The sequence below is a fragment of the Triturus cristatus genome, chromosome 1_2, assembly GCF_964204655.1.
Source record: "Triturus cristatus chromosome 1_2, aTriCri1.1, whole genome shotgun sequence".
Classification (NCBI taxonomy): Eukaryota; Metazoa; Chordata; class Amphibia; order Caudata; family Salamandridae; genus Triturus; species Triturus cristatus.
Genome location: NC_140580.1, coordinates 645,852,068 through 645,924,156, shown reverse-complemented (window position 1 = coordinate 645,924,156; position 72,089 = coordinate 645,852,068). Strand labels below are relative to the sequence as shown.

General features: G+C 43.8%; 1 protein-coding gene across 1 annotated transcript; it reads right to left on the bottom strand.

Annotated features, from left to right (window-relative positions):
• Positions 1-12,635: 12,635 nt before the first annotated feature.
• Positions 12,636-66,785, bottom strand: FUOM (fucose mutarotase). Its single transcript, XM_085607913.1, has 6 exons — positions 66,578-66,785; positions 28,222-28,290; positions 27,323-27,393; positions 20,671-20,769; positions 17,453-17,526; positions 12,636-14,465 (listed from the first exon to the last, which is right to left on the bottom strand). Exons 1-6 carry the CDS (start codon positions 66,660-66,662, stop codon positions 14,399-14,401), a joined length of 465 nt encoding a protein of 154 aa, XP_085464039.1. The 5' UTR covers positions 66,663-66,785; the 3' UTR covers positions 12,636-14,398.
• Between the last annotated feature and the right edge of the window lie 5,304 nt (positions 66,786-72,089).

Below are 72,089 nucleotides of genomic sequence, written 5' to 3'. Positions count from 1 at the left end.
TGATTTTCTGGCCTCATTATTGCTATAATTTTAATTATTTTCATAGAATAAATCTAATGATAATGAAGACCAAGTGAGAGAATTTGGTAAATTGTTTATGGCACATTTGTGAATCTACTTTGCCTCCCACTGATCCTGCGAATCGACCCTTTTTGACAGAAGTAGAGCGTTGAGACCCCAAGTGTGATTCAATGTCCTCGCCCTTTCTCTGGTCCCACACTAGGATACAAATATACCTTGTGGTTTTTGCCTAGCATGGCTGCAGAGGGCTGGACCTCTTAAAGCCAGTGATTATGGTTGCTGAAGTCCGCTGGCATTGTTCAAAGTCCCAGCCATCCTCTGGGACACAAAAATGATACAAACATTTAATCATTTTAAATATACCCTCAAATGTGGAAGTTCACTTATTAGATAATAAAGAGGTAATCTGCGTACCAAACCTAACCAGCCAATGTGACCATCTGTTTTGAAATGTGAAATTGTTGTAAGAGTAAGATAAGAGCTCTAGAACCCCTAGCGAAACATGTCAGACAGGACAACAAGATTGTTCCCATTTCCTGTAATGGATACAGCAATAAAGTTGCCCGATATGCAGATGATATATATACATATGACCAGGGGTGGGTGAAGCATTCCGCTCTGCCAGCGAAGTTCGCTGAGTTTTGCCCGCTCTGCGTGGAGTTCTGCAAAACTCCGCGAAGTGACGCAGAATGGAGTTCTCTGTTGCGCGGCTTGCCAACGTTAATTTGTCAAACGCTTGCAAGAAAAATTGCGCACTAGACCTCCCCCCGGCAAGATTTCTCAATGTGGGCTGTCACGGCAGGCCGCATTGAGAAATCTGCTGGTTGCGTTCAGGAAGCTGCCACTCAAGTAGAATGTCTACTCGAGCAGCTGCGCCCTCCGGTGCAAAACGGAGTGCTGGTCGTGCTGATTTTACAGCACGGGACAAACTCCCGGCACGTAAAATCAGTGCGAGCGACTTAATAGACTCCGCCACTGACGGCACTTCACTGAGTTCCACTGAGTAGAACTTTGCCCAGGACTACATATGACCCAGATCATACTCATCTGCATTCATCTGACTCCAATTAAATCATCTCTGTGTTGATGAGAAAATAAAGGAGATTCAATTAATCTCTGAATATGTTGTAAACAAACTAAAGTAAGACTGTACATATGGAACTTAGGGTATATATTTCAACAGCTGTCAGTAGACGAGATATTTGGGCATACTACGGAGTACCGGCTCTTCTTATTTTTAGCACTCTGAGTACCGGCACTACTCTTCTGCCAAGGAGAGTACCGGTAGGCGCATTGGCTGCTAGTGCTGGTGACCAGAATGACAGCCAAGGCACTTCTGTAGCAGTGACTAGTGAAGCTAAGCCCCGCTGAACTTTTCAGCGTGGGCTCATTTGCATAACGTCTGGTGTTCACCATCCTACTGTGTTGCAAACACAGGATCGAGGCAGCCCGGTGACAGCGCAACTAAGAAAGCCAAAGAGGGTAACAAGGCTTTAATCCAGAGGTCTTCAAACTGGGGGGTGGGCCCCCCTAGGGGGGCCTCAAGTAATCCCGGGGGGGGGGGGGGGGGGGGGCGTCAGGCTCTGGCCAGAAGAAACATTATGCTTAGTTTTCAGCCCAAAAAAATGAGCGGCAGTAAGTACGTCTATAATGGGCTCTCATTAACATCCTTCGTCATTTAAATCCTGGCTTGGAGAAGGCGTCAAGAGGGTAGGGACTCCAAGTTTTCTCCGAAACCCCCACTACCATTTCGAATAATCACACTGTGGTTACTATTACACATTAGTAAGGCCTGCCTCACCAGAATAGTATGTTTGGAAATCCTGTATTTGTTTGCATTTCTAAAACAGTGACAGAACTCAGCTGTAATGTTTAAATAAGTCTAGAAATATTCAAACATTGTCAGTTAAATAGAATAATTGTGAAAAATTTTGAGGGGGGCCATATGATTTTTTTTCCACACTGGGGGGGCGCAGAATAAAAAAGTTTGAAGACCACTGCGTTTAATCCTATCTGATTCTTTTGCGTGAGTGTCTGCTTATCTTGGTCTGTTTTCCTGTTGCCGTTTTTGTGTGAGGAAAAAGAAATAAATAAAGGGGGAGAGAATCGAGACACTCTTGGAAGGTATATTAAAGAAAATGTGTGGAATGGAATGCTTTGTGTGTGCACGTCTGCGTGTGTGCACGTGTGTGTGTGTGCATGCGCGTGTGGGTGTGTGTGTGTGTGTGTGTGCGCGCACGCGGGCACTCAAGAATATATAGTATTGTGCCAAGCAACAGGAAATAACAGTATGGAAACTTCAAATATTATAAAACAAGGAAATGTTAAAACATCACTTTCGTTTTGTATGAGGAGTTCACCTGTTTTGTTTATAGAAACGCATTTCTCGTGTTTTGGTATGCGCTGAAACTAGTACTGAAGTTGATAAATATCAGCATGCTTGCTCTTAGTCCTACCCCTAATCCCGCACACTTGCCCCATTTAAATGAGTACCTGCACTATTTTTTAGGTCGAGGACTATCCGGTCTGCCGAAGGCAGAACCGGAAGTCGAGATTTAATGTTTCCTAGAGTGGCTATTTAGCCCGCCTCTCTTTTTGCTTCTCTTCCATTGGCTGGCTTCCTAAACGGAGGCCAGCCATTGGAGGAGAGAGCCGTCCCTCCAAATAGGCTCCGTCTTTTTCAGATTCGGGGGCGTGTTCCTTGCTGTTCTTTCCACTTTTTAGCTACGCCCTTTTAGACCAGCAGGAACACGCCCTCGAATCCGAAAAAGCTTGGAAGCTTCCCGTGTTTTCTTTTGTTTTGTTTGGCTTGACTTTCTAAAGCCATTTTTGGTCTGTTGCCTCGTCTCGTTGTTTGGCTTGACTTTCTACATTCTACGAGTGCATCATGAAACTATGTCCCAGGTAAGCGTGGATTTTTGGTCTATTGCCTCGTCTCGTCTAACCCTAATCGTCTTGTTTAAGTACTTGTGCCCTGTATATCTGGATGCAATGACAGAAACAGGAAAATACAAGTCGGGCGGCACACTATGCTCAGCACGGATTTTTAGCTCTCGAGTTTTTAAGCCACGCCCTTAATTACATTGGTCGCGCCCCTTTGAGAGACCCCTCCGTTTTTTCATCCCACTTAAAGCCCTGTGTACAACAACAGCACGTACAAACACGCTTTGGCGGACGAGCACTGCCCCTATATGTTTTGTGGAGTGGTATACAAAAGCATGCCTGAAAACAGACCTATTAACATCCTTATTATATATACACTTGCCCGCAGCTTTGTGAATACCTCTGCGCCGCCGTACACACGCATTCATCCCTTCTTCCCCACGCAAGAACCCGTCTCTAATTTCCACCTCCCGCGCTGTGGCGTCCCTCGCTTGTGCTTATAATCATATTATTGAAATAATAAGTATTGACAGAGACTCGAAAACAAATTCTCAATTTTCCTGAAAATTTAATTACAGTTCGTTTATTCTGCTGGTCGATACAGTTAAAATCGGGAGGATTCCAGACGCCCTGCTCGCTGCCGTCCTTCCTAGCACACGGTGTCTATCAGCCTGATTTGATCATTGCCCCCAATCAATTCTTTGAAAGCATTTCGCGGGTCTGATAATGAACTTTTGTCAAAATAGCCTTACAGAGCAATAAATGAGAGCAGATTAATATTTCCTCGTAAAGCGGGGCGGGGTTTAACACTAAAAGTTGATGCATGTTTTATGGAGATCTTTACTCATCCCTTCTGTCCGCAGAGAGGGTGGGCTGCGCCGCCGCGGTGGAGCCCAGCAGCCCCCGGAGAGCCTCGGGAGAGGCCCGGAGATTCCCTGCTCCCCTGGGGCTGTGCGTGTGCGGTTTCTGTTTGTGTACGGGATGGTGTTGTTGGGAATCATATAGCGCCACATGTTACTCATGGGTCTGTGATGGTGCCTGGATTTTCAGGGCACCAGGAATAATGTTATTTTGCCTCTGGAGCGCTCTTATGAACAGAAGCGGGCCATTTGTGTTTTTAGATGTCCTCTATTGGCTACTGCCTTACTTCACTCTATGGAAGCGACAACTACGTCTCAGAAGCTTTATGATACTGCTAGAACCACTGTGGGCATGGCCACAGGCCAGTGTACAAATATGCTAATAATACAAACCCTTATTCCTCAGGGCTTGAACATGCATTCCTCTCCCCTGTACCGAATTTATTTCATTCCGCCTATGTGCACGAACCAGATGTGTTCCATATTCGCTGTCAAGTGCTGCATAAGTGTCAATGCATAATAGGCACTTAAAACAACTTCCCAGACACACGTTTCAATACATTCATCTAGGACACTTGATTCTGAGTACGGCCAACTACTACCTTTTCTACCTTTCAGCATATTTATTTCTGAAGCTGCTATAAAAGAAGACAATCTTTTTTTGCATGAAGGGTCTGCAGCAGCCCCCCGCCCCCTTCTTCTCTACTCTGTTACTAATCCAGATATTGAGTGTGGATTTTGACTTATTGTTTTAGGTGTGGCATTGGCCTATAACTTTTGATTTTACTAAAATTACACACACACCTATGAATATACTTATATTACACCACTAAGGTTCAATCCACTACAGCCTGGAACAACGAGTCCGCCCACTTCAGCCATTGGACATCTTCCGTGATTGACAACATTCTTCTCCTTCTCACATAAGTACTTTCCTTCAGTGCCAAGGAATACTAAGCCTAACGGTCACCGATAACATATTTTTGCTTTGCTTTTTATTTGTTTATCTGTATTTGGGAGGGCCTGACTGCTCTGCCTAGAATAAACTTCACAAAAAATAACAAAACAAAGCCGCATTTACAAAGCCAAAAGGCTGGCAGCCAACAAAAGTCCTATTGGCTTTCACAGTGCTTGCTAGTAGGGTGCATATGTTCTTCCGCTCAATGAAAAAGCCTGTGGACTGAGAACCATGTTGTCCTTCCCTACGGTGATTAGCGAATGTCTTCAACATTCCCTTTAGCAAAGACAAGTGAACCAATACTTCTAGCCTATCTTGTTTGTTTCTGAAATTGAGGAATGGATGGACTCCCTTTAAAAGGTGACAGGAAAACAGCACACTGCACTGGCCCTTGCCTTCCAAGCCCAAAAGACACATATGTATGACTTCTGTAAACTTGCCAACGTGCTGGGGTGTTTTATGTAGTGGTTATTAGTGGTAGTTGGGTTTACCATGGAAATCCTTCAGTGCATTCCCTCCAGTCTCGTTGTGGTAGATCATTTGGATGTGGTCATCAGTCGGGGTATGTATGTTAATGTGAGTTCATGCAATGGCTGGTGGGATGGTTGAATAGGCAAGGAGAGATCAGATGCTGTCATGCTGCAGGGCTATGGTTTCAAATAAGCAGATTGTGATCTACAGGGTGAGGCGGGGGCAGTTTTCAGGAATACAGCTATATAGAGTAAGCAGACAGACATGACGCTTAGGGTAGGCTACGCTCAGAGAGAATAAGGCATACAGTGAATGGAGGGAAAGAAGAGTCATTTGATAAAAAGGGGAAGCAGTGCTTAATTTGTAAAAAATAAATAAGTACCAGGGCCCTCGTCAAGAGGCAAGTGTAGCTCAATCACTACCTCAATCACTCTCTATCTCACTACCTCACTCTTTCTATCTCACTAACTCACTTTCACTCTCTCTTTCACTACCTCTCTCTCTATCTCACTACATCACAACATCACTCTATGCTTATATATGACTACCTCACAACATCCCTCTCCCTCACTACCTCACTCTTTCACTACCTCACTCTCTATCTACCTCACTCTCTATCTCACTACCTCACTCTCTATCTACCTCACTCTCTCTCACTACCTCACTCTCTATTTCAATACCTCACTCTCTCTCTCTCTATCTCACTACATCACTCTCTCTCTGCTAATGCAATAGGTATCACATATGCAAAAAAGCTAATGCCAATAGAAATGACTATGCCATTTATTTAGGGATACAAAAATGATAAAAAAAATAATGAGCAATACCAATAGCTCTACCTATAATATTGCCGAGACCATTGCATTGTAAATGCTTGTTTCCCATATGAAGCTCTGAGAGTGGCTAGATGCCATTGGCCAACGACAGTGTATTTAACATTATCCCCTGCAAGCTGACGGGCCATTTGAGCGTTATGATTCATATATAAAATGTCCTATGATGTGGCCTTCTGGTTGAAGGACAACGTGCACATGAAAGCTTTAGTAGGACAAACAAAAAACGGAGGGAAAAAAAAACAAGTAACTACTGAATAGTAGGTTAATAAAACCAAAATATCCCATGCGTCGCTTATGATTTCAATAGGGAGAAATGAAAGCCCCACCAGGCCTGAGGTATAAAGAGGAAACGATATTTCAAACACGAAACTGCAAACTAATCAGATAAAAAATACAACAAAAAGACTTGAAAGAGTGATTACTGAGGCGGATGTAAACCAGCAAACTGAAAAGTACACTAAATGTTGTGAAAGAATATTTAGTTCATACTTAACAGAAAATTATATTTGAATACAAAGTCTCAAAGAGTAAATCCTAGAATCGTGGAAACCCCGAATAACTTTAGATGTGCATGCCACCTTATGTGTCTGGAGAAAGAGCACAGGGCAGATCCTTTCCTGTCTCAAGTGTCCTGTACCAGGAAAAAAGCTGCTCCGTTTAAAGAAAAGAGAAAGGGAAATCTTAGAGACTCTGAGTTGCTGCACTGCTAGGCAGGGAGGTCGGTAAGTTGCCATTCAACAGTAGCTTCTCTGTTTTTCATCAAGAAAACTATACAATACACTCTGAACCAAACAAACGTTAAAAGTGCACAGAATGAGAAACAAGAAATATTTCACATACGTCCTAATTTCACAAAATAGCCTAGCAACCCGAAGCCATTCATATCTGCAATTTTCATCGCAAAGATGTAGTAAAGTAGGCAAGAATCCCTTTCATTCATTTTATGCTCAATGACAAAGCCTACACTTGAGGGCTGCTTAATTGTGAGCAACACAAAGGACAAATTGAGTTCATATTTAAACCAAATATAATTGCACATGATGGAGTGTATTATACATTTCTTCATGTTGGTAGCATAGCACGATAACAGTAACTCAAAGGTTCGACGTTCTGCAGACTGCAGCAACATTTGGAGACGTCAGAATGTTTCTCAATATGCCAAGGCTACTTGTTAATGTTACTGACGCTAAAATGCCTGGGGTGCTGCACATTGCGCATGGGGTGCTGTATATTGGACATTGGTACCGTTCAGCAACCCCTGAGCAATTCTAGATGGGCATGGATGCAGCTCTATAGACAGGGTTGCTGCTCAACATAGCAGATAGCTGCTAGGGCTGCCAAGAATGACACTTCATGAGTCTAGTACGCTGCTCTCCTCTCTTTCTATAGCCTTACACGCCATATTACCTTAGGAATCCAGGTCCACTGTCCTGAGTTTCTGTAGCCCAGTTATACTTAACAGAACACAGAAGCGCCATAGCGACTGGGTGCACTTACAGGCTTCCATTTTGGGTTGGGGAGAAACAGTCTTCACACTGCTGTTGATAACGGATCCCACGATATGCATCTTTTTGCCAAATCAGCTTTATGTTATGAAACAAATTAAGTATCAGTTTCTGCTTCTTGTCCCAACTCAGATACAAGGAAAGCCAGCCGCAGAATGCTATTTTTATTTAATCTTGTGAAGTGAATGTTCGCCCAAGATGTAACTATTTCAACAGACAGTTGTCAGGAAGAAAGGCTAGGTAGCAAGATGTGGGACACTTTTTAAACAAATTATCTATAGAGACCACAACTGTTCTCCCCATGCGTGTGCAACATCACCAACCCAGTAAGCCTTGTGAAATACAGAGCAGCATCAAACATCCCAGACATAGACAAACCTGTTGAAACATTCACTGTACACCACCTGAAGTACTTCTTTAATAAGAGTGGAAGTCAAAATTACCACCAGTGTGGAGTGCAGATATGACCCAGATCTGCTTCAGATGACTAATGCTGCCAACGACGGATGAGGAACAGCAACATTTCTACACTGAAGGGCATCAAGGACGCCACAATGAAATGGTTCTGTTCCATCCTCTTTTAGAGATGGGCAGGCTGTAAGCTTTCCGTTGACGGTCTTCCATTTCCTCCGTCAACAACAAGCTTCCTCTGATGGCCAAACAGAATAAGGGCAGTGAGAGGAATGGCATTATACCTGCTAATTTGATGGTAGACAACCGTCAAAACCTTTGGTGGCCATCAACCAAATTTTTGTGCCTGGATTGGAACCACTGCAACAATGGCTCCTTTCAATGTACAGAGCTGTCTGCTAGGCCAGCTGTCATCTCGAAATGTAACGGACAGTAGTCCATCAGGATGGGGAGGGGGGGGGGGGGTAATTTCCTCTGCCAAACTAATGGAAGGAGTTCCGTCCACCAAAGTCTAAATAAGAACCTGAAGGAGCCGGGTTCCACATTCTAGACTTACTCTGGAACACCTGGTCGAGGTCTCTATTCTGTCTGCTTGGAAGTGTGGAGGGCAGAACATTTTCGTTAGCAAATTATACATTTTGGTTCCAATAAACCATGACTCCGAAGAATCACAGACACCTGATTCAAAGTTAGGTTTGTTTATTTATTACAAGGCAAAGAACAACTGGACGTACAATCACCTCAGAATGAGGGTGTAGAAATACATTGGACCGAATACAAGGCCAACCCTATGGGTAAAGTTAAGACCATGCAGCATACATAAAAGGACCAATTAGAGAATCAGGATACAAAATATTATCGCTCCCACACCCAGAGTTCCCCTCATTGGAGGTTCGTAGGTAGAGAGCATTAGTCTATCCCTATACTATCACTAATGTGACGTCCCTACTTAGCATTTCCCCAGGTAAGGTCTGAAAAGGTGTCCGCATGTGAAGGCTTCCTAAGACCATCCACTTTGAATGGGTCAGATAGCATAAAGCTACAGAGCTCGTTCTAAGATGCTCTCTCCTCTCAAGGCAAGACAGAAGTTCCAGGACTCTGTCCCCTAACTCCAACACAAGAATCGGTGTGAGACATCCCACGACGCCATGCGACATCACCCCATCTACGCACGATGCTCTCAGGCCTTGGCTCGATGACCTCTATTCCCAGGCTCTCTCTGGAGAGAAAGAACACCATCCCACATTATCAGCATTGTTGTGCAATGTATCTTGTCCGCCTTAAGCTCAACTCCTAAAACAAAGACATTATTCTAACTAACAAAGATGCGTTTCTCCACCTGCAACAGAAAACATGAGAAAGAAAAAGATCTGCATACACATGAATTCTACTAGCAAACTTAACTCGAGAGCAGCAGGGAGAAATACACCTCAGGCCTACAGAATTCGGCCAACATAAGAAACAGCACGCACATTCATAAAACACATATGCAAATGAATGTAATCATTATTACTGAGCACATTTATCAATGCATTGCATAGCAAACAAATTATAATGTTCATTAGTCACATGTAGAATTCTTCACATTACAGTTTTGATCGAATCATGAAATTGAAACACGGATTTGTCCACATTATACGAAAATATGTCTATCACTTCACCTTACACATTATTAGAGTACACATTCTAAGAGCACAAATGTTAACACAATAAAACATTATATGCGGTCGCGGATTAACCATGATTATAATGCACCCCTAGAAACGACAGAGCAATTTGCGCTCTATCAAACCTTAGTCATGGAACAAAGAACAGGGGTGCATCAGATAGCAACAGAGAAAGAGTATATTGGGGAGGGTATATTTCCATTCAAAATTAGAAAATAAGGCACTGTCTTCATACGATTGTAGGTGTTGTCTTTGCATTCTCATTGTAATTATTCATTTATGCGGATACTTTAATTATCATATTTGCTACACTAGCCTACTGTTCAGATTTGTAAATATAATTTAGCTATGTTCCTTGTCTTCTGTTGTACTTTGGACCCACACCCAAACATAAATCTGCTAGGGTCCCTGCTAGGTCTATAGAGTCTCCATACTGAAACGTCCTGTATAATAGCCCACATGTGGGTCCATGAGACCTATCTGTTTCCTTTTCCGTGCGCACTTGAAGGTCATTTGCAAGTGCCTGAGAGCCAGAAGAGATCTACCAACATGACAAAATCCTTAGCTCACATCTTTTCTGGCTGTGCGTAGGTTTGGGGGGGGGGGGGGGGGGGGGGGAGGGGGCACCAGATAACCGGCAAAGTCAATTCAATAATAACTTTATTTGGAGGCAATTAGCCATCCATAAAAGCAATATGGAAATCAGTACAAGTATAGAAACATAAAAGACGCAATTCATAGCACCAACTCAGAGTATCTGCCTAGTGTTAACAAAGAGAACACAGAAATAAGAAGGAATTTAAAATCAAATAACAATACCACAGTATATCGATAAGAAAAAGACGGATGTGCGACAGTTAATAGTTAAAAAAAAATAAAGATAAAAAACATTCACATCTAGGTGGATTGTTTCCCCGCATTCGCACTAAGTTCCTACCGCAAGTTGGCTGAAATACAGCAAAACAAGAGCGGAAAGGAGGACAAAAACCTCATAATGGGTCTGCCATGCACTCCCCACCTGCCCTAGCAACCATGCTTAAATCTTTTCAATTGTAGCATCATAGAAATACAATAGATATGTACTTAAGACACATATCACCGCCCAGCAAAACACAATGAAACTGCAGACTATGTCTCATGAGACATAGTCTGCAATTTCATGGTGTTTTGCTGGGTGGTGATATGTGTCTTAAGTATATACCTATTGAATTTCTATGAGAGCTAAGGAAATTTCTGGACTAGCGTAAAAACACAGCCCACAGAAAGGATGCCATACTACAGCAGATCTCCAAGGAAGGCAGAGATTATAGGTATAAATATGCAGGTCGACATTGCGTGAAGTGGGCACCTCTTATAAATCAGTATAATTTAGCGTTTCCTCTGATGGGTATAAAACTTGCAGAAAAACACCACATGCATAGTATTCTGAGTCATCACATCACTAAAGAGATCTACCAACTAGATCCAATCCTTAGCTCACATCTTTTCTGGCTGTGGGTAGGTGTTGGGGACTCAAGATAACCATCAAAGTCTCTTGCCCCCCCATTTCTGATAAAGGATCACACTGTGGATACTTTTACATTTCGGGGAGAATGGGCTAACAATAGCATGTTACTAATCATGTATTTTATAACACCTTTAAAAGGGATAACTGAACAGTAGTGCAATATCTCAATTGTTAAATATCTGTAAAGCTCTCAATCTTATAGAATTGTGGGGGAAAATATTCTGAGGGGGCCAGGTGAAATTGTTTTGCATAAGAGGGGTGCAGTATTAAAAAGTTTGAAGACCTTTGTGTTGCATGGAAGCTGATGGATTAGTTTACGAGGCAAGGGGCTAGTGGTTAATTTGTTTAAAAAAATCAAGTGCTGGGGCTCTCGTCAGAAGGCAGCTTGCGCCAGCCCATTTTTCTTTTTAGTACTGCCTAAAACAGAACCAACTACTAACCATGGAAGTGGGTAAAGGATCTTGGGTAATGGCAAGTGCTGCCAACTTCAGAGCTGGGGAACCAGGTTCAAGTCTCGGCGTCTGCTCAACATCCTGTGATTCTGCGCAACTCAATTAATCTCCCTGTGTCTACCATATATGAATGTGTACTTAACTGGTGCTCATGAAAAGCATTGATGTTGACGACTAAGTGCCGGCGCGAGTACCGGCCACCACCTGCTCAAAATAAGCACTGATTTCTTCTCCCACTTAAAACCTTGTGAGCTTTCACTAATGTTAACCTTTCATTCAAATGTGGCGTATTTCCTCTAACTATGTATGCTGCGTTATGCCAATTCTACGAATATTTAAATTGCTAATGGTCTCGTGTCTTAGTGACTGCAGGCAGCCTGGTTTGAGCAGTACCATAGACTTATGCATTGTCTGTGACGTGCATCGCCCCACAGCTTCAGGAGGTTTGGAAGGCAATGCTAGTGTGCTAAAGCTGGACAACACGTAAAACAATGAGCATGCTTAACACACAGCTATGGATACTTGTGAAGGTGAGCATGCAGAAAAGATGAAATTGGGGGCGATAAAGTACTACAGACATTCTAGACCCATCGCAAGCAGTCAACAAGGAAGGAGCTGAAGAACATAATACAAATCCAGCCCGTAAGCAACACGCCAGGATTGTTCATGGCAAATGACTACTACACCTCCTTATCATCCAAAGGAGCCCACTACTATCTGCAGCTTTAATTACTTTAATTGCCTACATGAAGAACTCTCATGCAAGTCAACTGGACAGCAATACCAATAGAGTCACTAATGGCCTTAGTCCAGGGTTAACAAAGGCACTCCTGTGAGTGCATGTTGAGGATTTATTGCACTCCTACAAGGTTCAAAGATCCCACAGTTGTTCTACCTTTTTCTGTGCACGCTTGTCTAGCAAGACTGAAATTCTGAGCTCCAATCAATCATTCAAAAACAATTAGAACTTTGTACCTAAGTTATAGTGTGGCAACAGAAGTTAGGATTGTTTGGGAACACGCTTAACACATTGGAACAGAAGTAGCCCATAAAACATAAGAAAATAAAGAAACTTATTGATTTTATTCAAACATCTGTGTAATGAAACACCTCTGTAGTATTTACAACACTGCATTAGTTTCAGTGTGACCCAACATATTGTATTCAAAGTCCTGGAAGGCCAACAACTTTTCCCAACTTACAACATGATTATTTCTGTGTAAGCCATCAATAACTGTATATGAATACACATATGATATTTAGAACATATTTTTCTAATGAAAACACGAAAAATATTTTGAGGTATGTAGCACTTAGGGACATCGGTTCTTCCTTGTGGAGACATAATTTCTGAGAGGGCTTGCTGTATTCGGTGCTAAACATAAATACATTTAGAGTTCATTTTTGTGTTCCCCTTCGGTGTTTTTCGGCCCCTGTCTGAGGGTACTAACAGGGGGTCTTCATAAGAACTGGGACTCTTGAGGGCCTTTTGTTTCTAATGCACAGGAATAACGAATTGCAGAGAAAAATCAATCTGTATTAGCTATTACCAATACAATTAATCAATATTAGCAATTCAGCTGTAAATCAAAACATCAACAAAGTATAAAGGTGAGAAAAGAATGAGAACACATCTGACATTTCAGCCAGTAAAAACATAGGCAGGAAAAGCAGACTTGCCTTCAGTGTGTTCCTGGTGTCTGCATTCCCACCTTTTCTACCTTCCGAAAGCAGTGCAAATAAAAAGGTTATCACATATCACACCACCTGACCCTAACACTACTTACATCAAAACTGTTTCTTAACCTAGTGAAAACGGATCTGGAATATTTTGGGTATATAAATACATTACACGCATATATAATCAAAATAAGACAGTCGCTGACTTAAAGTACTCAGTAGGATCACAAGTCAAAACTACTTTACAAGTTATGTCCATGCATCATAATATATCATATCAGATAAGTCATTAATTCTCTAATGAACTGACATTGTTCAAAGCAGCATTTGAGTTGTTCACTTAATATTCGTCCAAGAGAAATAGTCATTTGCCTGTACAAATAGTTTTGCAGCTTTCGATTCCTCTGTGCATCAATCTCCCTTCTGGATTCAGAAAGGCTGCTTGTTAGGTGCTGACATTACCACACTGGTTCGCAGTATGTTGCATCTGGGTTAAGCACAAAGCAATGATACAAGAAAGATGCCAATTTTCTCTAATCATTGTTTAATAAAATGAACCTTGTATATAGAACCGTACAAAGTGCATCATCGCTTTACAAACAATAGTGTTATTATCACAGTGTTAATACCCAATAACACACATTCGGACAATCCTGGGGGTTCAGAAGTGGAATCTGTCCAGCTTGGATCTGAAAAGATGATAGCCAGATTTCACAACTATGTTTGCAGCAGATGTAAACACTAAGTTAACCTGCAAACATATTATTCAGTGAAAACATTCAAAGCATTTATTGCAAATATGTGCATCTTATTTAATGGAGAGATTTGTATTTTACATTTTGAACGCACTGATTAAACTATAGGTTGGACAGAAACATAAATGCTGCTATGGAGGCCTTTGTTCACAGCCTCAACCGGTTTTGGTATGCTTTGGAAAACCTGTGAAAATAAGCCTATCCTAGCAGCACTCTATAAATTTGTACCTTTTACCAACCTCCTTCACACCGCCAAAGCCAAAGTGCTAAAGTAGTCTAATTAGTTGTCCATAGGTCTCTCGTTTGGAACTTGAAGTCAAGTGGAAATCTCAAGGTATGCCACAGGAAAGCGATGGTAGTACTTTCGTGCTTGGAAGTAAAGTCCCTCAACGTTACGTCTGCTCCTCTGGGGATAGTACACCTTTCTTAAGGATGAGGTTCCCATACAGCGCAGTTTCTCTGGAACGACACAATAAAGACTCAAAGTTAATGCAGTCTTTTAGAGGGGATATTTTACTCACACTATGTCCCTTTCCCTCAGTGCCAAGGTGTCCCTTGCGAGTCAGACTAGGACTGTTCATGTGCGGCTAAAATAACACGTACAGAACTATTTCAGAGTTTTGCTGGTGTAATGTTCATCCAACAGTGTGGTGGGTCTAGGCGCTACACAACACTGGTAGTGCAAATTCCCCAACACTGTGGGTCTGCTGATATCTCAGCGGAGGTTTCACAACCAAAGAGTCTATACCGCCTGTGGGATTAAACACTATTAGGTCGGTTCACAGGGTACCGAATTGTGGGTCCCAATTCGACCTACCTCATGAATATTAATGAGGTCCCACTACAATTTGCAGCCATCACCTATGGTAGCATGCTGTGGTCAGCAAACCACCATGTATGTGATTGCAAAAAAAAATATTAATTTAAAAGCAGATTGTTTTCCATAACAAAAAACAGTATGCATTTTGGGGGCAGAAGTTTAACATTTTTTTTCTTTTTTTTTTTTTTTTAGAGTGGGCAGTGGCCCAAAGGGACTCTGACTACCGTACCCTTAAAATTTGTTTTTGTCATCATTCAAAAAGGGAAAGGTATCCCTTGAGGACCCCTTCCCGTTTGTGAATGGGTTACCACTATCTTTGTATAGTTGGAAGCATAATAATGTTTTGCGACAACTTTAATTTATCCCATTCCAATATTATGAAGAGATAACCTAAACATGCCCCTTACAAACACAGATTCAGTATGTAGTTGTAAACCAAAATTGTGATTCAGTAACACGTTACCGAATCGCAATTCGTACTTGCTAAATACCAAAAGGTCATTTTTGCAATCGCAAGAGTCCCGATTTTGTGAATCGAACCCTCTGTTATTGCAAAAAGCCTTAGTACATATGGCCAATGGCTATTTATTTGGGTGTGGGGTGGAAGCTATTCACTTTATCTTAGCCTGATCTTTGTCCTCCGCTGCTCAGCTTGCATGATGCTGCTATTCTAGTCATGTTAGAGGGTGGAGTACATGCTGCATGTCACGGACAGTAGCATGTAAGCAATGCAGTTGAATGTTCATATTACAAGCCGTGACAGTCACTAAAGGAAGGAGGGGAAAAAAGAAAGTTTGTGAAACGTGTTCGAAAGGAACACCATGCATAGCAGAAGAAAGCAAAGCATTTACAGGAAGTTCATGATGCAAAGAATAAGAGATCTCCCTTTTAAATTACAGGACATGGGAGCAGGCTTTGAGAGCGCATGCGTGTGCTGGCATGGGGAAATCGAAGGAGCATTCGTGACATTAAGCAATCAGATCTGGGTGCATTATTTTCAGGAAGAAGGGAGCGACAAGAGGAGGGGTAGCGAGATAGAGAGTATGTGAGGGAAGACAATGATAATGAGATACTCATGATGCTTATATTAAACAGCGACCAGCAAATTTCACAAAAACAACGGAAAAACAAGTTTTATACATTGTTTATATGGCACGTTTCAAAGCGTGAGCAGGGCTTTGTTGATCGGTTGCTGATTTAGGAAGCAAAAATAAATAATAGAAAATCTACAGGGGATTTCACACCACGTACTGAAAGACGTGCTGCTTTTAAATTTGATTTTAAGCACCCTATGCTTTTGGTGTACCAAAGCTTAAAAGCAACTGTGGTGTGCAAGTCTTAATCTGTGCGCACTGGAACGGTAGCTTCAGATATGCTTTGCTCTGCCTCTCAAACACCTCACCATGATTGGTTGGGAAAAACGGCACGCTGCAGGAAAGATGACCAACTTGCGCCAAAACAATCCTCCCCTTGATGCGCCAGCAACTCCGTCCCTTCCGAATGGCCCAGCCACTTGGTGACCCTCACTGGAACAGATACCTTAATAAATCCCCTTGCTTAATGCAGCTGTTAGTCCACAGGGCAGTCGATTGTATGTACCACTGAAAAACCGTTCGGGTGAGTTTGTGAAGCACTGTGGGTACCCAGATTGCATGCAGTGCCTGTGTGCACGACATCTGCACATGCAAAGTACTTTAAAATCTCACTCTTACTATCGGAGGTAGCAAATAAAAGCACTCCATATAAATGGAAAAGTCCATATAAAACTAATTATAGGAGAATTTTATTGTTTGATCTACTGGCCCGAATCTCCTGCAATTCTCAGAGGAAGTTGTGTATATTGTGATACCAGACAGGTAGGAAGGTTTAGGTGTTAGTACGGGCTGAGGGGCACTGATCAGAGGAGGTGGGAAGACATCCAGCAGCAGGGATGAGCAGGTAACATTGGTTAGGCAGTGGCAGGACAAAAGCAGGCGCAGCCTAGCGCCAGAAACAATGGCTGTTGAAGATTTGGAAGGGAGCCAGGGGGAATGAGCAGTGGCACACTCCGAAAACCAAGACGTGCATTCCCATGTAGTGAAAAAACAAGAAAGAATCAATGAAATACAACATAGTCAATCAAAAGCATGGGAAAAAAGACGTACGCTCAAAAAGAAGGGAGAACAGAGAGGAGAGACACCAATAAAGAGCATGGAACTCAGATCGACAAGATAAGACATCTAATCAGGAAAGGGATGAATCTGGGGAGTACGGAACAGAGTGATGTGAGACAGACAGCTGGTAGTGAGACTGCAAAAAGCAACACACCAAGGGGAGTAAAGTGACAGACCTTTTTGCAAAAGTTAACCTGCTGCCTTTTAGTGATTGGTTGCTGTTTTCGGGTTTTAAGCTACTACTAATGAGTTGTAACATTAGTCCAGACAATATTAATGTTTGTTAAAATGACAAAACTTCCCAACATTAAAGTGATAAAATGTGTCACACTGTGGAAGATAATTCCAATGACCCTGACTTTACGCATGTACAAGGTTTTGGCTTCCTGGGTGCTGGACGAGGATTCAATTTTTTTCAAACAGTTTCGAACTTTTGAGTGTGAATACATAGCAACTACCACTGTAACACTTACCCTGTGGCTACCACTGCAAAAGCCTTCTTGGCACGTTCATAAAAAGCAAACCTTTCAACTTGTTCCAGTTCACCCTGGGAAGAACAAAAGCATAGGCGATTATGGTTAAAAAGTATTCATTTTGTTTCTGTATCGTATGCCAGTGGATCAGGGATACAGAGCCGGTCGCCTTCAGGGCTGCTTTGGGAGCCGACAAGGAAAATTTACAGATAACTCATGAAACTGGCATGAAATAAGAAAGAGACTATGGGCCTGAATACGATCTTGGCGGATGGGATACAAAGAAAATTTACAGATAGCTCATGAAACTGGCATGAAATAGGAAAGAGACTATGGCCTGAATAGGATCTTGACGGATGGGATACTCTGTCACCAACATGACGGATATCCCGTCCGCTGTATTACAAGTTCCATAGAATATAATGGAATTGTAATACGGCAGACGTGATATCTGTCACGTTTGTGACGGAGTATCCCATCCGCCAAGATCGTAATCAGTCTCTCAGTCTACTTTCAGCCACACACCACCACCACTCCCTGAAATATTGCACGTCGACTACAGATCTAGAAGTGTTTCTAGACAGTGCATATTTTCAAGGTGAACATGAGCACCAGAGGAACCTTCTTACAGATAGAACGGCACAGAATGAACGCCCCATAGTCCTCTAGTGGTTGGCATACTCTTCAAAGTAAAACTAGAATATGCTGTGGAAGGTAATTCCACAATAGATTATTTTATCATCTTATTTAATACTAATGAGACCCCAATGCAATGTTTTACTGTGTTTAATAAACAAAGTTTTATAGTTCACATTAGCAGACCTAGTCATGTGTCAACTGAATTTTAAAATGTGTGTGAGGTACAGACCGGTCATGGTCTTTTTTCCCTTTTCTCGGTCTGTGCACCACGGAGCCCCAAACGTGAACTTCACTGTCATATTAATTGAACGAGAAGGAGTTTGCTCTATTGTCTTACTTGCACTGTGACATTTTATAATGTATTATGTTCTGTACATGTTATTCCTGGAGAGGATGGATTTTCAACTGTATACCATTGAAGCATAATGAAGAATCATTTAATAGATGTTGACTAAAAGTTCCATTACCATGTGATGTGTTTTCTGTTTTACTATTGGTTAATAATATGTAACTTTATGTCGAACTACACGGACTGCATGGTTTTGGTTCCTCCAGTGCTTAAGTTGAGCAAGTAGTTGTCTGTGGGGAGCCACTGGCACCTTTTTTGGGGGGGAATGAGAGGGAAGATACACAAATTGGAAAGACGGAGAAAGAGAAAAACAGCAAACCAGTTACAAAGGGAGAAAGAAGGAAGATGTAATAGGAAGATAAAGTTGCACAGAAAGTTTGGTAGTGGATTCGAGAGGCGCAAGCAAGGTGGATTTAAGTCTAGCAGCCTTGGTATTGAGTGCACCGACGTTTAATTAATATGCCTGTGTGCTTTTTGGGAGAGCTTCAGGCACTGAGTTTCTCTGCCTAAAAGTGTATACAAACTCACAATTTGGAAAACGATCCAAGTTCCTTCATGGTGCCCCTTAGAGGAAGACTTCATATCAAGCCTTTCTTTGATCTAAACTTAAAATATTTTTCATGTTCCTTCTCTCGTGTTAAACTGAGTAGCTCTTAGTACAAATGCTCTTTGACTATCACTTGCAGTGTGCTAAACCGCATTTGGCTCTGGCTATTGACCAGACTAGGGCTTACCTTCTACTGCAAATGTCGATTTACGTTTATTTGCATATATTAATCTTTTGAATTGAATGACTAACCATTGCCTTTTGCCTTCTGTATTGATTTTTTATTTCTAAATAAATATTTATGGTTTGTACCTTGAATCTTGTCTTGAGTGGATTTTCCAGTGTGGACTTACTTATGTGACTTTTCTGGGTTTACAAGAAATACTAGTGCTCTCAAATTGCCCGATTCATCAATTGGCAGTTTATGCAGAAAAACTTTGACAACGCCAGCACCCTGAACAAGGGATGCACGAGCACCGGCTTTATCACCTTCACATGATCCTAAGCCGAGCTGGTCAACACATCTCATGCCCAAAGAAAATACATCCTGGCAAACTCAGTTTCATGAACCTCTACTGGCTTTATGTCATAGCAAAAATCTGATTAAAAATCTAAAATAAATAAAATACAAAAAGGATTGTATATGTTTTTCACACAAGGGACGTCGGTTTTTTTCAAGCAATTTGGGCTAATTGTTTTTTCTCATTTCTTTAGGCTCTTTTCTGTAAAGACGTATGTGTTCCGACTGCTTTGTGTTACCTCAGAAGCATTGCTCAGCCTAAAGGTAACCGCTGGCTCCACAAGTGACAACTGCAGAGTGGTACAAGATGGCGGGCCCCAAGATTCACCATCATTATTGACTGGCATATTTAACCTGTAGCAAACTTTCTTTGGGAACACAACTCTGCCCTTTAAGCAGCCACTCGCTGAATGTTAATGTCTGGGCTAGCTGCTGCTCTGACACTGCCATTTTCCCCTTATCCCCCTCTTTTAAGCACCAGGTTGAATACATCTAATATACCCTCACACACACGTTTAAGTGTTTCCTTGCATGACGTCACAAAGTTTAATATCCAGCTAGCCTCAGCAGAACCTGGATTTCATTGTGATTTTTGGGAAGACTTCGAAACTTTTCCCTACAAGTAGCTATGCAGACCTGTTTAAGGGGGGCATCTGATGAACGATGTCACAATATGTCTTAAAACCTAAGCAGGCGTCATCAACAGATTCTACTTTATTTACAGTGCACACTGAATTACAGAGCAAGTCTAACCACTCGACAGAGAAGACACCTCTCCTCTTCCATCAGTAGTCATCCCTTCCCCCTCCACAAAGCCCACCTTCCCCTTTCAACCAACAGCAATCCCCGACTTTCTCACAATGCCCATCTCTGCTTTTGCCACAAAGACAAACTATAACCTTAATTAAACTCCCACCACGCACAGCCCCAGATGCACCATTCCTCTCTCCATTATAACAATACCGGTCCTTCCACATGGACACCTCTACTTCCCCCAAAGTGACCATCTGTCCTTTCCCTTCAAAGTAGCCACCTCTATCCCGCTGCCGTCTCTAGAGGACATAGATTGCCCTTCCGGACAGGGGGTTATTTCTCCACAAAATGGTCACCCCTCTCTTCTCCTTGCACAATTGCACCCCTCATAGTCCACTTGTTTGACTGACCTCTGATCCAGCCTTGGAGAGCAGGCGCTTATACTCAACCCACACTGGAGTTTTGAGGCCTCGTATCTTATCATCTTCAACCAGCTCCATCACTGCAACCTGGAACGTGAAAGAGACAGGTGGTGAGAGATAATACTAATACTCATATAATAAACAGGCCTCTAATGAGAGAACACCTAGAAAAGAGGTAATTTGCATTACTTAGAGCTCTCCTCTCAAGTCTAAGCACCCACACTTCATAGTAGGTAATTGAGTCAAACTTGAAGATTTGTGGGTCTGCAGAGGGAGGACTTGCATTTGAATTTACTAATGCTCGTTTGGTGCATTTGGCCATTGACAGGCGTGTGTATGTATGTATATTTAAAAATATTTTTTTCACAAAAATGGCTAAAGGGATATTATAATTAAGTGAAAATGTCAGTTAAAACATACTATTTTAAACTAACAAAGCCACTAAAATTCACCAGTTATAGTTATCTCAAGTAACTGTGACTCGTGCCCTAAAGTAACTCACTCACACTACCGCCATGCACAGTGTTGTCATCAATGATGAAATTTCAGATGTTGCAGTGATGTAATCAATGATGTCATAGAACACTTCATGAGTGATGTAATATGTGGGGTAATTAGTAGTGCATGGCGCCGGTGCAAGCTACAGTTATATATCGGTGAATTTCAGTGTTATTTTAGTTTAAAATGTTACATTTTAACAAACATTGTCACCCAAGTACATTGTGGAAGTGGTAGATGTTACAAAGTCATGTTGCCCCAGATCTGAGTTTATATTCCAAGTTAACGTTGAAATCAATGAAGGATGTTTTGAATGAGATGAAGCCCTATTGATGTGGTTAGTTCAAATAGCCGGGAAGAGAAGTTCGAAAAATGAGGTGTAAACCGATGGTTTCTCAAGTACAGAGCCAGTGATACTGACAAGGATTTATAACACAAAAATCACGTTTTCTTTAATTGATTGGTGGCAATCAAGGCTATGAGGTCAATTGGGGTTTTGGAGAGTCAGTCTTCAGTGAGAACGTGGAGGCTTGGGCTATGAAGAGTGCTCATATCCGATAGGTCTGAGCAGTCACTATGTGCATTTGAATGGCATTTTAGGTGTGGTGTCAGTTGCCTGGATTGTGTTAAGGGATTTGATGATGCTGTAAAGTAGACTGTGTGTTTTGAAGAGGCTTACTCATATTGTGACAACACCAGAGAGGGAGAGTGATAATCAGACTTGGCTGGAGTGATGTTGGAAGCTTGTAGGGTGAATTAGACCTTGTATTTATTTTCTTATCAGTGGCCAGAGGATATGGCTGATGACACTGGGTAGAGTAATGCTATTACTTATCACAGACACATTCCTTCACCCTTTTTCCGAGCATATTTCTCCGAACTTAATCAGACTCCTATATACTATGAAAAACTGGGAATCATTTGGAACATCATCTACTCATTACTGAAAATGATGTGATCCATACTTATAGCCAACTAGGGGTCATATTATCAAGCACAGAGTTAAAATTATCGCCGCTTTAACGGCAGAAAACTGCCGCTAAAGTGGCGATAATGGGCTTGATAATATGCCGCAGAGAGTTCCAATAGAAGCCCATGTTGACACCAGAACATGGGCTTCTATGGGATTTCTCAAGGGCATATTATCAAGTCCATTATCGCCGCTTTAGCGGCTGTTTTCTGCCGCTAAACCGGCGATAATTTTAACGCAGTTTCTTGATAATATGCCCCTAGGTGCTCTAAAAATGCCAAATGACAATAACAATGCAGTGTTTAGTCGCTGTATTGGAATATGTTTGCATTTTAACTGCAGCACATGCACAAACAAATTTGTCATGTAATACAGCTGTCTCATACTTGCATGAGGGAGGAGATGTGTCCTGGCATCTATAACTACTGACTTTGTAATCTTGGATCCAGGTGTTTGAATCCCATCTCAGTGCTTGACCCAATATTGTGTCATTTGGGGCAACTCACTTGATCTTCCTGGACCTAAAAACGTGAAATTTAGTGTGTTAATTATATTTATATAATCCCCGCTTGATGAACACGATCTTGTAGATCGTCTCCCATTCATCTAAGCAAATTACAGCGCTCCATTGTTTCTAATAATAATAATAATGATAATTCCACATTTGTAAAGTGCAAACTTACCACCCCTAGGGGTATCCAGGTGCTGGGGGGCCGTCCGGGAGTTTAAGTGAGCTACTGCCCAGAGTCACACGATGCTGATCTAGGGTGACCAACCGTCCGTAAATTTCACGGACAGTCTATAATTTCGTCCGTCTGTCCGTTGTCCGTGAAGGATTCTTTAACAGACGCCATGTGTCCGTAATTTTAAGCGGGCACCGGTCGCACCACCCTAAAGCCGGCACAGCTTCCACCCACATCCCTTCTTGACTCCGATGCGGTTGAGGTCGGGTGTAACAGACTCCGATGCAGTACCAAAGCTCAGATACCCAGTAGCATTGAAAAGGCACAGCGGGATGGCAACCCTCACACCTTCAGCCCTTGATGAGCTGTTAAGAGGTGCTTGTAGGTAGCTGAGAGGGTGGGGCTGAAGCTTCAGGCGCAGGGGCATCTATTCAGATGCAAACAGCCGTGAATGCGTCATGTCTCTGCAATTTAGAGGGGCCTCACACATTCCCTTTCTGCCCAGGGCCCCATAAATCATAGAACCGGCCCTGATTACACCGAGGCAGCACCTGGTTCTCTTCACAGAGCTTAATTGTGGTTACTAAATTGTAAGCAAACCTCGGTTCTTCAAACATGCAGTCTATAATGTAATAAAATAAAGAAATGGCACAATCACACCCACACTGATTAACAAAGTATGGAGGACAATCAGTTAAATCAGTTCTCTTGGAATATCTCCTTTAAGTACTGTACATCACAGTGGGGATGGCAAAACTAACATTTTAGAAAGAGAGCCTGTCGTCTCGTTGTCTTGTGCAGGAGGGGGTGAGGAGCCCTACCCCACCCCCTCCTGCAACCAAGATGATACTAGAATACTGCATGCCCACCCCTGTGCCCACCCTGCTGGATCCTGATTCCCCTCCTGTGATGGCTCCTGCCCCCTCCCCAGTGATGGCTCCTGTCCCCCCATGTGGTGGCTCCTGTCCCCCCCCCCCCCCCGCCCCTCCGCCTGTGATGGCTCCTGTCCCCCCCTGTGGTAGATCCTGTCTCTGCCCTGGGTAGTTTCTGTCCAGGTCCTGGAATGGCTCCTCCAGCGAGGGTGAAGTTCTTGATGGGCCTCTTCTCAACTCAAAATTAATATGAAAAGGTGAGCGAGTGAGTAAGTGAAGGGATGGGTGGATGGCTGGATGAATTAGTGAAAGGGTGAATGGATGAATTAAAGATTGAATAGATGGATAATTAGAGGGGATGGATGGGTTGATGAGTGAGTGGAAGGATGGATGAGAGAAAAGGTAAACAGCTGGGTGTATGGGTCGAAGGGTAGCTGGATGGGTAAAAGGGTGGATGGATGAGTGAAAGGATGGATGAGTGAAAAGGTGGATGATGAGTGAGAGTGGGTGGATGGATGAGTGAAATGATGGATGGATTGATGAATTGATAAGTGCAAGGGTGAATGGATGGACGGAGGAGTGAAATGGTGGATGTAAGGATGGATGAGTGAGTGAAAGTGCGGGTAGGTGGACAAAAGGATGAATAGATGAGTGAAGGAGTGAAAGGATAAATGGATGAGAGAGAGGATGGATGAGTGATAGGGTCAATGGATGGATTCATGAGTGGATGAGTAGATGGATGGGTGGATGGATGGAAGGAAGGATGGCTAAGTGAAAGGGTCGATGAAGAGAGAAAGGGAGGATGGATGGATGACTGAAAGGGTGGATGGGTGGAAGGATGAGTGACAAGGTGGATGGATGAGTAAGTGAAAGGATGGCTGGATGGGTAAAAGGGTAAATGGCTGGACGCATGAGTGAATGGATGGATGGGTAGAAGAGTGGATGGATGAGTGTACAGATGTATAGGGTGAAAGAGTGGAAGGATGGATAATGGATGGATGAGTGAAAGGATGGATGAAGGAATGGATGAGTGAAATGATAGATGGAAGGATACATGATGGATAGGTTTGCAAATGGTTGAATATGTTTGGATATGGCTGGGCTTACTTATATACTATTGCGCAACCTCCTCTGATGTGTCTGTAAAACTTATCTATTGTCCTGAAGTTTTGTCCTGAATTTTAACCTCCTGTCCTGAATTTGTGTCCTGAATTTAGACCCTTTGTCCTGAAATTTTACACTCACCGTCCTGAATTTGCACCAATGCCAGTTGGTCACCCTATGCTGAGCTGCCGCCGGTGTTCAAGCCGTGAGCCCCACACTTCAGAGTCAGCCACTCTTCCTGCTGCGCCACACCTCTCCCAGGGTAGAGCTAAAAGTGTGCATGTGTGTGTGTATACGTATATATATATACACATACATATATACACACACACACACACATACATACACACCCATACATACATGCATACATACATACATACGATACGACAGCAGTACGTTTTGTCACCAAACACTGCTCTCTTTAGCACCAAGACTTGAATGCTTTTGAGATATGGCCCCAAGTCTTTGATTCCTTGCAACAGTGATTAACAATTTTGAAACTCCAGCAGCTATGGGTGGCTAAAGGTCCCCGCTAAAGCTGTCAGGAGAGGCCGCCTTTCTGCATTGCTGCCTCATTTATTTTAGGGCTCCTGGATTTATGTGTGGTTTTTTTCAACACTGCTGTCCATTTTTATCCATATTATTTGTTGCTAATTTTATATTTGTTTGAGCATATTACTTTGGGTTTTTTGACAAAATGAAGCTTCAACTGGCATATTTCCACATGTATTTATCCAATATATTCATTCTTGAACGTTGACAGGTTTCAATGTTATGAGTACCTATACAAGATAAATTAATGCGCTTGTATGCAGAGCCAGCCTTTCCTCAGATAGCGCCCAGGGTGGAAACACATTTGGCGCCCAGGCTGCTGCTAGTCATTAAAGCAAGAAGCAATAGGTGATCCCGTTTCTATTCACAGGCCCGTTGCCATTTCACGCAGGGACTACCTCCAAACACAAACTTATGTCCGCCACCTCCAACTGACCTTAGTTACCACATCTTACCTTCTTCATACTGGTGACAATTTGGTGGGGGGGGGGGGGGGGAGGGTGACGGGGTGACAGGGTGTAAGCATGATGTAGGATGGTAGGGGCAGGGCTTTAAGTGGGCCGGGTCTCACCGGTGCTGAGCACCGGCAGTTTTTTAAAGGGGGTTTTGAAACGGGTCTCTATCGGGCTCTGTTTTGTGCCCTGGCGGCTCGTTTTTTACGGACTGCAGTGACTGCAGGCACGTGGATGTGCGCTGCTCACACTGCTCACTTCTCACTAGTGGAGAAGTTATGGCATGACCTCATGCCAGATGAGCGTTGTAGGGGAAGGGAAATCCTTTAAAGAGAGTCATTTTCTCTCTGGATTTCCCTTCTTTTTTTTAAACTCAGGAGCAGCGACATCGTTGTTGTGTCACCAGGGCTTTAAGTGGAAGCTTTTTCAATATTATATACAAGTCATAGTTGCTGTTTATTTATCTTATGCAACTATCAACCATTGACAAAGCCAATAGTCCTGACTTGTTGCAGGTATGATGTTACTTGTTAAATCATATATCTGGATGCAATGACAGAAACCGCAAAATACAAGTCGGGCGGCACACTATGCTAAGCACAGATTTTTTAGCCTATGCGTTTTTAAGCCATGCCCTTAATTACATTGGCCACTCCCCTTTGAGAGACCCCCCCAGTTTTTCATCCCACTTAAAGCCCTGAGTAGAGGTGAGATGGGAGGTAACTGCCGGAAAAATAGATGCTAAACACGGTGCCTGCAGCATATTAAAATGAAAAAAGATTAAAAGCAGCTTCAGAAAAATCACCGGAGCCCAATCAGAGGGAGACTGCTGCATAACGAACCTTCACGCAGACAGGTCAGTGGGCCCCCTCTAAAGATTGGTGCTCTGTGCCTGGGTGCAGCTCGCCTATGCCAAAAGTAGGCGCTGCTTTTATTAAGAAAGCGCCTACTGCCTACCAAAGGAGCTAGCCTTGAGTGCAATAATTAATTTAACTTATCTCTGAGTCGCTAAAATCTGCTAAGGTCTGACTTTATGGTGAAGTTCTGATTACATTTTTTTTGGTAGGCATGGGGAGATTAAGTGATTTGCCCAGAATCATGGGATGTGGACGCGACCCCGAGGCTCGAACCTTGGCTTCCCAGCACCAAAGTCAGCAATCTAGCCGTCAGACCACATCCTCTCCCCAATCAATCAATCAATGTATTTTTTATTTGAAAACATCATTCAAAAGTTAGACGAGCTTTACTGAATTTCTAGGCATGACAAGATAAAGTTGTATTTCAACTCAGTTTCCAAAATATTTGGGGTAAGGCGATTTGTCACTAATCCTGGACATAACACTCTTCATTAAAATCCATGTGCACTGGAATACTGTAGGCAAGAACCTGGGTGCGTGAATTGAGCAAATCAAGTCTGCTTTTCACTGGACAAGGATCGTGGCACACCAGTCAAGAATCACTAAATAACACACTTCTGACAAACATGAATATCCTTCATCAAAGATTTACCGGACACTTAACGTAGGTATCCAGCGGGAGGAGCTTCAAAATGGCTTCCAATAGCTGAGGGATGGCCAAGCCTTCAAAAACAAAAACATAATATAATGCACAGCAAAATTATTCAATCTTAAAACATATATTCCTAATAGCCGAATAATTTTTTTTAAAAATTCTACTTAGGACCCTATAACTACTTTCGCAGGAAGGACGCGTTGAAGATATATGAACAATGTTCTTCGCAAGAGAACAAACTTAAACAGGAGATTAAATGTAGAAAATCTATTGTCGTGCAAGGGACTGTCCTCCAGAAGATACTGGACCCATAACTGACAGCTTCAACTTGCTTACCTGCCTTCAAGAAACTGACTGCAGTTTTTTTCCAAACAATCATTTCCAGAGATAGATAGACCCCACTCATCACCAGGCACTGGATCCCCTCCCCACCCCACCCCCATTCAACGATGGTAAGGTAAAGGACCGAACTTAGACCATCTCCTAAGCAGATGTCCCTGATGAATGAAGCTTACAGTGTATTCAGAGCTGGGAAGGGTTGAACAATTACCTGAAAGCCACGAACATGCCCAAATAAGATAATAAAAATGAAGTATTTCCATAGGTGTCGAGCAACAACGGGATCTGAAAATAAGCGATCCGGCCGAAAAGCTTTTGGAAAATAATTGATCTTCCATGAGGAGAATTTGTAAGATATTCTGGATTGTGGGCCAGATTTTAGACTTCAAAGCTCGCAAATGAAACTCAAAAAGATTAAATATTCAATATTAGTCATGCATGATTGTGCTAAGTTCATCTTCTGAAAGTTCTATTAAGAAGTTGTTAATTAAAGCACTCTGCTGAAGATAATACAATTTTTGGTCAAGCAAAGGAAAAAAATTAAGGCCAAAACGTACCATCGGCTCGTATGAGGACTGGGCCGCAGCGACTGACGGAGACAGCTGGAAAATTAGCATCTGCAAGAACTGAAAAAGAATCCATTTTAGTACATGAAGAGCTGTGCAGAAGGGAGAACTAAACATCACCCAACATCACCCAAAGCACACCCACAGATCAGAATAACCAGGCTAGAGACAACTCGCAGTCAACTCTCTACCAGTCACTGTTACCATCAAACCACACCATGACCAAGACCCCTGGCAACCATGATCCCTCCAGGAGAGGATACAGACTCATTCTTAAGCCTCCCTAGATATGTGAACTTGGTCCATTGAAGGTGTAGTGAAATATGGGTCCGCAGTGGGGTCGTCAACCCGCTGCTCCACTAGCTTGAGCCGGGGTAAAGGCTTCTATGAGGTCCCAAGGCATCAAGAAAAGTAACCAAGTGGAGTTTGCCAGTGTGACAGACAGCCCCAGCTTGGTTGCTCCCCGTCCCAACACCTCCGGACGGAAGCCGAGTCTAACGGGAGAGGAAGCATACAGCTGTCTTTCCCTCCATACTGTCCTTTTATGAGATCCTTCAGCTGGAGTGTTTCGCCTGTGTTTCCTGTAAACTCACAACATCTCTATTCACAATAAAAGGATCACTGCCGTAATTCAAAAATAAAACCTAATAAGAACCAAAAATTAAATTCCATAACCGACATTTAAGACTGCAGGAACCAAATCAATAGTTTTTTTTAATAAACCAGAATGTATTTCGCTCCTTGCAGAGTGTTGGAACACCATTTTTAATTGTAAAAACTAATTTTCAAACCACGTCACATTATATTAAACTTGACATTTGGGAATGAAAAATACCAAACATATCGTTTTTGACTTATAGTTTTATGTTGTTAAACGTTTTAATTTTAGTTTAATTTGTGTAATATTATTGGCACACATCTGGGTAATAGTGACACAAATTATTGTTTTTCTTTGTCCAAACTAATGCTAATTAAAACCAGTTTGTTCTTGTTGCAGCAACTGTCCAGGAGCGAGAAAGGAAGCAAGAAAGGGGGAGGAGAGAGAGAAAGGGAGGAAAAAAGGTAAGGCGGAAAGCAGAGAGAGGGAAGGACTGGGACAGTAGGAGAGATGAGAGGGAGGTAAACTGCAAATGGGCAGGAGAGTTAGAAGGGCGATAGTGAGGAAGAGAAAAATGAAAAAAGAGAGGGATGAAATATGCGGTGATAATATCAAAAATCAGATGTGTAATTGGAGGAGAAGGAAAAGACAAGGATCCAGGGAGACAAGGAGGGAGGGGAAGTAGGAAAAGGGTAAAAAGAAGTAAGGAGACGAGAGAGGTGAGGACAGATGAAGAGAAAGGCAAAAGGAGTACAAACAAGAGGGCAATTGGAGGAGAGAGAGAGGCCAGATTAGAACAAGGGAGAGGTGGAAGATGTGATAGAACAGAGGAAAGTTAGAGGTTGGATGAAAGGATGAAAAATAGACTTAGAGAAAATGGACTCGCTCGTTCTCGGACTTTCTGGATGTAGGTCCAAGTGGTGGGTATTACTTTTTTTCTGGCTACTCCTCTGTGCGTCCATCACAATATAATACAAAATACGCTGATGGCATAACAATAATCAAATAAAATGCAGTGTATAAAATGAAAGAACAGAAAATAGTTAATTGCAGCACCTTTCTGGCAGTTTCTTAGTCATGTTATTTTTTGTTCTGTTTCCGGTCTCTTAATCACAAAACAAATTGCAATGTTGTCATTTCCTAAATATTGAAGCACATTAATGGCTCGATTTAATTCAAAACTTTGTTTTTTTCATCTTTCTTTTTACTATGACCTTCCATGAAGGGCAGTATTTGGGAATGTCGCTTTGGGCATCCACTTATCCCAAGTCACACTCTTGGCAAGTCCTAGACCTTTCTAAGTTTTTTGATCAGTTTAATAAGTATGTATTTAGGAAACAGTTGATTTAATAACCTCTGTCAAGGATGCTACTAGTTTGAAGGCTGTTGCGAGCTATCTGGAGTCTACATGTGCCGGTACTTGGTTTCCTACATGTCCTTAAATGTGGCAGCGTACTCTGAGTTCAGCTTATGTATGTGTGTGGTAGCTGTATAGCGTGAACCTAGCCGGAAGGCAGCAGAGACTCCTCTGTATTCAAACCAAAACTGTTCATTCAAGGGCTTAATGAATGCCCTTGGCAGAGCAACCATACCTCAATCCATCTAGAAGTTAAACTTAATGCTCACATATATGTGAGATGCTGGAATCACAGGAGCCCTTCATCACATTTTTGCATCACGCCCATCATTTTGTGTCACACCACTTATCCAATGTTAGTTTTTATTTCAGGGCATACAAGGCGGACCAAGAAAGGTTTTTGTGTGTCAATATTTTCCAGAAGTCTTGCACACTTAATGATAGGGTACCTGTTGTGAAGCTCGTGAGAGAACTGAGAGAAGATCTGGCCTGGGAATCCTATGACCAACCAGACTGCCAAATGACCAACTAGACTTAACTTATCTGTCAGACTTCAGTACGACCAATCAACTGACTGACAAATTAGACTCCATGACAGCCAATTTTAATGCCAAATGACCAAATAAATGACCACGATGTTGCAGGTGTAATTAGTGATAATCTGAAATAATCAACTAGATTCCTGAGTGACCATTCACTCATGAATAATCAGTCTCCCAAATGATCAAGCTGACGTTTGAATGACCAGCAACAACTTCAAGGCTCACCCTAACCCTAATCAATCAGTGATGCCCTTAAATAATAAATTAGACTGCTGAACAACTAATCAGACCTTAACTGATAAATAAGACTAAACAATGAATCAGACTCCCAAATGACCAATCAGAAACAAGAATGATAAATCAGAATCTAAAAAGGACCAATCAAATTCCAGAGCAAATATTTCGCCCCCAGAATGATCTTGCAGATGTCTGAATGTTTTAACTGGACTTGAATTGCGAATTTGGGAAAACGCAGTGTCCCAAAGAATCAGAATGGACCGAGATGTTGCAGCCGACTATAAGCATTGGGAGATCATCCATCTTTTTCCTTCTACTTGTAAGCCAGGGAAACAACTGCAGCTGGTTCATAGTAGGCAGGTGCACTACCCCAGACAAGCTGTTTTTCCCCACCTGCATGAGGTTGTCTGTTTTAACATCATACATAGTCAGCTCTGAATATTTGCCACTGCAGCTCTTGAAGCTGCATCCAGTGTAGAGAAAAAAAACCTGTTTTCTTCTCCCAGTCCTGCATTTCTCATAATCACCAATTGTAAGCATTATAGAACGTTGCTCTGTTTGATACTGTCAAGTGGGGTTTTGGGATGTCCTGTGACATCATTCACTGGCCCCTTTAAGTCCCAGAATGACTCCATAAACTACCTCAGGGCCGCTAAACTGGAGTGAAGTAAATGCACCCCTCTAAAGACGCTGAAGGATGGTTGGCAAGAAGGTGATGATTTTTACTTGGGACATCGTGCACTTCTACCCTAATTCAAGCATGTCACCATTGAGCTATGTCACCTTGAAAGTACATGCATATTCAGGGGAAACGAATGACGCCATGTTTTAATTGCGGATAATTGAGATTCCAGGACTGACAGGATGGGCCTAAAGCCATCGTTTTTTTGCACAGGACTCACGTCAGGGCATTCCCTTCCCACTTAGGGCGAAAAAAGCAAAAAGATCAAATGATGGACGGAATGCTGAACAAATCAAACATTCATGCCCAGTGGCAGATCTGACTTTAATACATTCAGAAGGATCTGGCAGTTCGGTCTGGACTGTTCACATGGAGAGCAGGGTCAGGACTGATTTGCATATGGCTGGGTCCACACTGGGGTGATGAAGTGAGCAAAAAACCGAGGGATTAAACCCAGATCTGTCACTGGGGGTGAATGTTTGATTTGTTCAGCATTCCGTCCATTATTTGTTCTTTTTACCTCATTACATGGTGGCTACTGACAACTATATGTAATCTGAGTTGGTGTTTTACAAAACAAATGCAATCTGGCAGCTAGTGTCTAATTGGTTTATATCAATTTAATTAATTGACCTCTAATTCCACATCACAGCTGTTTCTTAAAATTGTGTTCTGGACTTTAAACTTGGGGTGCCAGAGACAAAGCAACATATGAGCATCCTAGCTATTTCCCAACATTCCACAAAGCACTTCTCTGATTTCTGACATGGGAAAAGAAGCAATGACAAACCAGTCGGTCTAGCTTTTCTACAATTAGAGGTTTTATCAAAATTCACTAATGCATAGAAGCAGGTATGGGACAGGCAGTAACAAACGCTTACTTTGTTTCAATGTTTTCACAATTCCAAAACATAGATATGTACCATAATTATAGTTTTCAGAATATTTATGATTTTGTAAATATTTCTTACACTTTGTTTAGGCTACCTAAATTGTCTTTTTTGTCACCTGTCTTCCATTGCATCTGCAAGAACTCTTTCAATGAAAACATGGCTTCTTCCCTTGCAAACAGTGACAGGTTCAACGGCCCAATGCCTGGTGTTAGCATTTACTGGTGGGTAAAATGATGCAGCAATTGTAGTTGTGTCAATGTATTTTGGTGGCTGAATTCCAAAGCTTTTACCACTTGGTTTTGTTTTGGACTCCCATTTAGTTACACTTCTGTTTACTTCACAAGTCATATCCAAGGCATGTAACGAAGTATTTGCTCATCTTTTTGGCTAAATAGAAGGTCTGGATCCCTCTCAAATAATCATTTTGACATGAGTTGTGTGGGGGCCCACGTTCTAACATGCCAGTGCGTTCATTTTAGGGAACCACCAGACCTCCCGGATTTCAAAGGACTGTCCCGGTGTCCAGACCATTTCTTTAATTTTAAACTTATGTCCCGGTTTTTGGGACAAAGGTCAGGTTATCCTAAAAAGAGAACTGAAAGTGGTGCTCTCCTCAAGCAAATTGTTTCTTTCAGTCAGTGGCTGCATGCATGCTGCAGCAGATGGGGAGATAGAGAGACAGAGTGGGGGTGGAGGGCAGGGGGGCTCAGAGTAGAGGTCATTGCATGGCTAATGTTATCTATACGTAGCTTGTAAATGTGTGGTGTGTATCTATCTATCTATCTACCTATCTATATATATACATACATACATACACACACTTACCACGTGTGTGTGCCTGCACACATTTACATGGCTACACAAAATTGGGACAGGTCAGACATAAAAGTAATAGCGCCAGCAGGAGGCAACACTCCCCACCCCCCCACAGTAGCATGCATGTTCTACACATAAATAAAACACACCACACCAATTTTGTTTGGGTAAGAAACTGCTGCAGATTTATTACATACACCGTTATGTAATATGGTGGGTTTCCTTACGGGCGATCCAAGGGCAGGCAACCATCTGGGCCGCCTGCCCGCCTGATGAGCCAAGCAGCACTGGGGCGAACCCCATCTGTGCTGCCCCTTCGGTGATCCTCTTCCTGGATCACGGTCCCTTATTACTCACGCCCCTTTCAGGGCGGAGCGTAGCAAGGCAAGCCCCGGTTGTTCAGGCCCACAACCGCCTGAAGGACTACCGGGGCGCCAACACGGTTTTCCAGGAACCTCCCATGAGGCTCCTGGGCTCTGGCACCCCCTATGGTGCCACGCAGAGGTACCCTTCGGTACCCATTTGCTTCCAGATCGCCCTGTAACTCCGCCTGCAATGAAAAAGAACAACATTACAACATTCTATGCCTCCCCCGCTGCTTCCACGCCGGGTAAGCGGTAGGGTGGGAGACGGCATGTCCGAGGCGCAAAAGAGGAAGGACAGAGGGTGGGGGAGGCCTATATACCCCCCATTCCTTGTGCCCTGGAAATGACGCGCCCTTCGCGCCGCAGCCCCTGGCTGCCCGAGTAGGGGGACTCCTCCACGAGGGGTCCCATAATCAGAGAAAGGGGGGTGGGCTTGTGCCTTGCTGGCACTAGAGGCCCGCCCTTCTAGGGCACTCTGTGGGTGCCAGGGCAGCTGCATAGCGCCAGCAGCAGCCAACACTCCCCACCCCCCCACAGTAGCATGCATGTTCTATGCATAAATAAAACACACCACATCAATTTTGTTTGGGTAAGAAACTGCTGCAGGTTTATTACATACACCGTTATGTAATATGGTGGGTTATTTTACGGGCGATCGAAGGGCAGGCAACCATCTGGGTCGCCTGCCCGCCTGATGAGCCAAGGAGCACTGGGGCAAACCCCATCCGTGCTGCCCCTTCGGTGATCCTCTTTCTGGATCACGGTCCCTTATTACTAACGCCCTTTTCAGGGCGGAGCGTAGCAAGGCAAGCCCCCGGTTGTTCAGGCCCACAACCGCCCGAAGGACTAACGGGGCGCTGACACGGTTTTCCAGGCACCTCCCATGAGGCTCCTGGGCTCTGGCTCTGACACCCCCTATGGTGCCGCGCAGAGGTACCCTTCGGTACCCAATTGCTTCCAGATCGCCCTGTAACTCCGCCACAGCTCTGGAGGCGACCACCGTCGCCACCAGAGCCCCCCACCAAAATAGCTATACTCTTGTCCGCTAACTATCTGGCTAGAGTCTCCTGCAAATCTAGATGAAAGGGAACATCCCTACTGGTTATTGATGCCCCATCTATATCCCAATAGCCCTAGACGTTAGCATGGATCAGCTAGGTCTGAAGAAACAACAAGCATTAGCATAGCCAATAGGTCTCGCCTTTGGGACCTTATAAGTGTTTAGCCATGCAACAGTTGCATAACTAAATACTTATAAGGTCCCAAAAGCGAGACCTATTGGCTATGTCAAGCGGCCCTCGCGATCACGTGCAAACATCAAAGTGGCCGTGCGGCCGCGAAAGTGAAAGTGAGCGGTAAAGCGCGGTGCGCGCGCCCGCGCACTTGCATTGTAGCTCTAGGCTGGCCTGGTAGCACTTTTTGGAGCCCTCTCAATAAGTCTCGCCAGACCAGCGCATGCGCTGGGTCAGGCGAGACCTAAAAATGCCCTTTATGCCTGTGAAGTTGTGCCAAGCACTATCCACCTCACGCCGCAAAGTTCCACTGCGTCACAAGACTCAGCCCCGTCCCACTCAGGGCGGGAAAGTTTCGGACACCCTGGCTCACGATGCCCCACCTATTTGCTGATCACACTGGATGCCGCCCTTCTGGCACCGTGTGTGACTGGACACATGTGTCTCCGATCTCTGGGACAGCTCACTTGTTAGGAGACCGTTACTACCCCCGCTAGCCAATTAGGCTATTAGGGCGGGAAGGATTATACTTAACCTTGGCGCCGTCCCTTTCCTTGCTAAATCAATGTGCGCATGGATGTCCATAACGGCCTATGAACATTGAGCACGGCTGCACCCCAGCACTAGCCCTGCATCCCATATTCTTTATAGGAATTTCGACCGCTCTGCTCCCTCTGGGAAGCCACCTAGGCATACCCGCTTAGAGAATCTGCTGATTCGATACAGGACGCACTGTCTGTAATCTAGTGCCTAACCTTTGATGTGGGAGATGCCACACACCGCCTAGGTCATGGGGATCTAAACGAGCACACAATTATCCCCCGGGCGTACCTCTAAGTGGGACTGGCTCCACCCAGCTGTAACGCCAGAGACACGCCTCTTAAACATCTTTACTGGTTATGCCACTTGGCACCCTTCTGGTTGCAGCTTTATTTGTAAAGCAGACATGCCCCCGGGGCACGATGACGCTGACTAGCCACTGTATGTTACCCACTCGCTGATACTTATCTATCCTAACTGCCCTTATTTGGATTGAAGGGTTGCTGGATGCTACCACAGGACTGAAGACTTAATGCTCCAACCCACTTTGACCCCAGAACTTGGGGACAACCCCAGTGGTGACCATGCCTTACATGGTACATCTACCCCAGCGCTTGACTATCAATGTGTTAGGGACCCCAATCCCAAAAGATGCCCCTTCTATTGTCTGGTTCTAGCCCGCAGAAGGATAACCCAGGGGGGGCAGACAAGTCTGCAGAACCAGGGGGAAAAGTTGTGTGCAAATACCTGCCCTTTCCTGAAATTTGGGACTCCAAAAGGTCGAAAATACCCAGTCGCCATTTGGCACTAATGCAGTGTTTACCAAACTTTTCCGCGCCACAGCACACTTGTTAGCTGACAACTACCACGACCCGCCTGCTACCCTGGTTAAAGCGCAAGTGAATATGTCTTACTGAAGCTACCCGATACCGGCCCTTGGCTGCAGGGGAATGCCCACCCAGTGTACATGGTACTTGATTCTATATGGTGCCCGCAGGTGTTCCCCATGAAGGCCCTCGTAGCCAATTGCGCAATGCAGTCCCAGTATTTCTCAGTGCCTCTCTTTGCGTTGAAATTAATTGAGTACGTGTAAAATTATACTTTCCCACCATTAGGCTGTTAACCGGTGGCAAAGGCAGACTGTTATTTTGCGGCTTCTGACATTGCCTCCGGATATATACTACAAACCACAGTACCTTACTACACGCCAGTACCCTTGGCTTTAACAATGCTTGTTTGTTGTATAAGATAACTGGAGCCAAAATTCTGGCTTCCCTGCGTAGCATATTGAGAATGCTTCCATTCTGAACTGGTGGGACTGTCACCTTAACGTGTTGAACATTCATTAAATGTCTCCCTTCAATGAATAGCAAGCTGAACCGCAAATGGGACCATTACACTAATCAACTTCCGCAACAGCCAGACAGGTCACCTGCACATAATCTAGGTGCCGAAAGCGGAAACCCTTTGGAAACGGAATAGTGGCGCCCAATCCCCGCGTTGGAGACAACATTGACCTTGTTGTACTGCGAGAGAGGCACATGCGGAGACAACATAACTATTCTTTGCCAAAACAGAGCCTGTCCATAACTTTTGTCTATATTGGGACAAAGGATGAACCATGATAATATCACTGATCAAGTCTGTGATGTCATATACGCTACCCCTGGCATATTTCTCCTGATTCCGATATACGGCTGACACCGCACTCTCCCCATGTGCTTTGTGTGATCTTGGCCCACATTGGTGTGAGCAGAGCCCTGAGAAGTATACTTGGGTTCTAGGCCGATACACAAGTGTTAGGTGAGATAGATGAAATCATACTTGCCGAGCCCCGGCCAACACCGACAACCATTTTACCCTTTGTCAACAGTAGCACATACATCAATAAGACATTAATAAGCGCCACATGCATATCTCTAGGTGGCCAAAGGACCTTGTTGGCCAAGCAGCGAAATCTGCGCTCAATGCAATAATACGAAACAGACATTTCCACGGCGCACGCCACCAAGGCGCCAAACAGGACACCGAGGTTTACACCGAACATCCCGACTCCAAAGGAAAGGCATCACAAACCCAACCACCTGCGCAAGTCACTCACCAAGGCACCGCTGAAGGATCCACCCCTGAACAGCGCCTTCAATGAATAGCAAGCTCAAGCGCAAGTGGGACGATTACACTAAGCAACACCACCCATCAGCGGAAATCAACCATACCCCCCTGCCAAACAGGTAAAGTGTGTGTGAAACCCAGCCATGGCCAGACGAAACCATGTAAGCAGTTTATCTGGGGCATTGTAGAGACGTAACCAATATTAGACAACCTGTCCCTTCTATCTGAAACTCGATAATCATTAACAGAATGCCAGGTGACTTAAAAGAGGCATAACACTGTAACAGCTCCCCGCGCTGCAAATGCTCTTGCTATAAGAGGGAACATCAAATAAGGTGCTTTCTTTACCTGCCTACGCATTATCTGCGGTCATGTGACCTTGGCTGGTGGCGAGTTATCCCTGAACCTAACAGAAATGAAAACTCTGGAACTGCAGCCATGAAAGCTAATTAACTGAGACCAGTGAACCGAGGCAACTCCTCAGGAGTTTAAACTCGCAAAGCTGAAGTCATGAGACAATCGACACCTTTAGGGTACCAGAGCATGTTCAAAATGATCCCTTAATATCCTTCTTGAATGCTTTAAACCTATGATGCATAAGGCTGCTTAGACCGCCTTTGGAATTGCCCAAATTTGTGAATGGTCCCTTGATTGTATGTTAGCAACCCACTGGTTAGCCAACTCCATGTGCTTGCAAATAACACAGTCCCTTATCAAATTGGTGCCAACCAAGAACTAGTTTCTTTTTAATCCTCTCAACCCGTGGGAGCAAAACTAACATCAATGATCGCACTACTGACCCACAGCGCTCCGATTACCGACCCCGCTCAGCTTCACCATGCGCTGCTTGGGCCATGTGTTCTACACTTACAACATCACTGAAAGGTTTCTCTGATAAAACAGAACCTCCTATATGCTAAGTGGTAGAGTCACCTATTATTTCAGTAATAATAGTGAGCTGCTGCTGTGTAAAAGTGTTGGAAACACGACACCATCCCTGAATATTGTATGCAAACTCATTTAGAAATTGGAAGAGTGTGCCCGTGCACTGTCAGTAACTTTCCCAAAGTGGGCATAAAAGAGCTGGACTGTATCAAATCCAACGCTTTTCCAAACAGGAGCCCTCAGATAAGTGTCTACCAAGGGCAGCTGCTAATACTACCGCATGTGCTGTTGTGCACGAGTAGGCATTCCTGACCTCAAACCGTGTTAAACGCGCCAAAGCCAAAGACACAAGTTTTTTGATTTTTTTGTTTCTTTTTATATATTGCCCAAGTAACTGCCTTTAGTCTTTCTTTGCACTTTGGCGAATGGCCAGTGCAAAGCTGCAGCATACATTAAGGTCCCTGGCTGGAACAATAAAAACCCCTGCATTTTATCCGTAGCATGTATCCACTATGTGCTAGTGCTGGACTGAGGTTTTCCTTAAAATGTGTGTATCTCCTCCATTTTATCGTGTTAAAATTAAAACGAATAACTGATTAATATTAATAGTATTAATGGTTTGCTGTGTTTGAATAATCAACATTACTAATTAGAAAATACACGTGGGAATCGCATTTGCATGGCCTGATTGATATGTAAACTAATTTTGTACGCATACTAATATGAGATATCTTGAATTTGCATGTTATATGTTGCTTTTGTGATTTGATTTGTGAATCATGCTTTAAATTGTGAGTATAAACCGCAATGCGTGTTGCTTTTGCTAGATAAATACACACACATAAAGGGTTTAGTAAGGGAATAACATTTTAATAGTCATTTCCATGTATTAATTACGTTTTGTGTCTCTTTGCTTAAGTTAACCTTTCTAGAGTGGCCATAAAATGGCTGCCATCCCTATTTTGACGGACAGGCGAGATACAGAAGTCACTGAGTGAAGTGCGCCTGCGCTAAAAGATGAGCAACAATAACCTCGTCCTGACCCCAGGCAGACTGTACTCGTGAAGGTCACACCAGGAGGAGTGCCAATCCTCAGACAATGGACTTCCTTAAACTAAGAACTGTTATAATTGATGACACCATGGACACAAACCCGTATGGGAATCAACATGCCCTGAATGGACTAAGAAACTGTTGCAAATTATTAATAAATTGAGAATTACATCTAAAAGAAACATCAAGCGCATGAGAATTAGGAAGAATGATTCTGGTTCCACCAATCGGATTTGTTCTAAAACATGTATTGTAACATTTTGTTGTGATTTTACTATAAAAGAAGTAGACTAGAGAGGGTAGGTGCTCTTCATCTATCGCGCTTTACCAGATTTCTTGACGTTATGCTGACGGAGAGGACGGTGACACTGCTGGACAGCTGCTTGCCAGAGACTCTGACGGACTGATCAGATGCCTAATTAATTACAAACTGATTGATCGATTTATGGGCATAGAGACGAAAGATCTGAATTTGACATAGAGGACGTCATTTAGCCAGATTAGGTAAATATGCGAATCAAAATATTGAATGCTTTATGATTTTCTTATGCTTTATTTAGATAAACATAACAATTCATTATAAGAACTGTGTCAGGTTATTATTGGAAGTTTATTGATGTATATTGTTTAGAAGAATTAAGTGTCGCTCTACCCAGCAACTAAGCTGATCCATGGCCTATAGCATGGGAGGACCTGCTAGGTTAGAAAGCATTGAGACCCTGGTGAGGTGGGGATGAATAGGTGAATTTGTCGTTACTTATCAGGTGATTGGTGCAATTAATTATTTTGCCCCTCCCATCTCCAGCGCATGGAATAGAGCGAGGAATTCCCCTCTCTCTCTCGAGGACCATTGATCTAAAGTAGAATGAATGATTGGTGTTATGGGCCCCACCAGTGAATGAATGAATGAATGTGGTTGTTGAAGAAGATCTGTGGTCTGTGACGTAGAAAGGGGATTTTTGGTATTCAGCGCTGGAGCAGTTTTTCTGGTAGCAGAATGATGGTTAGCTATTGTTTTGGGTTTAGTGACGATTGCTTGTAAATAGCTTATTGATTATTGATTGGTATTAGTTTATGTACTAACACTCTATGTTGAGTTGTGTTGAGTTATATGTTGTTTGCACGGCTTCTGGGATGTAGGAAATCGGAAGTTTGTAACAGTTCCGTAGTAGAGCAGAGGTAAGCGCTGCTCTCGGGAAAGACGGAATTGTTGTAGCCCTGTAGGTACACAGGGGAAACGTGTGACAAGTGAAGTTGCACGGCGCATTGTCTGGGTTCGATTTGGCGGCATCGTCGTGTGTTGCTATTAGAAATATTCTCGGTGTGAGAGAAGTGTGTATGACAGCGAAGGTTACCTGTGAAATTTTGGTCTTTAAGTACCAGGAAAACAATTGGCATACCGATAACGCTTATCACTGAAAAGGTAGCAGGTGTTCTCGGAGATTGTTAGAAGGACAAAGTAGAGGGAAGCTTTGTTAACGAGTGTCATAATTCTGTAGTAGGACAGACTGTTCGCTGTTCTCAGGAAAGACAGGATTCTGTGCGTATGTACTATATTTTCTTGTATGAACGGGTGTGAATGTAAAGGCATTCGGGTTGATTGCGAAACTCTGGGTTATTTCTAAAATACAAGAGAAACAATTAGCTAATGCTTGCTAGAAGGGTGAAGTAGAGGGACGTGCTACTTTATCAACGAAAGTACTAATTCCGTAGTAGGATAGAGGTAAGCGCTGTTCTCGGGAAAGATGGAATTCTCGTGGGAAAGGTCTGTTGCTATTCTTTGGTTAGCGGAGCAGACAATGGAGATGTTTTAGTGTTGTAACTAAATGAATTGTAAAAGTTGCAGTAAGAGTTCACGGAGCGGTCTTGTAAAGGAGGGGTAGACGAGAGCAGAGTAGAGCTGCCGCAGCGGCTGCTGACGTCAGAAGGACCGCGCTGGGATTGGACAGTAGATTGGAGGCGTAAAATGCTCCGGATTGGTGTGTTAGTGTAAAGCCGCGCTAGGAGTGGAGGAATACAGTGTGACGTAGACGCTCCTGATTGGTGCGTTAGTAAGAGTCGCGCTGCAAGTGGACAAAATAACAGTACCATTGTAAGAGGACTAAAACGGTACACGGAAATTGAGAAAATGTATTACCAACCACCAGAAAAGAAGAAATCGTGGTTTGGGAAAATTAAAAGGTGGTTTAAGAAAGATAAAGTAGTTGAGACTAGGGAAGGACAGTTACTTCCTCCACCGAAAACACCCGCATCTACAATGATTGCGAAATATGGGTATCATACTTGTATCTGGTTAGATAATTGGGTAAAATACACCAATGACGATGGAGTCCTGGCGTTTCCAGAACATGGTTCCTTTAATTTGGCTGTTTTGAGAAATCTCCGAGACAAAATGATGGACTTAGAACCAAGACCTAGACCGACGCAGTTTGAGGCATTGACGGAATGGGAAGACGAGATGCATGAACGAGAAAAGCAGAGGAGTGGTAGGGGTTATCGATACATGTTCGGTAGATCATACGGACATGAGACACATGACGACAGGATGAAAAGGTGGCGGAATGAAAGTATGACTGAGGGTACGTATCCTGTGAGAATGGTAGGAGAGAATGAAGGGAGAAAATGCACGGAGAAAAGGCGTAATGTGGATTTGAGTGGGTATGAAGTGAATGAAGCAGAAGATGATGTTCTTGATGAGGTGTTTTACAAAAACTCACCACCATATCGACCAGAACCAGAGGCATTGTCACCAAGTGCCCCAATGAGAGAAACATTACGAATAATTAAAACAGAGACTATGTCACCGGAATTAGGGAAAAATAACTCTGCAAGAGAGATAGAAAAACAGACAGAAAGTAGGGTGAATGGTGAGAATTCAGTAGAACTGGCCAAAACTACCCTAGAATTAACCGAGAAAATAAGAGAATTAACCAAAAATCTAGAAGCTGTAACAGTTCCAGTAACGATAGGTCCAGTAATGCCCATTTTTGAGAAACAGAAAGATACTGAACATTGTTTGACAGTGCCGTACAGAAGCCAAAATCTAATTAAAAATGCTGAACGGAGTCAAATTGACAATCCGTGGGGACCGACAATAAATATGTTTGAACCGAGCGTTTCAAATAATCCAGTGATAAAGATTTGAGTCATTTCGTATACAGGTTTGTACATGGTTTACGCCCAGAAATTGGTGATATGATAAAGCAGCATACAGTTGATTGGCAAAATAAGAACATCGATGAAGTTTTGAGACATGCAAAATATTTCAGCGATGATATTGAGGCAAAACAGCGAAAACTGAAAGAAAAGGCAATGTGGGCACAGGTAAAGGTAGCCAAACGACAGGAAGCTCAGTTGGTAGAACAAGCAAACAATCCAGGAGTAAGACCAAGATTTGGTACAGGGAAAGGGAAAGGTAATATAGAAGAAGCCAAAAAGAAATTCCCATGTCACAATTGCGGTGAGTTAGGGGATTGGAAATCCGAGTGTAAGAACCCTCCAAATACTAATAATGAAAATCGATCGTTGAATCCACAGGTGCAGAAAGAGGTGGGTGGTCAACTGCATCAACAGCAGCAGGTGGTTAACTCCCAGAATCAGGTGCCAAAACCACCTTTTCCACAGAACAGAAACTCACAGAAGTATAGTAAGGAATCTGGATTCTACAATGAAGAACAGGTAAATAAACCATCACGCGCTCGCACTGTTTCGCAGTATTGGCTGCAACATGATGAGTGATTCAGAAATTGATTATTGACGGTGTCGAAGGGAGGAAGAAGAGTGCGTACTTGGCGCAACTCTAGAAGTAGACCAGACAGGACCATTTGTAGATGGGAAGATTAATGATGATAACATTATTTTCCTAGCGGACACTGGGGCTACTAGATCTACTGTTAGATCAGCTGATGTTAAGAATATTCCTCTTTCGGATGAAACAATCCAAGTAGTTGGTGTATCTAACCAACAGTTAAAGACATACCTTACAGAACCCGTAAAGGTTAGTATAGGGAAATTTTCTGAAATGCACCGATTTGTGGTGTGTGACACTAGTCCTGTGAACTTGCTAGGTAGGGACCTGTTGTGCAAGATGAATTGCACTATATTTTGTACTCCAGATGGAATAGCTTTTGAAACACCAGATGAGGATGTATTGTATAAAATGACCATAGCTAACAGAGAATGTGAGAATATTGGAACATATGCAGTATTTAATCCAGATGAACTGCCTAAAGAATTAAAACGGTCTGTAAAAGCAGAGGTTTGGGATTTCACCGGAGAAGATGTAGGGCTAATGAGAAATGTAGACCCAGTAAAAATTACTGTCAAAGATGGAGTAAGTTATCCGAATATTCCTCAGTATAGATTGACACCTGAAATAATTGAAGGAGTAACTCCAATAATTGAGAAAATGATCAAGCAAGGAATTCTGAGAGACATAATGAGCAGTCCATGTAACTCACCCATAATGGGCCTGAAAAAGCCAAATGGGAAATTCAGAATAGTGCAAGACCTGAGAAAGGTAAACAAAATCGTTGTACCATGCTGTCCCATTGTACCAAATCCATCAGTGATTTTGTATCAGATTCCCCATGATGCAGAATGGTATACAGTAATTGATTTGTGCCATGCGTTCTTTTCCATTCCATTGCATCACGACAGTCAGCAAATTTTTGCATTTCGGTTTGGAGACCGTATTTTGGCATGGTGCCGAATCCCACAGGGGTATACAGAAAGCCCCTCAATATTTAATCAATTGTTGAAAAAGTCATTGGAAAGTCTGCAAATGCCCGAGAGTTCAGTATTAGTACAGTATATCGACGACCTCCTTGTGGCGTCGAAAACTCGTGAAGCTTGTGAAGTAGACACTATAGCTTTACTAAATCACCTGGCAGATGGAGGACTAAAAGTGTCCCCAGCCAAACTGCAGTATTGTTAGAAAGAAGTACAATATTTAGGACATAACATTGAAAAAGGATTGGGGAAAATAACAATAGACAGAATCAGAATCATAAAAGGAATGAGAGCCCCCATGACTCAAAGAGAAGTGAGAATGTTTCTGGGAATGGTAGGGTACTGCCGCCAGTGGATCAGCAACTTCTCGCTGATTGCAAAACCTCTGGTACGGCTAACAAGGAGTGATGTAAAGGATCCCCTTGAATTGAATAAGGAAGAATTAGCAGCATTCAAACGATTGAAAGATGGATTGTGTGAAGCCCCAGCATTAGGTATGCCTGATTATGAAAAAGAATTTGAGTTATATTGCAGTGAAAGAAATGGATGTGCACTTTCTGTGTTAATTCAGAAACATGGAAGATTGAGGAGACCAATTGCATATTATTCATCGATGCTTGATCCGGTAGCCGTAGGCTTACCTGGTTGTCTGAAAGCAGTAGCTGCAACTTGTCGAAGTTTGGAGCAGAGTGAAGGAATCGTGATGGGATATCCTTTGAAAGTGTTTGTACCTCATGATGTGGCGATTCTTTTAACAAGGAGTCGTACTCAATATATGACACATAGTCGGCTGACTAAGTATGAGAAAGTCATATTAGGTGCAACGAATGTGAGCCTTGCAAGATGTGTGAATGTGAATCCAGCAACGTTGTTACCAGATGGTGAGAATGTGGAAGTGAGAGATGAAGCACATCATGATTGTTTGGATGTGCTCGAGTATTGTACGAAACTGAGACCAGACATAAAAGATGTACTTTTGGCAGAAAATGATTATGTAATGTTTGTTGATGGGTCATGTTTGAGAACAGAAGAAGGGGTGTTGAGTGCAGCATATGCAGTGTGCACGGTTTCAGCAGTGATGGAAGCATCCTATCTAAAAGGAGTAAAATCTGCTCAAGTAGCAGAATTAGTGGCTCTGACTCGAGCATGCAAAATTGGGAAAGGTGTGAGAGTAACTGTGATAACTGACAGCCAGTATGGCTTCGGAGTTGTCCACAATTTTGGCCAGTTGTGGCTACAAAGAGGTTTCCTAACCTCAAGTGGAACTTCTATAAAGAATGCTGAAGTGGTTGGAAAGTTGATTGAGGCGATACAGCTGCCTAAACAATTGGCTGTGGTGAAATGTGCTGCGCATAACCAAGGGGAGGATTACGTTACTGTCGGCAACAGATAGGCCAATGACATGGCACAGTACTGTGCCAGAAATCAGTATTCAGTCAATCGGGCAAAGGAGAAAGAAATGACTTCCTATTCCTTAATGTTTACTAACGTTGTAAGGACATGGGAGGAAGTGAGACAGTTGCAGGAGGAAGCAGGAGATGAGGAAACAAGGCAGTGGGTAAAAGCAGGATGTGCACCAAGGGAAAAGGATCATGTGTGGGTCTATCGAGATGGAAGACCAGTCATGCCTGATAGCATGTTGTCTACCATGGCACGGATGTATCATGGTCAGGGACACATAGGGAGAGATGCTATGGTCAGGTCGTTTAAACAGACCTGGTACAACCCAAAATTCAGAATTATATCAGAGTCTGTGTCAGAGATGTCTAATTTGTCAGCAATACAATCCTGGGAGAAAGACAGTGGTGAGCCTAGGAACTATAGGCCGAGAAGGAGGGCCTTTTACCAGAATGCAGATAGATTTCATTGAGATGCCAACATGTAACAGATTGAGGTATGTTCTGGTCATAGTCTGCCTATTCTCCAGGTGGGTAGATGCATGCCCAACAAGGAGAAATGATGGATTGACAGTAGAAAAGCTGCTTTTGAGAGAATTAATTCCCAGGTTCGGGTTCCCAGTGACCCTTGAATCAGACAGAGGAGGGCATTTCTATAATGAGATTGTGAAATTGGTCAGTGAAGCATTAAATGCACAACAGAAACTGCACTGTGCCTACCGACCAGAGGCTTCTGGTGTGGTTGAGCAAATGAATGGTACAATCAAAAACAGAATTGGGAAAATGTGTTTAGCCACAGGAATGAAATGGCCTGATGTCTTGCCTCTAGTATTGATGACCATACATGCAACCCCAGATAGAACTACAGGGTTAAGTCCTCATGAAATAATCATGGGACGTGCCATGAGGCATGCTTACATACCAGTCAACAAACTGATGACGATTTCTGATGACATGGTGTTGGAGTACTGTAAAGGCCTGGCTGCCGCAGTTCATTCTGTGTTTCATCAGGTTGGAGCAGATGCCACCACCCTTGAAAAGAAGCAAGCCCATGATCTAAACCCAGGAGATTGGGTGAGGATAAAGGTCCACAGAAGAAGAAACTGTTTGGTTCCCAGGTGGGGAAAACCAAGACAAGTCATTCTGACCACGACAACAGCTGTGAAGTGTGCTGGACTGAAAAATTGGATCCATGCCAGCCATACCCTGAGAATACCAAATCCAGTGGATTGCAAGGAGAAAGCGTACTATGACGAATCAGAGTCAAGTACTGAATCAGACAACGAAGAACCAAAAACACGAGAAAATCCTGAAAGGGGGGAAAACGAACCAAAACAGATTCTAATCCCCAGAAGTGTCTCTCTGAGAAGAAGATTGCAGATTTCTGACAGCTCAGATTCTGAAGACGAGCAGAGAAAGAAAGGTCCTAGAAAAGAACCTAAAAAGAAGGAAGGAAAAGACAAAGAAGAAGCAGTAAAAGAAAATCAAAGAAAACAAATCCCAGATGAAAAATTGAGAGAAATTCCACCTGAATTAATAGATTTGAAGGGACAAGTAGTCAGCAGGAAGATTGCGTGTCGGAGACCCGAGGAGGGAAAGAAGTAGGGAAACCAGAACAAGTGGTGGATAAAGAGACTGGTGAAAAGGAAAAGCAAGTTGGGACAGAATCAGAAGAGAGTGAGAACGAAATACCTGAAGGTCGAGTTCTGAGAAAGAGAGCTTGGAGAGAAGAAAAGAATGAAAAGAATGTCAAAGGAAGTAAATTGAAAAGAACTGTAAAACCAGAAGTTTGGCCGAACAAAATAAAGAGACTAAGATATCGATTGTCTCGAGTGAAATCACCAAGAGCTGAACAGGTGAATGAAGTCACGAGTCAGGAAAAATCAAAAGAGGGAGAAACAGTTGTAAGCAAAGAGTCCGGAAGGACAAGAAAACCTAACCAGAAGTATAAGTCGCCGGAATGGACGCATGTGGCCCTGCCTGAAGAACCCCAAGAGGCAGACAGTCAAGGAAATCCAGAGGAGACTTTGCTGAAAGTGGTTAAAGAAGAAGAATCAGAAATCCTGAGAGTTCTCTTGTCCGACATTGGAGAAGAAGAAGCGGAGAGTCAGGAAATTCTGTATCTTGATTGGGAGAAGGAGGCAAAGGACGATGAGATGCCAAACTGAATAAACAAAGAAGCTGTTGATGTGGAAAACAAAATAAAAGAGAAGAAGTAGAAAACTAGTGGAACCAAGTAGAAGCTTAGTAATCTTGAATTAGAAACTGGTCATAAAGTAGAAGAGGCTAAGTCAAAAGACACGGTCTATTTTAGTAAAGATGGCTAACATAGATGGTAGTAAAAGTAGATGTACATTCATGAAAAGATGGTGTCAAACATGTTGCTGTTGTACAGGATTATTAATGCTTTTATGGAGCATCCTAGCTCTTGTAATATCATTTAGAGTCACAATAGATACAATAGAAGGACATGGTCAAAATAAAACTAACATAGGTAAAATTTCGAAGGTAGTACCGACTGTAGAAACAAACATTCATTTGCATAAAGATAGGTCTATTAACGATTTTTCTAATAATGTATTTTCAAAATTATTGTATGAATATGTAAAGACTATGGACGTAAGGGACTGCTACGTCTGCATGCAGTTAGCTGCTTCTGTAGCAGAGGGAGTGACTTATCATCACCTTCCAGCTACTTATGGAATAACATGTAGTGTAATAGCTAGCTTATTTTATGAGTTAGGGAAATTAGAGTATTATTTTTCAGATGTAGATAACATTTTTGCGTTAGTACCTGCTAATAACAAGTTAAAAAAGGTAAGACCTGCTAAAGTTTTAGGTGAATTTTTCCTAGAAACTAGTGAACTAACATTAGAAGCTGTGTTTAAATATAATTTGACATGCAGTTTGCAGGAAGAAGAAAAGACATTTTTGATTATGGTTGAGGAAAGAAGGCATAAGATGCACAAAAAGGCATCAGAAGGAAAGGTTGAGAAAACGGCTTGGGACATAGAAATGGAGAAACATCTGACAAAAGGAGAGTCAACACCAACAATAGCTTTAGATAGGCCTCAGAAAGGAAAATTTTGTGTAAGAAGGAATCAAACTGCATATGATAATCTTTTTGTAGGTAATAGTGAGTGCCATGATACGAATCATGGGTGGATGGGGATTTAAAGGTGGAAGAGATCCAGTATTTCCTGGAATATATTTTATCTGTGGGAACAGGGCATATTATCGTTTGCCAGACCATTGCTATGGCACATGTTATGTAGGCCTGGTATTTCCAAAAATCTTTCACATGGACAGAGAAGAGGGTGTAAATAGTTTAAATAGTTATTTAGTGCGTAGAAAGAGAGAATCTTGGGCAGAAATTGTGGGTGACATCTTTTGTGCATTGATACCAGCAGTGGGAATAACTCTGAATGCAAATAAAATTAGAAGATTATCTACAGTAGTAGATCGCTTGTCAACAAGCACTGCTAATGGATTCTTATTGGTTAATACTGAAATGGTTGCCATGCGTGCTATGGTAATGCAAAATCGACTTGCCCTTGACATTCTATTGGCAAAAGAGGGTGGAGTCTGTGGAATGCTGAAAGTTCAACATTGTTGCACTTACATTCCAGACGAGAGTATAGATCTAAAGGTTTACATTAAAAATATTACTGAATTGCATGATGAACTTGTACCACTGGAGGTTGAAGATGTATGGACAAGAATGGGAAAGAAAATAGCTGCTATTAAAAATTTCTTAGCTAAAATAGGTAGTACTGATATAGGTAAAATTCTGTTTCCATTAACATGTGTGATAGTTGCATTATTAGTGATAAGATTAGGGTGTATGTGTTGTAGAAATAAGAAAACAAATAATAAAATAAAAAGAGATAAACTTAAGAGAAAAGGAAAAGATCCAGAAAAGGATTTTGAAGAGATAGCTTTAGATGAGTGGAAAGAAAGTATGTATAAAAGAGCAAAAAGAGACGAATATGGAGAAACTGAATTATGAATTATGAGTAAGAAGTCATTTCAAATTTCCGTAAAAGGGTACTAAATTTGGGTGTTTTGTGGTGATAAAATCACCAAAGGGGGGATTGCGGTTTTCCTTAAAATGTGTATATCTCCTCCATTTTATCGTGTTAAAATTAAAACGAATAACTGATTAATAATAGTATTAATTGTTTGCTGTGTTTGAATAATCAACATTACTAATTGGAAAATACACGTGGGAATCGCATATGCATGGCCTGATTGATATGTAAACTAATTTTGTACGCATACTAATACGAGATATTTTGAATTTGCATGTTATATGTTGCTTTTGTGATTTGATTTGTGAATCATGCTTTAAATTGTGAGTATAAACCGCAGTGCGTGTTGCTTTTGCTAGATAAATACACACACATAAAGGGTTTAGTAAGGGAATAACATTTTAATAGTCATTTCCATGTATTAATTACGTTTTGTGTCTCTTTGCTTAATTTGACATTTCTGGAGTGGCCACAAAATGGCTGCCATCCCTATTTTGACGGACAGACGAGATACAGAAGTCACTGAGTGAAGTGCGCCTGCGCTAAAAGATGAGCAACAATAACCTCGTCCTGACCCCAGGCAGACTGTACTCGTGAAGGTCACACCGGGAGGAGTGCCAATCCTCAGACAATGGACTTCTTTAAACTAAGAACTGTTATAATTGATGACACCATGGACACAAACCCGTATGGGAATCAACATGCCCTGAATGGACTAAGAAACTGTTGCAAATTATTAATAAATTGAGCATTACATCTAAAAGAAACATCAAGTGCATGAGAATTAGGAAGAATGATTCTGGTTCCACCAATCGGATTTGTTCTTAAACATGTATTGTAACATTTTGTTGTGATTTTACTATAAAAGAAGTAAACTAGAGAGGGTAGGTGCTCTTCATCTATCGCGCTTTACCAGATTTCCTGACGTTATGCTGGCGGAGAGGACGGTGACACTGCTGGACAGCTGCTTGCCAGAGACTCTGACGGACTGATCAGATGCCTAATTAATTACAAACTGATTGATCGATTTATGGGCATAGAGACGAAAGATCTGAATTTGACATAGAGGACGTCATTTAGCCAGATTAGGTAAATATGCGAATCAAAATAATGAATGCTTTATGATTTTCTTATGCTTTATTTAGATAAACATAACAATTCATTATAATAACTGTGTCGGGTTATTATTGGAAGTGTATTGATGTATATTGTTTAGAAGAATTAAGTGTCGCTCTACCCAGCAACTAAGCTGATCCATGGCCTATAGCATGGGAGGACCTGCTAGGTTAGAAAGCATTGAGACCATGGTGAGGTGGGGATGAATAGGTAAATTTGTCGTTACTTATCAGGTGATTGGTGCAATTAATTATTTTGCCCCTCCCATCTCCAGCGCATGGAATAGAGCGAGGAATTCCCCTCTCTCTCTCTCTCTCGAACCATTGATCTAAAGTAGAATGAATGATTGGTGTTATGGGCCCCACCAGTGAATGAATGAATGAATGTGGTTGTTGAAGAAGATCTGTGGTCTGTGACGTAGAAAGAGGATTTTTGGTATTCAACGCTGGAGCACTAGCTCTGCCTTTCATGTGGGCAGCTGGGTCACTGGATCTTTGCATGCCTTCAGGGATGGACTAAGAATATTTATTTATTTAATTTCTTTCTAGAGTTTTTATATAGCGCGAACTACGACCCGAGACGTCGGGTATCCAAGCGCTTTACATGAGCACCAGTTCCGTAACCTGAGGACCCTACAAGTTGTAAGGCACGGGAAGGTTAAGTGATTTGCCCAGAATTCCAGGATGTTGAGCATCGTTGCCGAGACAACAAATTGTGTGCTAGATTTTAGCCCCAAACAATGTAAGTATTCTGTCCTGTCATCCTTGGAGCATCACCTTGGCCTTTGTTGACAGAGACCCTCCCGGGAACTTCACTAACCCCCTGTTGGCCCGCTGCAGCCAGATGTGCAACTATATGCCTGCACACGCACCTCAGGCGGCCACCTCCGTTTGCCCCACACCTAGCTCCTGCCGTGCTGCCAAGCAAAGTAGCATCCCTGCTATTAACCCTGAGCATGTGCAAGTGGACATCCCGACTATGCCAGGCCCATGACACTGTAAGCGTGGCTTGTGCAGCAGGCAATCGGAATTCAATGCATACTAAGATGATCGATGCCTGTTGGTGTAGACATCTCTAAAATGGATAGCGCCCTAGTGGCAGGCAGTCCGGGTGCCTGTGGAGGGAAACCGGTGTGGTGCCCGTGCCCAGACCCCCCCCTGTCAAGTTGTAACCAGGTGAACTTGCTGCTGGGTATAACATTAGTGGGCCGTGCAATGAATCCTTGTTTTGGCCTCACACGCCTATGTTACCCAGTGATGGCAGTCACTGACAATGCACAACATAGGTGCAGGACCCTGAAACAGCACGTAAACACTTGGCATTAACTGCACACTTATCTAACACAATGATTGGAGGGACTGAACCTGCACACTTATCCTGCCCACCGCATTACATAGCACCTAGGCACGGGAGATAAGTGCTTTGCCCAGAAGCACCGACGGTATTTGCACGCTAACATGCGTGACCACATTACAATGCACAATCGGGCACCGGAGTCAGTACAGTGCGGCATGTTACAGTAAATACTGCACTATTTTCCTTATTAAATCCTGGTAAGTTTGATGTGCCCAAATTTAATAAAAGGTGAGATTATGAACACACTCAGTAATTAACAAGATGTGATAAATACTGCACGACTCCGAATGTCAACCCCTGCGCAAAAAGAAATTGTTTGTACAGGAGTCGAAAACTACCAAACCACTCATAATGTCCCGGTTTTCCACCCTTCTCAGATACACTGGCAGAATGTACATCACTGTTGATAGCAGGTGCGCAGTGTCGGCAGACATAATATTAAACGGGAACAAATGCTAAATCAGAAGACCACGTGTGCTGTGAAAAGTTGCGTTTGAGGGCTTCCCGTCACGTGAACGTACCATCCCCTTTAATTATTTTACCGTTATCATGGCTGAGGGAGTAAAGTTGCCAATTATTTCATCCTGTTTACCTACCGCCTACAGCGAGGTGACTCTTTTGTTCACTCTAGAGGTCAGACCGTGCCGTACTGCACTTCGGCCTTTAATCTCAGCACGAAAATTATTTAATACATTTTCTAATGCCTATTTCAAGCTGCATGAAAACACTCAGAGACTCAATGGGTGTTTACTCAAAGGAAGGGAACGGTCCTAACAGAGCTAAAAATAGAGTCGTTGGCTTTCCTGCCTTCCAGAAAGGAGCTACAAGGAACTTTGGTCCAGAGCTGCAAAACACAGAGATGGGGATTGTAATATCTGCTGTGTCTGCTGGACCCTCAAGGGAGGGCTTCAGACCGTCTGTTATTCTACCAGAAATGCCTGGGCTTCTCTCCAAAATTGGGCACATCATCTTCTTCCACAGGATGTTCTGCGTAGTTACAGAGGCTCGAACCCAGTTCCCAAGGTCAGAGGTCGAGCGCCCTAGCCGTTAGGCCAACTCCTCTCCCCGGAATATTAGTTTTTAAATTTATATTATATATTTCTGCCAATGCCGAAAAAAAGCACTTCAAACCCCCATCAGAGGTAAAAGGCGCTATATAAATGCAAACCTTTTTTCCCTCTTCTACCCATCCACCGCTCAAATTACTTTAATATTTCACTATACTAATTCAACCTAATCCTTTATGGGTTCCAGAGTAGCTTGCTACTCGCCCAAAAAAGCGCTTTGACGCCTCGCCAGGGGCAGTAAGCGCTATAAAATTGCAATTACAATACAATGCAACGCGGAAACACCAAAGGACCTGCACAATTGCCTCCCCCTACCCTTTCTCTATCCACCAGTGTCCTCGAGAATCATCTGAAAACACACAACTACTCCTACCGAGTCGGCTTTGAGAGGCTTCCAGGGAGTGGACAACTTTGTATCAGGTATTTGTGGGGTGTAGGACCCTGTAGTGATTCTCCGCACTAGCCCATAAAGTCAAAAATAGTCTAGCATATTTGCCAAGGTGGCGGGGGCTGGCCCCGGCCTGCCCCCAACTCCCGCAACACCTACCAAAACCAAAACTTGCGCGGGAGCAGTAAGAGAGGGTGGGGAGGTGGAAGGGGCATATAGGCCGTGCTGAGAAGGAGGGGAGGGTAAGCGGATGTTCCCCTTGTCACCGCCGATGCATGGAAGCGCTGGCGGGAGGTTCCCGACCCGACACTCACCGCCGGGCTCGGGAATAGGTACGGCACTGTGCCCCGCTCACAATATGGCCCAACGCCCACCTACTGCCCGGTGCTGGATGGTCAATGAGGCCTCGCAGGTGCCGAGGGGGAAAGAGGGGGGGGGCAAGCGGCTGTTCCCCTTAACGCCGCCGATGCGTGGGAGCGCTGGTGGGATGTACCTGACCAAGCAACTCACCGTCGGTGTCGAGGCGGGAGGAGGTACGGGACTAAGCAGCCTCACAGCCCACCGCCTGCCTCTTGCCCTGTGTTGGGTGGCCAATGAGGCCTGACGGGTGCTGGGAGGAGCCGAGCTTGGATGTTGGCACGAGGAGCGCCAACTCCTGGTCTGGGACCAGGCAGCGTGAAAACCACCCCCTACCCCGCATCTCTCCCCAACCCCTGCTAACGGGCACACCGCCACACCCTGAGTCAACCATCTAAAGTTGGTCGCATGAGGGCCATCGCTGGCGTGCTTGGACCCAGGGGGGGAGGCAGTTGTTAACGGCACTGACCTCACGTGCCACCCCGGGGGAAGCCTAATGGTACCAGGGCAGTAGCAACCCACCGCCTAACAAAAGATGACGTGCCGGGCGGAGACGCCCATGCCCACAATGGAGCCACCCCAACCACTCCCCCCCCCCCCCCCCATCTCAGGCGGCACACAACCTTCGCCGGGCCGCCCAGCCACGAAACCAACCACGCATGGGAAGATCGGGCTGGGGGGGGGGGGGGGGGGGGTCATGGAGTGCACACACCATGCAATCGATGTTAAGCGGCTACCGCGGGCACGACCGGAAGGTGGCGATCGGACAACCCTTAAGACGGCGTGTCCAGCGAGGCTGCGAAGACGGCGTGTCCGGGGTGCAAAAGAGGAAGGACAGAGGGTGGGGGAGGCCTATATACCCCCACCCGTTCCTCGCGCCCCGGAAATGACGCGCCCTGGGCACCGCACCCCCTGGCTGCCTGAGTAGGGGGGGGGAGGGACTCCTCCTCGAGGGGACCCCATAATCAGAGAAAGGGGGGTGGGCTTGTGCCTTGCTGACACTAGAGGCCCGCCCTTCTAGGGCACCCGGCGGGCGCCAGGGCAGCCGCAGGTAAAGGCTTTAGTCCTACTTTTATGTCTGGCTTGTCCTGGTTTTCTCTCATCAAAATCTGGTCACCCTAGTTCATTTTCAAAAACTAAAATTACACTGTCCCCTTATGCCAATGCTAAAACCGAGATGTGCTGCGACCCCGGTTAGTGTAAAGGGTCTATTTGTAACAGGGCAAAGGCCGAGGAAGGTACATCCTAACTGACCAGCCATCCCTTGTGGTGTTTCAATACATGTGGCCTAGAGGGGATAAACGTATTGTGTTGTTGTGCTTCCCTACGGTCCACAACCAGGGCTGTCTAAGACACTGCCGACCTAAGTAACGTTTTAGAGAGCATCGCAAAAAATTACTAAAGAGTGCCCTCAATTGGTGTCAGTGTTCACAGCGGAGACACGGAAGGAAGACCTCGAGAAGTCGATGGGTTCAGGCAGCATTGACTGTAAAGAAAGTTTCCGACCCCTTCGATGAGGTCTCCTGAGAGGCGCACTATCGTACCAGCACGAAATGAAAGAGAAACACTACACTGACAAAAACAACGAAGAGGAAGAATAGACACTGTATCTCCACGGTGGACTCCACAGCATCGTGTTACCTCAGACGCCACTCGGAAAAGCTGCCCCTCGCAGTCGTACTGAGGACCGTGGATCCGAAATCACGAGAAGAGAGGAACTGCCATCGGCTCGTTCAGATTGAGTATGTAAAATGGCTGTTTCCCGCCGACAGGTCTGCGGTATAATCCCACATCATTTGTTATTTGTAAAACGTGCTGATATCTGAGCAATTCGAGGAGGGTGGGGAGCAGTAATGTGCCGACACAACACCCTGGCTCACAGGTCGGCTGGATTCGAGAAGGGGAGCTGCCTGGCACATTTACAGCTATTTAGTATCAAATTGTTTAAAGGTCTGGACTAGAAACAGTTCCCAGAGCTTTTCTAAACCCAACAAAATAAACAATGCAAAAAAACCGACAGGTTCAGTACTCATCAGCCATGCCCTGTTTGGGAAAGTCTTTCACATTTTGGAAGAGGCCACACTGCAGACTTGACTGCGAATCGGCCTAGGCAGTGGGTATGCACATGCACTTGGACTGGGTATCAGCTAAGGAGCCGGGCTTAGCTGTGGCATGCAGGCACGTCTTATGTTGTGCTGATGAGGATAGTACATAAAGTGCTACCACGAAGTTGCCCAAGCCAATCGCCTGCTTAATGTCCATAAAAGGTTTGGGGCACCATTCCAGTAGAGGCAGTAGAATGAAAGCTTGAGCACAAGAGACAGCCAGTGCACCCGATTAGAGACGAAACTAACCGATGTCGATACAGATAGAGAAAGAGCAATCAACAAACAACTGCCTTCCATGCACAGGACCAGGAGTAGTGGCAGCCATTTTGGAATCAGGCATGCAAAGCATCTACTGTATTATAGAGCAGGTCTTTCCCGTTGCATAGTGTTTCCTACTTCTCCATCTCATGCCTCCTATCTTGACCTCAGCTCTCCCTTCTAACACAGTGAAGCAGACCCAGGTCATTTTCCCAAGACTCAACAGTCCGCAGGCACATCTCTGAAACTTGAATACCATGGACTGCAATACTGAAAAAGCTGGCCCTCCTATCCGTCCTAGGACCACAACAGCGAACGCAGATCCAGAATTCCTGAAGCCTTGGGACGACTTCTCACTGCAACTCCAAAGCTCAGCCCACTGAAGGCATAATAGGCATCCCCCACTGCAGCGCCTGCAGCACCAGGGACCCAGAGTGCAGCTACCACATGAATGATGCCAAATGAGGCCTCAGGACCCCTACTCAAACCAGCTTTAGCAGTCCCGCCCCATACAACTCAAGGAGAAGAGTCCAGCAACCGGTGCATCCCTACATGCTTCTGTTCCTGAACCTCTGCCCATTGCTGCTTCAGGAGCCCTTTCCACCTTGTTTAGGAGGGAAACTCTTTACTTCTCACCTATATGAGATGAGCCCCGATTCACAAAGGGACTTACAACTCGCTAAGTTACGAGTACGGAATCTCCGCACTGAGCAGTGCAGAGATTCCGCCACAAATACGTTGGAAAAATAATTAAAAGTAATGTGCACTTACCTTTCACCGAAACGGGCCCAATCCTCTGCTCCTGGGCAACGAAAAACATAGTGTCAGGTTTCCCCAATTTCTGGGACCTGTTTAATAAACGGGAGCTTAAAGGACTTCCGAAGAGATCATTTTTTTTAATTTATATTCTATTGGACAAAGCTTACTGCTTACGTGCGGAGAGTATTATTCAAATTTCGATAATTGGATTTTGATACATCTACAGCATACAGCTACTTAGAAAGAAAGTTGGATGAATGACCTCCTAATCCATTTTTGATTTTAGGAGGTTTCAATATCCGAATGTATTTGAGACTTAAAGCCCTGAGGAAGTCATAGGAGTGATACCCCCAAGCAACAAAACGCGTTACCTAAGGCTAAAAGAAGTGGATGGAATAAAAAACACACAAGAAGATACAGAGTTTTGTCATTGTGTTTTGATACTCTTGAAGTGTACTACACTGTAATTTGATTGAGCAGCGTGTGCTTCGAATGTTGTAAACTCAATGCATGGATGATGTTGGTAGGCTTCATAGAACATGTTCTGCCATATTTATGATAGCAAGGTATCATATACAAAAGCACAAAGCCTTAATTTGTGCCGGTGGTTGCAGGTGGTGGTGTCTAGCACTGATTTTTGGAGACCAAGACTTATTTTCATTATCTGAATTTGACCCGGAGGAGGGTGAAAGTTATGAAAAGAAATAAACTGCAAGAGTGAGATAAAGACACGTGAGGTGTGGGGTGTTGGAATTAAGAGGTGTGAGGTTAATCAGGATGAGGCAGCCTTGGTATGTGTCCACCCTGGCAGATGGCAGCACTGGGCTCCTAAGGAAATATGTGGGCCCTTTAATTATATTACATTTATGTGATGATTATCTGACAACTCAAGACACAGGGCACTGCAGTAGTTTGACTGATCTGTCCTGTGTTGTGTGTGTGAGTCGTTTTTGGGCGGCATGAGAGATTTCTCATTCAGGGATGTAGGAAAGCTGTATTCTACTGTCTGCGGCAAGCTGTTTTTACTTTTCTTGTGCAAGTTGGTCTCCAGTGTTCTGTGTACGCTGCCAGCCCTTGTTGGAGTCTGGGTGCCATTCCTTGTTGAAGGCAGATGGATCTCCTTTCTTGTGGGCTGCTCTGACTACCTCTGCAACTCATTGTGTGGGGCTGCAGCTTCCCTCTTACCCGTTTGAAGTGAGCTAGAGGTCTCTTTGCTTTCATTTTTTAAGTCTTTTTTGCTCTGGGTGATCTCATAATTTGTTATATAGAGTGCTTGTTACAAGTCTCCCGATTATTATTTGTTATTTGGTTATTCAAGAATCCTGGCTTTTTAAGAAGTATGTACAACAGACAGCTTAAGATGTCTCTCCAGGCTGACGCAGTGAATAAAATAATGCACAATACATGGGTTTTTGGATGACCCCCTTCACATGTGTCTTGTTTAGGAATGTCATTTTGGAGCAGCCCACTTTGTAGTCACTCAGAATTCACAGGGGTATGTATACATACTTGTTTCTTTATGCTATGCAGTTCAAACCAGCAGTTAAAGTGCCACCCTGAAGTTGCCCAGGCCTATTATCCACTTTATGTCCGTGTGGGCATAGACAGCAGCCGGGGAGAGAGGTTTATCCCTACAGCTGGGGAGAGAGGTTCCTCCCTACAGCCAGGGAGAGAGGTTTCTCCCTACCAATCACTAGCATAGTAGCAGGAGCACAGGGGATAGTCACAGAAGACCAGTTCCCCTCACTGGATGTGTTAGCTACACCACTGTTCCCAACATCCCAGTCAAATGCAGTCTGTTGGTTTTAGCTGTCTGCCCAACTTCCGCTTAATCCCATCCTTGCCTCCGACAATCTGATAGTCTGTGCACCCTACTGCAAAACACACAGCACCACTGCTACAAAGTATTACCACTTACAGCTGTTAGAAAACAAACCTAAATCAGCTATGACCTATTGGATTTGTCAGGGCTTGTTTTCATTTTAGGCCAGTACCAATGGCATCTCCCCCTCTAGTCACACAAGACCCATTTGGAGAATGCCTCTCCAATCTACCGTGTGAATCTAAACATGTCAAACAAATCTGGCTAACCAAGCTTGCCGACCAACACATTTAATGCCATCAAAAACTACGGTCATCAAAAATAGTGTCAGAAGAGCATCAAACCATCAGTCTCAAGAATATTAAATTAGGATAAGATGCAAATACTCAGGTCCACTTGCCTTGTACCTTACCTCAAAGCACTTCCTTCCTTGCCCCATGATCATAGTATTTCTTTTGCCACCCACAGCTAAATTTCCCACCCTGGCCACAACTTTCAATGATACATACTTAATCCTCACTGTTTTAAGTATTTCATAAACCCCTCTGAATTATGTTCACCATATCGCTGTTGAATCCTTAACTTCCTACTCACATTTAAAGTCGCCATTCAATCAATCTCTTAACTAGACTTTTCATCAAAGCACAACAGACCACCTACACTGATCTGCAAGACATACCCTCCCCAGATGCAACCGCATCATATACATTTCCTTATCTTCCATTACACCCTTCTCCACATGTTCCGCACTGCAGCTGCTTCACTAATGTCCGCCTCAGTTTTATGTTCCTCATATGACCTTTTAGGCTCTATTCTGCCCCTTCTTTGACTGTTCTTCCATAAGGAATGCTCCATATATCTGGAGTGACCCTTGCCATTTCCTATATTCTACTGAAAATGATTAACGCTGCAGCAAGGGCACAGGATCAAGACTGATTTGTATATAGCCAGGTCTAAACTGGGGTGGCATGGTGAGCAAAAGAATGATGGATTTAACCCAGATCTCTTGACTGGGGGTGAATGTTTTGATTTGTTCTGCATTCCGTCCATCAATTGTGTGTCTTTTGCTTTCTCGCTCTAAGCGGTGAAGCATGAGCATGATACACGCTTCTAGGTGAAAGGATGACATGTCAAAAAGGTGAAGCAATTGGGTGGAGTGCAAGTCAACAGGACTGCAGAGCAAGCGGGCGAGAGAGATGGGACTATACTCAAGATTAGCAATCATAATAGTTTCTCGTATCAACATCACAGTAGACAACACAGTGGATTTTTTCTAAAGTGGACCAAGGCAGCCCATATTCTTTTATAGAAGTCAGAAAAGAAGTCCACTGAAATTCTATGCCCTCCCAGTAGGGGCAGAAAGCTAGGGAGAATACGACTTCCCATCAGGGCCAGATAATCATTGCGTGCCGAGATGCCAAGTTCCTGAACAGTGACTATTGCTTTGGGCGTGTTAAAAAGGGCCACATAAGAAAGGATGACGTCAGTGGATCTCCAATCTAATTCCCGGGATTGACAACATGTGCCATGAGAAAGAGGTCCAAAGTACTTTCCTTTTGGCACAGTTAGTGACTACCTGTTCCTGTTTGAATGGAGACTAAGCTCCCTGCAGGATACCAGGTCCTTAATTGCAGGAGCCTACCAGAGCTGCAAGAGTTGTCTCTTGCTGGATACTGCAGTACGATTGAGCTGTTACGCCCTTACTCATGTAACCTGAATCTTGGAAACACTCAGTTCATTTACCATAAAACTAGCATATTTAACTAAAAACAGCTAACATTTTTAATATTTGATATTTTTCATAAAAACTTAATATTTTGTGGGGAGTTAGTTTTTTGCAATATTGTTTTTAAACTTTATACTGACTACGCTGGTGGGACAGCCACTGATAGCAGATGTGCAGCCAAATACTAAGCTGTTCAGTGCTACAAGGTTGTATAGGAAGATGGACTTCTCTTTAGGGAATCCTCTGATCCTAAAGTCGGGTTCCTCACTGGAACCCAGGTGTTCTAAAGGTACTTCGGATGCTGCTGCACCATGAAGCCAGGGAAACAAGGGGAAGGTAGTATCTCTTGTAATATAGGTCGGGTATGAACATACATAAAGATATGTTTTCAGGGCCTCCTCAACCTGCCGAATGAGTGGGGTGAAAACAAGAGAGTTAAGGAGTCACTGAATACTGTTTCCAGAGGTTGGAGTTTCCTCTGAAAGGGTGGGGATTATTGTTTGTCAACTTATTGTCCTTTGGACACACTTATGACTTAAATGTGCATTCTAATCTTGACCAGGCCATTTCTCTGAATAGCTATGAATGGATTCTTCTCTTTTAAGTACCCTAGGTTGGAAATATCATCAAGTCACGCTGAATGACAGCTATATAGGTTGTGTAAGGTAAATTCCCATTCCTCCATGTCATCCCACCACCAGGTCGCTGAATTGGTTTATCATTGCAACAAAGAATTGTTAAGCAGTATTTCCCAAACTGTGGGTCGCAAGACAATTTTTGGTGGGAAGGGAAAGTTTAACCAATAAACAAAGATGCCTTTAAATTGTTTACCTAGTCACTTTTACAGTGCTTCAACAACAACATAGTCAAATGACAGGCTAGGTCTTCTGAAAAGTTGTTGCTTACTAATTTAACATAGTTTGGGTGTTTACTTTTGTTTCTCTGCACAGCAAGATGCGTTTTTAAAGTGAATCATGTGACAATCTTAGGATGTCGGTTTTTTGCAACACACTCCAATTACCTATAAATTAACTGTATGCATTCACAAGTTAGGAAAGCAAAAAGGAAGGACTTTTTTTTTTATTTCTGAAGTGCGCTGGAAACAGATTTTAACAGGCTCGAAACAAATAAAGCCACGTAAATGAATGATGCCCAAATGATAAAAATTCACAGAAACCTCATTTCCACACATTACCATTTGAGTTCTATATATTACATAGTTTAATCAATATAATTGTGTGACTTTGCAAATGTAGTGGCCATTTTAATTGAGAATGTGCTTTCTGTAAATGACAATGCACTACCACCCGAAGATTTATTACATTCAAAACTCGCCGCTCCTCATGTCCATTGCAGGTAGGTGGTTCACAAATGTTTGCTGTTCTGAAAAAGTTGGCCGTGGTCTAAAAAGTTCAGGAACTAAGTTTGCAAAAAATGATAGGAGAGGGAATTCTCGTGCCATGGTTGATGTTCACTCATTTTTAACCAATTTGAACGTCTGTACGGTAACCTTATCTGTGGCCATCTTAATATGGTAAAGGAGGATTGAGACAATTACTTGACATACACTACTCATGATATACTGAACTGTGTGCTGTGCCTTAGGGGGTAGATGGCCTAATTGATGCACAAGACAAACAATTTCAGGTACTGTCAAGAACTCCTGCAATAAAAGACAAGCATTGGAAATGCAATAGGTCTCGCATTTGTTTGATTTCGAGCTTTTGACGTTGTAAATGGCGATGTTTTGTACCCGTGTGTTATGGAGTGCTTGTATGTGGTGTGTAGGAGAATATTTTGGGTTGGATTGGCATTGTTATTTGTGGAGCACTAGGAAGGAGAGGAGGAGAAGAGCAGTATGATGCAAAAGTAAGGCGATTGAGGAGAAGAGAAGAGTGAGGCACAAGGAAGGAGAGTGAGAAGGAGAGCAGCCGGAGGCACAAGGACGGAGAGTGAGGAAAACAGCAGCGTGAGGCACAAGGAAGGAGATGAACAAGAAGAGCAGTGTGAGGCACAAGGAAGAAAAGTGAGGAGGAGAAAAACAGCATGAATCACAAGGGCGGAGAGTGTGGAGGAGAAGAGCAGCGTGAGGCAGAACGACGGAGAGTGAGGAGGAGAGCAGCGTGAGGCACAAGGACAGACACTGAGGCTGAGGAGAAGAGCAGATCAAGGCAGAAGGACAGAGTGAATATAATCGCAGCGTGAAGCACAAGGAAGGGCAGTGAGGAGAAGAGCAGCGTGAGGCCCAAGGAAGGAAAGTGAGGATAATCGCAGCGCGAGGCAGAAGGAAGGAGAGTAAGGAGAAGAGCAGCACGTGGAAGAAGGACGGAGAGTGAGGAGAAGAGCAGCTCAAGGCCGGAGAGAGATTACAAGAGCAGTGTGAGGCACAAGGATGGAGAGTGAGGAGAAGAGCAGTGTGAGGCACAAGGAAGGAGAGTGAGAAGAGCAGCGTGAGGTAGAAGGACGGAGAGTGAGGAGAAGAGCATTGTGAGGCACAAGGACAGAGCGTGTGGAGGAGAAGAGCAACATGAGGCACAAGGGCGGAGAGTGATGAGAAGAGCAGCGTGAGGCACAAGGACGGAGAGTGAGGAGGAGAGAAGTGTGAGGCAGAAGGAAGGAGAGTGAGGGGAAAAGCAAGGCAGTGCATATATACTCCAGCAAAGGACCTCAGGTAAAAGAAGCTTCACCTTGAAATACATACAAATACAAAATAGCATAAAATGTATAAGTAAGTAAAGCAACTATCTGCAGACATATACAATAAAGAAAAAACTCCATATTTGTTCTCTTTAAAAAAGTAAGAAAAAGAAAACAACATTCCTCAGTCATTGAAGAAGGCAGCCCTTCAGGTTTCCCTGTTTATTTGTTTTTTATTTAAATTACGGCCCCCCTGTTTCTTTAAAAGTCAAAGGTAGGACCGGAAAACGACTTTTTAACTGAAACTTTTAACAGCAGCATAAGAAGCAAGTACCAGACAGCTTTGAGTATTTCTGTTCAGTGTTCTGGCAGATCTGAAAGGAATGCTGTCAAACAGAAATCACGTTATCTCTTCAGTTACGGCAGCAATAAAGATGCTAACATCGAGCCAAAATGACAGCTCTGCTTGAGCTTGCAAAAAAAGAGTTTTACATTATGCCAGCAGTATAAGGTACTTGCAACATAAAAATGTCCATACAAAATGCACATGCACAGGATGGCTCCTCTCGGTATCTGAATGGCGATCACTCAAGTCGCAAAAGCCATAGCTGACAGTTATTGAGTGGGACACTTGACAATTCTGGAGTGGTTCACTTCTAGAAAACGCATTTATTGATACTAGTTGTACAGATTACAGTTGTACAGATTTAGTTGTACAGTGGGTTTTTTGTTTTAAATGATGTTGTGTCCTTTATTCACAGTCTGGTGTTTGCATTCGAGGGATACTAACATACCACACAGCACTGCGTTGAAGAAAAAAAAACAAGCAGGAAATGTGGGTAGCCCGTCCCCCAGTAATAAAAGCATACGCAAAGCATGGGGGAAACACGTGCACTCTCATGGAGGGCTTTTAGAAAAAGAAGAAAGTTCCCGAAAATCCGACACTTGCAGAATATTTAAATGAGTTGGAGAGATAACTAGGCTAGGAGCAAGGACAGGCTAACACAAATAAAAACCATCGAAGATGGGGCAAAAAAATAAGAGTGTCAAACAAAAAGCTAGTGGAAAGCAATGTGTTGCTATCGGCAAGTCCCCGCACCCAGATAGCTGCACTGTCTGGCAAGTTTTGACGTAATCATGATGCCTCAGCTTCGTCTCTGGTCATGCATGTATCACATTACCTTACAAGCCTCTATAAAGCAAAACATATATGGATGGGCCCTACCCAACGAGAGGAGTCCAGCAAAGTATGATGAAAAACAATCATCCTCAATTCAGCCAAGAGTCCCTAGAAAAATTCTGAGATTCTGTATAACATCATGAAACCAGCCACCAAACCAAGAAACCCTTCATAAAAACCAGGGGGTGATAAAATCACGATCCTCCGTCATTAAACTGGACACCATAATTAAAACAGAGATTTTAGTGCGTGGAGAGTCATGAAACTGTAGATAAAATCGGAACTGACTAATGATGAAACCAAACAAAGTTACAAGCTGTTCTTACAGAATCATGAATTGCAGAGCTCAAGAGGTTGCCTTGGTATCGGTCTGGCCTCGACTGCATAGAACCTCCCTGGTGGGATGTTAATTGTTTACTCGAAGATCGTTCACGCTGTAAGAAATCCCTGAATGTGGCCTTAATTAAGCACACAGTCGTGTATAGGAAGCATATGCAACAACCAAACAAGCATTGGCCACGATGCCGCGAAAGTGAAGCAGACGCGATACATACACAAGCTTTGGCAACAAAAGTTAAAGTGATCGAGATTACGATCGCGTGCAACGGAGTAAGGACACATGGCGCTGCGCGCGTGCACGTTCACTGAAGCTTTAGGCCACGGCAGCACTTTGAAAAGCCTGTATACAAAATGTCTCGGCCAGATCAGCGCAAGCGCTGGATCAGGCGAGACCTAAAAAACCAGAAGGCAACCTATGCATTTTATCAGATTAGTGGAAGTTCCCAAACCTGAATCTAGTTTGTTCTAGGGTCACCAGTGGGTAGAACGCTGTCTTTAGAAAGGTCTGTGAGGTCATACACTTAGTTGACTTCAAGCACGTCCGAGTCTCCACACTGCGTTTCATGTCGTCCCGCTCACCCAGTACCTCCAGATGCCATATAAAAGGAGGAGGCTGTGCACCTCTCTGAACTCTTACCGAGTCTGGTGTTTGCTGATTGAACAATACTTTGATTTTTAGGTTTGGGTGACACCCATGCGCTTCATTGGTTAGAAGATGCTCAGAGTTGTAAAGATTGGGTATATCCAGTTCCTCTAGTAGTTCCAAGTCTGTACAAATAGCAGTGTGGTATCTAGCGCAGTGTCTATGTGGTAAGATTAGTGACCAGATGGCTGGCGTTGCGTACACACCTCTTTTCTATTCCTGGACTTTGCTTTTACACATCATTGATATTAGGTGTGCAGGTCCTTTTGGCTAAATTAAAAGGAACCAAGACTACTACAACTCCCAGAATGCAGCGATATGTTCTGATCAGTGATATATAATGCTCATTCATGGTGAGCAGAGGACCCAAGCCCTGAGATTAACAAGTCACTCAATTTCCTTATCTAGTGAAGACACCTGAACTGTGCCAGCTTGTGGGAGCTCCTAACACTTAACTCGTGCAGCACAACAGTAGCAGGCTCCAGGACACACTACTTGCTGCCCGTCAGGGTCCCAATCCAAGATGGACATCGGCCTGATCCATGCATCTCAGATGGGGCCCCAGTGGCACCTCGTGCATAGCTCCAAACTTGGCCATCTTGTTACGAGGGTCATCTAATGCCCGACTTGAATTCCTTTGGCCAACAGCACTTTGAACAAGGGCAATAGTATTTTCGCGGGCACGAGAAGCATGGGCCTAAACTGTCAACATTCAAAGTGAAGGTGGTTAAAAAGTCACCCTTAGCTGAAGGACCCCTCCTGCATTAGGCCCAGTTTCAAATAAGTCGAAGCCACTGTGTGTTCTTAAAATATTTGGGTCCTGGCATGACAATATAATTAAACGAAAAAAATATTTAATACATGCATCAAACGACAACTCCACGAGTGCTAGCAACTTAACTACATGATTAAATAGAGCGAAACAGAAATGACAACGTTGTAACTTGTCTTTTGAGGCCGTTCACTGGGCAGTGCTGCAGCCTGCATTTATGTGTGGGCTGCTGTGTCGAATACGGCACCAGGCACTTCTCGCTGGTTCTGATTTAGAGGATTCACACAGGGGAATCCCGAGAGCTACCAGGCCACGAGCACAGCTGTTTACCTGTGACCCGTCTCTTACCGATCTCATCGCCGTGCCCCATTCCGGCCAAGGCGAAGAGCAGCTCCGGGGAGAGCACGGCAGGAATCCCCTTCAGCACAACCATGGTAAAACACAGCAAAACCCAGGATCACACAAGCCAGCAGCTTAGATTCCAACAACATTCAACACGGAACTCTCACAGCATCACGCCTTGCCCCTGCACTCCCGCCTCCTCCCGAATACCACGCCCCCAGGGAGGAGCTGAGTAGGCATGCGTGTACTTCCGGCCAGCAGAGTATGCATGGCCGATAGATACATCCAGATACAATTTAAGGGCAGCGTAATTTAGCGCTAGCTGTATAGAGAGGCATGGGCGTCCGCAGAAATTTTTCCAGGGGGGGGGCGAACCTGGCAAATGAAGGGGCGTGGCTAATGTTAATCAATAGGGGCGGGGCTAAAATGGCAGACAATCAGGATCGGGTAATGTTCAGGCCAACCTGAGAAAAACAAGCATTGGCATAGCCAATAGGTCTCGCCTTTGGGACCTTATGACTGACTCACTGACTGAAGAACTTATATAGCGCACTTTTGCCAAGGCGTCTTGGCGCTGGGTAAGTATGATGCCGGCAGTATAAGTATTTAGTTCTGCAGCAGGTCCCAAAGGCGAGACCAATTGGCTATGCCAAAGCTTGTTGTTATATCTGGGCATGTTGAGAGGCTAGGGGACTGGGTCTCGATGTCGGGTTGGGAGCACAGCAATGACCTACTCAATTTGAATGCGTAGGTAATACAACCGGAGGGGTGAAATGAAAGGTTCACTACCAGGAATAACAGGAAGGTAGAAAGTTAGGCTGGTTAGAAAGGTAAGGCGGGGTAGAGGCAGGCATGGTGGTGAGGGGAGAAACAGATGCATGCTAGGAGAGCGCTGTGAGGGAGTGAAGCGAAATGGGAAGAGGCACTGAAGGTGGGTCGGGTAAAGACCGTAGTGAGGCAAACAGAAGGGTAGCGAGGTGTGAAGGGTAGACAAAGAAGTGAGGTGTAGAAGAAAAAGATTCAGGAGCAGAGACAGGTAAATCAAAGATGGAGAGGGGAGAATAACGCAGCCGTAGAACGTGAGAGGGCCAGGCAGAGAGAGGGAGAGGTGTGTCAGAGACAGGTAGAGACAGCTGAGGAAGAGGGAATAATAAAGACTGAGGTAGACAGGTGAGGTAGAGGGGTGCGTTGATATAAAGGAAGTGCAGAGATGTGTCACAGATGTTACTGAAGAGGAAAAGAAGTAGAGATATTGAGAAAGAAGTAAGGTACAAAAAGAAGTAAAGGGGTGAACAGAGGTAGAAAGAGTGGAAGGGGAGAGAACACGTAGAAGATGAATGGCAGGGTAAAATGAACGATCAGGCAGTGAGTGTGAGGAGTGGGATACAGAGGCATATGTGGCAGTGAGTGCGAAGTGCGGGGTACAGAGGGATATGTTGTGGCAGTGAGCACAAGGTGCGGGGTACAGAGGGATATGTTGTGGCAGTTAGCGCAAGGTGTAGGGTACAGAGGGATATGTCATGGCAGTTAGCGCGAGGTGTGGGTTACAGAGGGATATAAGGCAGTGAGCGCAGGCAGGGCCGGCTTTAGTGCTCGTGGACCCAAGTGCGACAATGCTTTTTGGCACCCCAATGACCACCTCCACTACAGGTTCTTCATAATCATCCTTTGACAGCGCCCCTCAAGCCTCCGTAACCATTCAGTCTCAGGTGCATTTAATTCATTTTATAGCGCCGCTCCTATCAGTGTAAGGTCTCAGAACACTTTACATCACACAGATTACATAGAGACAATCAATCATAAGTGTGTAAATCAGTGCATAGGAAATGTTACATAAGAGAGAGGACAAGAAGGTGTAAGAGTCACATGTCATCCATACAGGTAGGCAGGATAGTTTAAGAGTGCTTGGTCAGGAGAATCAGAAACCTAGAATTTAAAACCTAGCACCATGGATGGGGGGTTGTCTTTATTAATAAGAATTGATTTCTACCCAAATTAACCCATTAGGATAATGAACTGGGGGAAATCATAACGCCCTAGCCCAGTTTGCATGCATCTTTGATAACAGTTTTTTGCTCACTGTTCCACATTAGGATTTTAACTCATAAAGAGTTATCAACAATATGGTCTCTCTGACAAAAGTGTGACCCACTGACCTATTTACATTACATTATACGCACTTTGTGAGCTGCACGTTCTTTGCAGCAAGCACAGTAACCCTCTGCGCTACCTTAGGATGAGTAGAAACTTCCATTACACAAAACTTTGATCTCTTCCTCCCTCTCTCTCTCTAAGGAAGTGCATTAATCACTGCAGTCATTTAGACATTTTTATTGGTGGCTGAAAATTTCTAGGAGTCCAGGATAGAAGCAGGTGCTTTTAAAATCATCATATTAGGGCCCCCTACACGAAGTCAGCAGCCGGTGCGGTGGCACCGGTCGCACCGCCCTCGAGCCGTCCCTGAGCACGAGGAGTGGGGTACAGGGGGATATGAGGCAGTGAGAGTGGGGTGCAGAGGGATATGAGGTAGTGAAACACAGGGTCGGGACGTCCTGCCAGACATGATAGGGTGCATACTGGCAGATAGATATGTTATTGACACGAGTCTGTGTACGTTTTAGTGGGATCTGAAATCCGGGCTATGCTGGAACCTCAATTTTAGACTTGGGATAATAATGCATCGACTCCCCCCAGAACTTCATTCAGAAGACCCCTTGCTCTCAAGCTACAGAGTGTTAAAAGGAGGTCTTCGTGTCCAGACCTAACCACTCGTGCTTGTGGCGCGCAGCTCAAACTGGCCATTGTCATTCTGTTTGTGATAATCAGCTACAGACAGAATGACAATGGGCGGGAGGGGCTGTGAGGAGGAGTGCGAGGCGCCCAATCAGGGAGTTGGGGCCTCTGGCAGGGAACAGCTCTGCTTCCTGCAGGGCCCGTAATTACTGACAAAAGGCGTCCGTAAAAGCATGGGTGGCCGCAGGGGGGGCAAGGAGGAGCATTCCAGGGGGGTGGGGGCAAGCGCCCCTCCTTTCCCCCCCTTGCGGACGCCCATGTAGAGAGGCGATGTGTTCCTGTTAACACACGCATGGGCGTAGGAATTGTGGGGTCGCGGGGCATTTACCCCCCCCCCATGTTTTGGAGGTAGGGGACAAGTGGGGACAAACAACTCAGAAGTTTAAAAAGAGACCGCCCCTGTTTAAACTTCACTCGTTTTTCAGTCCATTAAAAAAGCATGGGCACTGAAAACACGAATGAAGTTTAAACAGCTGCATGCTTAAAGTCAGCATGCCCCGTTTCCCCAATCTAAGCACCCAGCGCCCATTGCACTAAAAGGGCTTCAGATCTCCTGCGCCACCCGCCTCCTGCCCTGGACTCTTCACACGATATTCAAATGCCTTTTAAAAGTAGAGGTGGCTTTGTTTTTTAATTGCTTCTTGTGCCGCTTGGGGTCTACCTCTCTCTTCAGCCACTTGCAAGGAAGGTGCCAATTTAAGATTTGTTGAGAACAGATAAACTGGGATGAATGGCTCCAGTAGCGTATCTCTCCCCATTGCCAACCACACTGCAACAGTATCTTGTCACACTCTTAACTACTACAAAGGAGAGGTTATGAAAGTGTCCCTTAAAAAATAAATGAGCAAGACAGCTACATTGTAGTATTATATTGGCATTTCTATAGCGCTTTCCTAAACCATGTGAATCCCAAGTAGCTGTAACATACATTTTTATGACAGCATATAGATGTTATTGTTTTATTTTTTTCATTTTCTCAGCACTTTGAAACCATTCATTACATAAGACACTATTCAGAATCTTTAATGAAAATTTTTATTCTATTATCAGGTTCTATTAATGATTTTATTTAATGACGCTGCCCTCCATGTCCATCCGCTCTTTCTATTCCAGGTAGTAGTTGTGTTTAACAAAGTGTATTGTGGGTGCTGTTGGCCCTGTTGCACTGCAAGTGCATGGCGCATTTTCCTTATACGGAAGCTCCTGTAAGGGTGATTGTGTGAACTTATGGGACTTATAACTGCATCAAAACACTGGGTTTGCACCTCTGAATGTAGGTACCCTTCACTTCATACCAAAATAGTCCAAACATATGCCACAAGGCACTCACAACTCACACACGTCTATCCATCCATATATTAGTATCAGTCTAGAAGAGCAACCAATCTCGTACTCCTTTTAACCTCAAATTCATGCATACGAGCAGCAAAACCACATGGTAAGAGCACAATTCTGATCACTAGGCCTGGGCGGTAAATTTCGTTCCACTCGCAGAATTTGCGATATTTTGACATTTTCGCGAAAATGTCAAACCTTTCGCAACCTGCCGCGAAACGGAAGTATTTTTCTTGTTCGCGCTTTAAAAATGCATTCTCGCGCGCGCGGTCGCGACTTACCGGGTCCCTGCATTCGCCGACGAATTTTCCTATCTGTTCACGCGCGCCACAAGATGTTGGATTGTTGGTAGCCGGTCGCGCTATCCCGCGAGAGTTTGCGATCGCGAACACGTCATTGCGATCGCGAACAGGAAATAAGCATCGCGAGCAAGATGGCCGTGCCCATTAGCGACCGCATGGGCAAGTTTGAGATATATTTCCCCCGCGAGCACGCAAAAACACATCGCGAACGGGCGGGAAAAGCAATTTCCGCATCTTCATGAAAGTTTTGCATGCTCACGGAGATTTTGCGCAATTTCGCGATAATTTGCGAAAGTCAATTTCGGCAATTCCGCCCTCCCTTACTGATCACCACGCACAACATATATGCAACTTTTGGGTGTTAAATAGGTACTATTGAGATGAAACCTTTGCCCATACAGTGTTCGGCTATGTAGAAATGTCAGTATAGTGAAGTAATACCATCACAAGAAGTGTCACATGTAGCACAATTTGATAATTACTGCTGCATAATTTAGTCAGTGCTGTCACATAATTTGGTTCTCTCTTATCCATGGGAAATATATTGTTCTGAGGGTCAAGCTCAGTTGGTTAATATGGAGGTGGGTGAGCCAAGAAATTAACAGGGAGAGCCGAGTCAGAGCTGAGCTAACGGTCTGATTGGCTCATAGACTCTGTGCATGAGCTGAGTCCTTAAAATAATTGCCATAACCAAACATCACTTAAAATATGGTAAAGTCTTTTTACATTTAAAATAAAGTGTATTGCGACTTTACCATATTTTAAATGATGTTTGGTGTATGATTTTAATGGCAATTATTTTAAGGACTCAGCTCAAAAATGGTAAAGTCTTTTTACATTTAAAAAAAAGTGTATTGCGGGGGCTTGGCCTGGACGGCAGAGCTAATGGCTGCCTGATCCTGCCGATGCGCCGTAACGGAGCTAGCGAAGAGAGAATACTCCGGAAATCGCGAGGCACACCAAGAAAAGAAGGCACCCCAGGCCGTCGGAACATCTACGCCAAAGAATGAGACCACCTCTGGGAGGTACGAGTGCTCAGGAGGACAAGCAAAGATAGAAATGCGGAGCCTCTTATGTGTAAGGCTGAG

What these genes read in the sequence shown, in the direction of transcription:
- FUOM (XM_085607913.1), bottom strand. Translation starts at nt 66,662, where the DNA reads ATGGTTGTGCTGAAGGGGATTCCTGCCGTGCTCTCCCCGGAGCTGCTC. An exon ending in GGGGCACGGCGATGAGATCG is followed by an intron (nt 28,291 to 66,577) that starts GTAAGAGACGGG and finishes ATTCTTTTTCAG; the next exon opens with TTCTTGCAGATGCTAATTTT. An exon ending in ATACCTACGTTAAGTGTCCG is followed by an intron (nt 20,770 to 27,322) that starts GTAAATCTTTGA and finishes TTCACGTTCCAG; the next exon opens with GTTGCAGTGATGGAGCTGGT.